The sequence below is a fragment of the Zingiber officinale genome, chromosome 2A, assembly GCF_018446385.1.
Source record: "Zingiber officinale cultivar Zhangliang chromosome 2A, Zo_v1.1, whole genome shotgun sequence".
NCBI classification, from domain to species: domain Eukaryota; kingdom Viridiplantae; phylum Streptophyta; class Magnoliopsida; order Zingiberales; family Zingiberaceae; genus Zingiber; species Zingiber officinale.
In genome coordinates, this window is record NC_055988.1 from 123,168,029 (window position 1) to 123,240,117 (window position 72,089).

The 72,089-nt window shown below is 37.2% G+C and overlaps 3 protein-coding genes across 11 annotated transcripts; 2 read left to right on the forward strand and 1 right to left on the reverse strand.

Moving 5' to 3' along the window:
• Window positions 1–5,347: 5,347 nt before the first annotated feature.
• LOC122042173 (myb family transcription factor PHL7-like) lies at window positions 5,348–11,031 on the forward strand. Of its 6 annotated transcripts, none has more exons than XM_042602162.1 (9): window positions 5,348–5,507; window positions 5,591–5,664; window positions 7,274–7,301; window positions 7,364–7,433; window positions 8,237–8,313; window positions 8,406–8,448; window positions 8,603–8,660; window positions 9,479–9,548; window positions 10,376–11,031. In XM_042602162.1, exons 5-9 carry the CDS (start codon window positions 8,266–8,268, stop codon window positions 10,829–10,831), a joined length of 675 nt encoding a protein of 224 aa, XP_042458096.1. In that variant the 5' UTR covers window positions 5,348–5,507; window positions 5,591–5,664; window positions 7,274–7,301; window positions 7,364–7,433; window positions 8,237–8,265; the 3' UTR covers window positions 10,832–11,031. The 6 variants fall into 6 exon arrangements, with proteins under 6 accessions (XP_042458096.1, XP_042458095.1, XP_042458092.1 ...); XM_042602161.1 differs by having other exon boundaries at window positions 7,283–7,301; XM_042602158.1 differs by having other exon boundaries at window positions 7,274–7,433; window positions 8,222–8,313.
• Window positions 10,719–16,629, forward strand: LOC122042172 (E3 ubiquitin-protein ligase WAV3-like). Of its 4 annotated transcripts, XM_042602154.1 has the most exons (7): window positions 10,719–10,855; window positions 11,033–11,131; window positions 11,224–11,286; window positions 12,848–13,119; window positions 13,513–13,602; window positions 14,963–15,350; window positions 15,437–16,629. In XM_042602154.1, exons 4-7 carry the CDS (start codon window positions 13,027–13,029, stop codon window positions 16,312–16,314), a joined length of 1,449 nt encoding a protein of 482 aa, XP_042458088.1. In that variant the 5' UTR covers window positions 10,719–10,855; window positions 11,033–11,131; window positions 11,224–11,286; window positions 12,848–13,026; the 3' UTR covers window positions 16,315–16,629. The 4 variants fall into 4 exon arrangements, with proteins under 4 accessions (XP_042458088.1, XP_042458089.1, XP_042458086.1 ...); XM_042602155.1 differs by lacking the exon at window positions 10,719–10,855 and having other exon boundaries at window positions 11,039–11,131; window positions 11,224–11,261; XM_042602156.1 differs by lacking the exons at window positions 10,719–10,855; window positions 11,033–11,131; window positions 11,224–11,286 and adding an exon at window positions 14,842–14,882 and having other exon boundaries at window positions 13,071–13,119.
• Window positions 16,630–18,105: 1,476 nt separating this feature from the next.
• On the reverse strand, window positions 18,106–28,926 carry LOC122042176 (chaperone protein ClpB3, mitochondrial-like). The gene is made up of 10 exons (XM_042602163.1): window positions 28,559–28,926; window positions 23,679–23,897; window positions 23,364–23,601; window positions 22,610–22,805; window positions 22,358–22,412; window positions 21,281–21,431; window positions 20,052–20,360; window positions 19,702–19,967; window positions 18,695–19,624; window positions 18,106–18,594 (listed from the first exon to the last, which is right to left on the reverse strand). The coding sequence occupies exons 1-10, from the start codon at window positions 28,823–28,825 to the stop codon at window positions 18,295–18,297; spliced, it is 2,931 nt and encodes a 976-aa protein (XP_042458097.1). The 5' UTR covers window positions 28,826–28,926; the 3' UTR covers window positions 18,106–18,294.
• Window positions 28,927–72,089: the final 43,163 nt, after the last annotated feature.

Genomic DNA, 72,089 nt, shown 5'->3' on the forward strand with positions numbered 1-72,089 from the left:
AGGCTTTTAGTATACACTCTAACAGCAAGGGCACTCGTTGGTTGAGAGGTAGGCGACAACGAGGAAGGGAGGTGTTGCGGGCTGATTGCGGCGAGAGAGGCGAGCGAGTGAGAGAGGGAGGCCGCCGCAGTGTTCTGCGGGCTGATCACGGTTAGAGAGGTGAGCGAGCGAGGGAGGGAGGTCGCCGCAGTGTTCATAGGCGAGAGAGAGAGGTGTGGCGGGCAGATCGCGACGAGAGAAAATTTGTTTGCGCGGGAGAGGCGAGCGCTAGGGTGTTTTGATTGGGTGTTATTCCGTATGCGGCTTTTGTTGCCTCTGCGATTTAATGCACTTGACGTGACGTCAATGGTCATCCACGTCGACCAAAACCAAAACCAGGATCATATCTCCGTGTGTGTGTATATATATATATATATATATATATATATATATATATATATATATATATATATATATATATATATATATATATATATATATATATATATATTAGTTTTTGCTTTTATAAAGTTTACGGCAACAAATAAGCTATTTTTAGTTTCTTGAGTTTATTGAACATTAACAATTACACTTAGCAATTAGCAGTATCTTGAAGTAATAGGTGCATCTCCAGTGGAGCTGTGGAGGTTTTTCTCCAGGTTTTTGTTTTTGAAATTTGTGAAAAAAACCTGGCCACCGTTGTGCTGAATTTGAAAATTCAGGTATTGTGTTTCTACACTTCTATGTACAGTGAAAATTTAAAATTTATTTTATGATTTAATAATTAAATCAAAGGTGCATTATATGAATTTTTTTAAAAATAAATATGAGCATGATCTTTAATCTAAGTACGCATTACAATCTAACCATTTAAGTAGGATCTTTGAAACATAACAAAGATAAATTATTACGTGAATCATTTATATAATATTAATTTAATCCTTTTATTTAGACATACAAAACTATCTAAGTTAAATATACTAGATCATTTAAGCATCATGTAAATAAAACTATTAACACATGCATCATGTATAAATGAATCAAAACATAAGTGAAAACATACCTTCCAAATAACCTTTGTTTGGGGATGACTCCAACTATTTCGGGTTTAGTGAAATAACTCTTCTTTTTTTATCTTGAACTTATGCTTTATTCGTCTAATTCGATCCAAGATGGGAGTCCCCTTTCAAATCCTTGATCGCACTAGAAATCATGTGTCATTTTTCATCAAGATGATAATAATGACACAAGAAGATGAGACTCTTTTGATGGAAGATAAGACTTCTTCCTAAGGGAGGGATTGCCAAATTCTTCAAGAAAAGAAAGAGTCTACTGCCAAAAATTCCGAGGGAGAAGGGGAATAGATTGTCTACACAATTTTCTCTAATGATGGTTACTTATAACTCTCTAACGGGAAGATCAAGAGGTTGTCTTTTCAACTTTTCCAAAGGAAGATCAAGATATTGTCTTCTCAACTTCTCTAAAGGAAATAAAGAGAGGCGACTACCATAAACCCAAAGGGAAGTCCAAGAGTTGGCAAATGAGATGGAAAAGGAAAAATAATTTTTCTTTCTCTTCTTTTGATACATTGAATCTAACCATTTTCTTTCTTCCATCTTGGCCCATTGGATATTAGAATTTTTCTAAAACCAAATAATGTGAGTCCATCATAATCATGTTATTGTTAATATTTAATCATATTAAACTTTAGTTGTTAATTCACTATTTGATCACATCAAATTTTATTCGTCAAATTCAACTACATAAATTTAACTTTCTCGATGGGAAATAAGGAAACCAATACTTGTGTGACCCTCAATAGTTCAGAGATATAGTTAGTCATGAGTTCACAACTCTTTATAATTCAGGACGATGCTCATTCTTTATTTGGGCATACCATTAATAGTCTAATCCTATGATCAACTGCTTGATTATAGAATGTCAGAAGTAATTCTAATTAGCACCCAACAAATCATGGTAAGAGCATCTAGTAGCACCATCCCATGATTCTTTAGGTATCACTAAATAGTGTCTGCAAGAACCAGTCAATTAACGTACGGTTCAGTCTCTTCATCTCATATATCCCACTCGTATTTATAACCATTGGTATATCGAGGGTTATATATTGATTTGATAACCATGTGATGTATCTTATAATGACATCGCATGTGTTGGCCTCTTGGTGGCCGACAAAAGGGGAGGGGTGAATTACCTTACAAAAATAAATCAACCCTTTCTCGACTTATAGCTTGAATAGGAACACTTGTAATTAAAAATAAAGAGACTAATTAAAAGGAAATACACACAAGAGGAATTACTTGGTTTGCAATTAGAAGATTGGTAATCCAAGGAGAATGAAGTGCACTTTTCTGAAGATCTCATTCGGGCGGAGTAGCCTCTTACAACGTTAACAGTTCACAAATAAAAGTAGAACAGAAAGAATGAAATTACAAGTTGTTATTCTAACTGTTGAAATTAGCGCTATATTTATAGCATTGTTCCGGACACCTGGAAGGGTTTCGGGCGCCTGAAGTGGGATAGAATTTTATCCCCGACGCGTCGGTCAATGCCCACGTCACTTGTGATAAACTTTGAGTTCCGGGTGCCCAAAAGGGTTCCGGGCGCCCGAACTCTATAGGCTCCGAGCGCCCGAAATGGCTCTGAGCGCCCGAGCCACAAAAGTCAACAAGGTTGACTTTTTGTGGTCCCGTTCCTCTGCTCCGGTTCTGCTCGTCTCGGTCCGGGTCTTCCACTCTGGCTCCGCTAGCTTGGGTGATCTCGGCCATCCGAAATAGGGTTCACCCGAATCCAACTTCCGGCCTTCTTCTTGAGCAGCCTTCCTCCCCGGTTTCTCATCCCTTGAATGTCGCGTACATTCTTCTTATCCACCGATGTACTCTTCCGCGGCACCTCGTCCCTCAGACGCATTGAGCCCGTTGGCTCTCTCCCGCGCCGTCTTTCTCGCTAGCCGCGTCTTCCGCTTGACTTCCTGTGTTCCTAAGCTCCTGCACACTTAGACACAAGGGTTAAACCAAACAGGACCTAACTTAACTTGTTCGATCACATCAAAATAATCTTGGGGTTCCAACAACATGTGCAACTAGGAAACTCCTTTCTTAAAGTGCATCTTATAGCTCTAATCAAAGACTTTATACACTATAAAACAATACATTATATAGGATATCCACACTTGCAGGTGTGTGATAAATCCTTGACTAAATGCACTGACTCCTATATGTTTCATTTCTACGCTCAATCTCACTACCTGATGACCCTAAATAGAGTTAGTAAATGAGTCAAAGTATAACCCTAATATATAAAGCCTTAGTGTCGTCCCAGGCTATAAGGACTACTAGTGTACAATCACAACTAAGGATTTATCCACTCGATAAATGATAACCACTTGGAAAGTCCATGTGAGGGTTGTTTGATGAACTCATCGTATAAGCATTTATATGTATTCTTGAACATCTCTTTGTCCTTACCAATGAAATATGGTACACTATGTTACAGATGCTAATCTCAAACACAAGTGACCTTTTATTCTTGTTTATTAGGTAGCTCAATTGATTAAGAACATGTTTAGAATATCTAATGTATATTGATGTATTTCATGATAGTCATCATATGTACCACCACATTTCACTATAGTATATTCAGAGGCGGATTTATGTTAGGGCCCGAGGGGCCACGACCCCCCTAAATTTTTAAATAATATATATATATATATATATATATATATATATATATATATATATATATATATATATATATATATATATTATTTGGCCCCATTAGTTTTAGTTGTGTATGGTTGGTCTAATGGTAAGATTATATTTTTTGCTTCTCAAGTTCAAATCCTTGTTGGATTGAATTTTAATTTTTTTTCTCCTTTATATTTCACATTCTAACTAAATATATATATTTTTACTTTATATTTCACATTCTAACTAAATATATAGTAAATTTGGAAAGATGATTATAATATAATATATTTAACTAAATATATAATATTGGTAGAAATTTGAAGAGATCATTATAATATAATATGTTTAATAATTATTTTCGTTATTTAATATTCAACCTCGTCATTTAATATATGGTCTCCCCAGATCTAAAATCCTGGATCCGTCCTATATTCAAGAACTTTATCTATGCATCTAGCATGAGTATAAAAATAAAGTAAATATCAAATTGCATTGAATTATATTAAAATAAAGAATATTTATTTACAAGAGTTAATAAAATCCTAACCTACAGTTGACTTGCAGGGCACCTACTCTAATATATTGTGGCCAAATTTTCTTTTTTCGAAACCATCGACTGGGTTCAAAAAATTGAACTCAGGATTTTATCAAATGGTGGATCTTATTTTTTAAAAAATATAATTTTTTGGATGGAATTAGTCATTATTTTTTATTTTTTTCCTACTTTCCTTCGTTTTTTCTTTCATTTTTTTTCTTTTTTTTCAGCCAATTTTTATTCCTACTGTTTATTTTCCAATCATTTTGCTTTTTTTCCCCTTTGCAGCAGCTAACTTCGAAACTTATATATATCTATCCTCTCATTTAAATTTTTCTCATTCATCCTACACTCAATTAAATCATTCTTATTTTTTCTAATATATTTCATCATTTTTCTTCCAAAATGGATCCAAATTATAGTAGATCTTTTCCTATTCTAAAAATATAACTTTGCATAGTTCACATATTCATCCCGACATTCAATATTCTTAATTTTTCATTTTCTATTAACAAATAATTTAATTTTTTTTAAAGATATATGAATTACTGAATATGGAGCCTATAAAAAAGTTATAGGTAAATTTTTTTCATAGTGAAGAAAACAGTGAGATTTTTACTTTGATATGGTAATGACACAACACCTAAAAAAATAAAAGAAAATCCTTATTTTTAGGATTTGCCCTTTAGAGATGCCGTAAAATCCAGCATTTTCGCCTACATGTAATGTAAAGCTACCTACGCCGTCCACCTGTCATAACTTGTAATTTTGATTGATATCAATGGCTGTGATTCAAATCAGTTGAATCGGACGACTTAGAAGAGTCCGTGCCAATTAATGCCCGAAACCAAAAATCCACGATAAAAGTCGCTACGATAATCCTCCCAGTTATAGAGCACCTAATTTTTCTCCGCCGGCAGGGACCAGCTTTCTAGCTAATAAAACGCTGGTACATAAACGAGTAGACAAAAAAATGGGTTGAAAAAAAGCACTTCATTACTGGGGATGGAAACTCAGTCTCTTCATCAGTTGCCGTCCCCTCCCGATCTAACGGCTTGCGTGCCATAACTAGAAGTCAAAACGAGGGTCACGGGAGAGTCGACACGTGTCTTATTTGACGGTTGCTGCTGCAACATGCCGTGACGACAGCGAACGAACGATCGAGCGAGAGGGACCTCCGGTTGGTTGACGGCCAACGCATCTATGGACGCGTAGAGGAGAGGAAGAGAAGAAAGGGAGACGACTGTTGCGAAGTTTATCGGAGAAGTATCGTTTTCGCGTTAAAGGTGATCGATATTTATATATTTTAGTCATGTTGTTTTAGATCGCTTGACCTGGCCTAACTTTGATCTGGTTTGCATGATTCCAGTTGAAACCTGTCGATCTTTTGCCTTTCGTTCCAGCAGTTGGGAGTGTCGATCGCTTTTGAAGCTGGTTGCACAGGTATGGTTTTACCTCTGTTTGGTTTTGGATGGGATTTGTGATCCGCAGTTAGGGTTGCCATTTTTATTAGATTTAAGGTTACTCAACTCTTCAACTTTTTGAATTTTAAACCTCTGTATGGTAGCTGATTCCTGTTGTATCCGGATCTGGATGGGGTGATGTTGTCGGTAGTAATTTCGTACCATTTGGGGCTATCTGAAGCTCGAAATACCACTTTTGGGGAAACAGGAAGAATAAAGCTTAGGTTTTACCTGCCTATCACTTTTCAAGGGGCCTGTACTCAAAACTAGGTTAGGCTTGGCTACTTTTGCACGCACTGTTAGATCTCCTCACTAATCACTAGGTCATTTATCCTGCTTATTGTCCTCCTTTGCTTTTCATGATCGTGGGATGAACTTGATAGAGGCGCTAATTTGACATTATTCTGGTTCTGGTTGGTGGTGATTGATCTTATTGAGTGGAAGAAACACATTGATGGCCACCGACGCGAGTTGTTTCTTTACCAGGGATACCTATACCAACTGGAATTTACTGCTAATTAAATGTTATTTCTTTGTGTCATAGCCCTTTTCAATTTGTTCCCGTATTTTTTTGAAACTGAGCCTGTTATTATAGAAAAGTCCATGATCTCTGGAGTTGACTTTTAACGGTAGTTATAGGTAAGTTGAAATTTAGACAAATTTCGTGACAATTTATAGGGTTTGAAAAATTACTTTACGGATATCATTAAAATTATTTCACAGCATTAAAATGTTCCCAGATGAGAGAACTAACCTATTAATTTATTTTGCATTACTACTAACCCAAAGTAGTTAAGTTCAAATTAGTAGCAATTTACTTATCTAATTATACAAATCTCCTTCATGACTCCATATCTGATATGGGGCTAAACTAGGGTGCCAAGTCTCCCTTAGTCATGCTTGGTGTTCTGTCAAGATCTGAAGCCCAATTCATAGTCCAAAATATCCATAATTGGCGGCATGTACTGATAGTGGTCTCCATCATTATATTGGCAGCCCTTCCAAATTCCTCACCATGCAAACTATCACAACATTCCTAGATGAGAGAATTAACCATAAAATTGTTAACCCCAGTCACAATAAGTAGTAACTCGTTCATTTGAGCTTTGGAACCGCTGTTATAAGTTATTGTCTGCATAGATTTCATATTACAATGATCTGTTCAATAGTATGTATAGAGCTTTAATATTTTTATCACTCCTGATACCAGTTGAAGTATTTTGAGATGACACAATAAATGTCAATACAATGTCCACAGATAGTATTTGGGTTCTAAAGAATCTGAGCAATTACTATAGTAGGAACTATATCAAATGTGCATTCATATATGATCCCCTTCTCTCAACATAACAATTTAACTTTCTTATTTTAGTAGGCTACAGAATATAAGAATAAATATTCTAACTTGATCCTGTGCCATTCTAAATTGTCTCGTAGGTATGAGATGTTGAAACAATATCCATCTTTGAATTCCCTTATTCTGCTACTTGATTACATGGATTATTCTTTTTCATATTTTTTTCATAAAATAGTGACAAATGCATCGTTTTATGCCTTTCTCAAGTATTGTGTTGGCTCATATCAATTAGGTCTCTCAGGGCCAATAACTTGAATCAGGTAACAATACTATGGGACCTATCACTGGTGTGAACAACCCTAATAATTTAGCTTCAAGACAGCGTTTAAGGTGGACAACTGATCTGCATGACCGTTTTGTGGATGCCGTGACACAACTTGGTGGTCCAGATAGTAAGTGCTTTCTAGACATTTTTAGAAGATTATATTGGTAATTTGCAGTTCAGAAATTACTTGATTTTGGATTTCTATATCAATCTTCTTAATTTCTTTTTGCATAGGCATTGTAAAGTGCTAAATGTGGCGAATGAACAAATCAAGTAAAAAAAATCCATCTGCATAATATATCAACTTACAAAACAAAAGCTTTCACATTGTGACTTTAATGCTTCCATATTTTAACCTTTAAAAAAAAAAGGGCAGCCCGGTGCACGAAGCTCCCGCCATGCGGGGTCCCGGGGAAGGATCCATTGTACGCAGTCTTACCCTGCAAGACTGTTTCCAGGATTCGAACCCGTGACCTTTTGGTCACATGGCAACAACTTTACCGTTGCGCCAAGGCTCCCCTTCCATATTTTAACCTTTAGTGGAAACAAAAATAATTATACAGGTTATAGTTTCTTATTTTTGTTAAACTGTTCTCTAGGGTTATCTATCTCCGTGATATATTTCTTCCTGAACATACACTTCTTGCCAAGTGCAAAACTTTTATGAGGAAAATAGATAACTTTATTGATCTTATGTGATTAAAGGGATTGCTTAACTTTGATACTATGCAACTATCACTATGATCAACCTGACAATATACTATGCAACTATCACTATTATCAACCTGACAATAGCAACCGATTGATTGGAGCAACAATTTATTAGTATTTATTCAAGTGCATTAGTTAATATTCTTATCTATCTAAATTTTTTACTAACATATGGGAAATAATATTCATTTGACCACTGGCAAGTTGGATTCCTGACAGGAGCAACTCCTAAGGGAGTTCTTAGAATCATGGGTGTTCAAGGGCTAACAATATACCATGTGAAGAGTCATCTACAGGTACCTGTTTATGAGATGTTTCATTTTTTTTAAGGTTTTATATGCTCCACTATGTACATATATATTTAATTTGGTTATTATTGTATGCATAGAAATATCGGCTTGCAAAGTATGTACCTGAGGCTTCAGATGATGGTAGGGAAATGATTTTTTACTATATTCAGCTGAGTATTTAGCATATTGTTCTGGAAGTTGTAGCGAGTATTTAGCTTATTGTTCTGGAAGTTGTAGCATTGTTCTGTTTACGAGGTGATAGACACTAAAAACGTTTTTGCTTAATTTTATGCAGGTATAAAGTCTGAAAAGAAAGATGATGAAAATTCAATTCCAGGCCTTGAAAACTCTTCGTATGTATAATGATCAACTATTCTTTATATTAATTTGTATGAATAAAACAATTATTTTCTGATTTTTCAAAATTCGAATTGATAGATTTCAGTTTAATCATTGTTGATAATCAGATTCAATGTGCAACTGAGCTGTAAGTTACAAGCAAAAGACACTATCAGGCTGTGAAATAGCAGTAATTCCTACTTATTTGTAATTCAGGAAATATATAACCTTACACTTTCACCAAGCAGTGTCCACATGAGTTTGAGAATTGTTGTTCTTATAATGCATACTTCTTCCTGTGTCGAACCATTGTTTTTGTTTCCTACCTCTTCTGTTTTTTTTTCAGTCCATTGAATGCTTTTCATGTATAACAATCACTTATAACCTTAATTTCATGAAGTATGGTGGCACATCAGTGGTTGAAGGAATGTGGTCAAGTGTTTGGGTTATAATCATATGCAGGTTGCATAGGGAGAAAGGAAACATTTGAGAATCGGTTGTCTTGGTGACCTGAGCTTCTTGACAATTGAACTACTAAAATTGTACATGATTTCATTGTGCAAAATTTTGAGTCCGTAGTCTACTTGCTAAGAAAAAACTAGTTTGATTCCCCTTTCTTGAACTTTCCAGTGTTTTTAGTCTTTCAATAATTTCTTTATATTCTCTTTTTAGTAAATAATAAATCAACCTAATCTGTGCACTTTTGTGGCTTCATTTGGTAGATGCTTGTTGCTAACTAGTTTGATCTTATTTTTATGTCCGGTCTTTTTCACTTAGCTTGCTATGTAGGGATGAGAATATGTGAGATAGGCTGAAAACTAATTTTCTTCAGGGGAATTCAAATAACAGAAGCACTGAAATTGCAGATGGAGGTGCAGAAACGACTTCAGGAACAACTAGAGGCAAGTTTATATGGAGGATATTTAGTAAATGATTCCACTATTTGAGTTCAATCCTTATTATGACTTTTCCAAATTATGTTTTCCTGGTTTCAAATCTTGATGCTGTATAGTTTCTTTGAAGGTATATAGTCGAGAAATACATAAAAAAATGGCCCATGCAAGATAATTGTTGCATTGACTATTGTAACAGCCCCTCTAAGTCAGAGAAAATTAGAGCACAGATATTGGTATTGCCTACCTGGAACTGAAAGTAGAAAAATGTGCTAGACTGTTTAGCAAAGAAAACAACAACTTGTACAGGACTAGTAAAAATGGGCCGCAAACTCTTAATCATCTTGATCTCTCAATTTCTGTAATGAAGCGACAATCAGCTTCAATAGGCAACTTTTGGTCATTACGATTTCTGTAATAAAGTAACAATCAACTTCGATATGCCTAGTTTTGTGCATGAAAGATCAAATTACCAGCAATGTAGACAACAACTAACTTATCACAATATGCCTAGTTTTGCACATGAAAGATCAAATTACCAGCAATATAGACAACAACTTGTCACAACTTATTATAATAGAACCTATATGCCTAGACACAAGCTCCTCCAAAAGTGAACACTACACATTGTTACTTATTTCTGTCTTAGTTACCAAGTTGAAGTGGAAAATTTTGATTTTTTTTTCATTTTTCTTCAAATATTTAGAATTTTGGTAACGTATTGTTCGTAACCCTTTTTTTTTTATTTTATAGCTCAAATACAACTTTGAGCTAATCTGCTACCTGAGAGATGGCCACAATGAATGTTAGTCTCATTGCCGTAAAACTGGTAACAGGTGCAAAGGCAACTGCAGCTAAGAATAGAAGCCCAAGGGAAGTATCTTAAGAAGATTATCGATGAGCAGCACCGCCTTAGTGGTGTATTAGCTGAACTACCTGGATCGGGCAATCCTGCACTCACTTCTGGTGATCACTTCCTGGAGTCTGAAAAGACTGATCCTTCAACCCCAGCACCAACTTCTGAATCCCCGGACCAAGATAAGGCTATTGGTAGGGGACAAGGAGACACTTATGGATTCTACAAAAGCATTTCATGTGATGATTCTTTCTCCTCTCGCCGTGAACCTCTCACACCTGACTCCACCTTCCATGTTAGCTCCCCTTCAGCAAGCCCGAAGCCCGAGAGCCAATCCAAAAGGTTTCAAGTTGGCAGCATCACAGGCCATGGCAAGTCGGAGTTGATGATCCCTCACATACTAGAGTCAAGTTCAGGTTCAGATTTCAACCAATGATGCACGGCATGCAGTTCGATTCATGTAAGATTACAGCTTCCTAAATCATTTAGCTCGTCATCTATTAAAGATAATCCTAGAGACCCATGGATGAATCATGTATGACTATCTCATTGAAGACTGTATTATGCCGGGGTAGACGAATATTGTTTGGAGTAACTTGGTTATGCTTATTTAATGACATTGACACTTCGAATTTAGATCATTCTCATATTTATTGATTTGGGTGCAAGAAAGCTCAGAAAAGTGTTTGTTGTAACATTCCATTTGAATGCAAATCAGAGAGGACCTCAAATTCATGTAAGAAACTTTAAATTCACACCATTATCTAATTTAATCCATTTGCTATCATACTAGCATCATGCTTTATGTTTCTTCTTTTTGCTTTGCAGTGGAAATTTTCCAGGGAAGGAGGAGAAGTTCTTTGCAGGTCAGAGAATCAACCCATTAATTTTGTAAGTGAAATCATTATCTCATTCGTCTCAAGGCACGAGTCAGTTTTCCATTGATTTGAAGTATCAAAAAAATTGAAACCTAAAACTAAAAGCATATAACTATCCCATTCTGATCTTTTCGGTTTACCTGAAATCCAAAAATAAAGCTTGGCCTCATTCAAGTACTTCTCCGGCCCATTTAATCATTCAATTGAATGTACAAGTGAAGAAAAGATTGTGATTTGTTCTTTCATATATTATATTTAACCTTTAAGTCAAAACAAATAACAATTTCCAGATGTTCCAGCTGCAAGTTTATCATAATGATAGCAGTAGTGTTTGCATCTCTGCTGCACCTGCTGCTTCATTAACTTTTACGTTTGAGTAGTTTATGGCTATACAAAGCTTGACTTTTTAAGAGCTAGTAATGTGATTAGTTGATTCAACTTTCAAGCACATGTATTAATAAAAAAAATAACTTAGTCGATTCATTTTTTGCTGCAGTATAAAAAATTGTTTAGTGAAACTTGTGTATTTTGTTTCCCAAAAATTCAATTATCGTTTGTCAAACATTTTGACCTAATTTTTGGTGTCATGTCACTATTTATTCATGTTGTCAATCATTCATGAGAGGGACAAGAGATGGAACTAATTGGAACATATTAGTTAGTGTGTGTGTGTGTGGGGGGGGGGGGGGGCTCTTTGGGACCTTCATGAAGCAACCATTGGCCAGCTTTGCAGTCGGTTGGAATAGTGCGTTAATTATTGTACTTGGACTCAACTACAGAAGTTTATAATTATGCTTGATGCAATTAATACTTTTGATAAATAAGTAAAAAAAAACTACGGTAAAAATTAAAACGTCTTTTATTTTTATTAATTTAAATATACTATTTTTACAGCTTAATTGGCCATCTATGCATCTCCATCGCCTTCCAACTCCTCAATTAAAATTATATATATATATATATATATATATATATATATATATATATATATATAATATTAAATCTTGGATGATACTTGTTTGTTTGTTTAAAATTGTATGGCAGAAGGAGAGGATAAAATTATTGTTCTGAAATTACGGATTTAAATAATGAAAATAGTCTTTTGTAATGTTTGACTGTGTATAATAGATTTAATATGATCGGCTGAGAATTGATGGAGTAAACATCTATATAAAGGACTGCTGTGTCCAATGTGATTTATTGAATTGCCAGTATGATTGGATTCTTTGATGAGGCTCTGTATTAACGAATGTGGTCCGATTTGTTTTGGAAAAAAAAATGACAAACCAAGTAATATCGAACCTGGACGATCGATTTTCATTAGTCGGGGTAATTGCGAAGCATGTGTGGTGGATGGTCTAAAAATTTAGTATTATGTGGTTATGTATTCTATTTAGTTCAAAAAATTTGATAAATGCGTTGTCGTTGGGCATAAGACAGATTCGTTTTGTGATTCATATCGAAATTTGCATGACAGAAAGTTCAGAATAAAACTTGACTTTTGACAGTTCTCACCGGACCCTTTTCACACTTGCCATGGGCGGTAGGTTTAGGTCTTCTATGTCTTGAAACAGGGCAGGGCGCCTAGGAAACGGACAAGGAGGCAGCTCGGGCGGCAGTGGGGCTCCTCCCCTTCTGCGGAGCGCAATACGAAGCTGCAGAGTAAAGCAACCACCACAGGGAGGCTCAAATCGAGTCGCGAAGATATCAAAAGGGAGCGGTGCAGCTTTGCTCCCCGGCGGCTGTCGTGTCCATGGGCGGAGGCGCATCGAGGTGGAGGAGAGCGGCGAAGCGGATCGGCTTCCCCTGCGGCGCTTCCTTCTCCAATGACATTCCTCCCAGAACAGTACGCCTTCTTCCCTTCCTTTTTCCCCCCATTTCCCACAAGAAATTAGGTTTCGTGTGCATTTCTTCCGAAAAAAGATTTGGATTTTCGGTCGGGAAAAAGGGTGCATTGACTTCGATCATCTCTTTGTTTAATCTACAATTTTATCCTAATCAACCTATCTTAGGCATTGTTCCTTTCATCGTCTTCTTCCTTCTTTTCCGTGGTACTTTATCTCTCGTGTTCACAGCTCATCTACTTACTGTTGCATAAAAAGTAGAAATTTGATTGTCTTCAGATTTACATATTGATCTGTTAATAAAAAAAAAAGCGTTTTCGATCACTTTCCCCTGCTCATCTATTCCATGTTTCCTCTTCCAATCACCGCTGTATAATTTTCCGGTATGGTGTCAGATCTCAAGCTCGGCCGTCAGTTTGAAAACGGAGGATGAAGAAGGAAAGCCTGGGGAAGGGGGAACAGGATTAAAAGGTGCTTATGATAAGGTACTACCCAATCTCTTCTCTTCTCTTCTCTTTTCATCTGCAATCTTATTGTGGTCCAGCAATGCCTTTCTTTACCAACCAGGATATATATATATAGGGTAAATGAATTATTAAAATATGTTTAAAATATTTTTAACATGTTTTTTAAAATATTTTTTCTCTTATCAAGATAATGATCAGGACATGGGCTGACTGGCTTAACCAAATTGTGGAGCCTGATAATTCGTTTAGGTTTGACTCAAACTGATTGGCCTAAACAGATTAACCACCCCAGACTAACTGACCCAATTGGATTGTTTGATTTGATAGAGATCGATGATTGGCTTGGTTAGTTGGACCAACTCAATTGACCTGATTGGACAAACTGAATTGTTAAATGTTCTAACCTGCCCAAATCTACCAGCTTGCCTAGGCCTATCGCACTTAAGCCAATCAGCTCAACTGACACGCTGGATTGCCTAAATTGATCAACTTGCATGAACAAGGATGAAAGGTTGATAGAGTGAATGATCGAGGGTTTACATCCTCCGACTAATCCTAGAGGTGGGTGGCTTTCTCCCGATTTGCCCACCGGATAAATTTGGAAGTACGAGCGGCAGTGTCACCCAACAGGCGGCTTTGTCTAGGAATTCGATTACGACGGACACATTCCTTGCCTTCTTACAAATCGAACCCTGGCTACTAGGTTGCTCGCCCTGTGTCTTTATCGTTGTACCAAGCCCGAGGGGTTATTATACGTAGTCTTACTCTATGTAGTAAGTGTTTATTTTTACGATTTAAATCCGTGATCATAAAATCACAAGGTAATAATTTTACTGCCGCACGAAGGTTTCCTTCAAATAGGATATCAGGGTGAGATAATAAACTCATCATCATTGCTGGGACACCCACTGCCTGTTTGCACGCTTCTGACCACTTGATCATGCCGCTCACTTCGCTTGGTGACCTCAGTGACTTACTGCAGTTGTCCTTGTCTCTTTTTTATTTATTGACTAAAGGCTAAACCACCAGTTCAAAGATCTGAACCAAGGAAGGATGTTGTCTTTCATCTTTTGGGCCCCATCCGACATTATCACGAGGGGGTCCTGTTTGTTGGGACCACCACCAAACCACCTGAATGTGAGGCTTTCAATACATAGTATAAAGCCATGTATTCTAGTATATAGTGTATATTTATTTATTACTGCATTTATATATACTTCAAAACTCTGCATTTGACAGTATTTTATATTCGCGTAGAATCGCTAAAAGATTCGATTGGGTGAAGCCTCTAAGGGACAGTAGGAGTCTGGAACTCTTCTCGTCAATCTTAGTTCACTCCAACTTCTGCTAGCTTTCATTTTTGTTATCTCAATTGCAGAGATTGTGTCCCATTTGCTTGGAGCCTCTTAGCTGTGTCGATGGAAGTACAGACCCTGCGAGCAACCAAAAGATCTTCACCGCTCAATGTATGCATGTTTTTCACTTTCAATGCATTGCATCCAACGTTCGGCACGGCAGTGTCACATGCCCCATCTGTCGGGCACAATGGTCACAGCTCCCGCGAGAGTTAACCATACCCTCCATCAACAACTCCGATCCCATTCTCCGTATCTTGGATGACTCAATTGCCACTTCCCGCTTCAACCGTCGATCCTTCCTCCATACCACTCACTACAATGATGATGACCCTGTTGAATTTGAAGCTACCACTGAAGCTGGTAACCGCCGCCTCCGCCTTACCATCATTCCTGCGCTACCACGAACAGGTAACTTCTTTGAGAGTATTTCTACATATTGATATGTGTGTATTGTGGAGATTGTGTTACCAAATGACTTGATTGTGCTTCTATAGCTTTGTCTCCAAGGCAGAACACTTCGCCGAATAGGCAGAAGAGGGCTTACCTATCGGTAAAACTCTCTTACCAACAGGCAACTGATCTTGTTCTCGTCGCAAGTCCAAACGGTCCTCATCTTAGGTTGCTCAAGCAATCCATGGCCCTTGTTGTATTCTCTCTTCGGCCAATTGACAGATTAGCAATTGTCACCTACTCGACCACTGCCACTCGTGCGCTTCCTCTCCGTCGGATGTCTTCTCAAGGGAAGCGGGCAGCACTACAAGTCATCGACCGCATATTCTACCTCGGTGAAGCTGAGCCTGCTGAAGGTCTCCGCAAGGGCCTCAAGATACTTGAGGACCGGGCACACCACAATCCACTGGCTAACATCCTCCATCTCTCGGATAGCCCAACCCGAAGCTACGTATGCAGGGATCTGCAATTCCCTATCCCCATTCACAGATTCCATATCGGTTTTGGATTTGGAATGTCTAATGGGTTGGCGATGCACGAGTTTGAGGAGTTCTTAGCTAGGTTGCTTGGAGGCACAATAAGGGAGACCCAATTGAGGATAGGAGCTGAAGGTGGGTGGATATCGTTGGGAGACCTGAGGGGTGGGGAAGAAAAGAGGATTCCACTGGACTTGGCAGATGACTGTGGGTTCCTTTCCGTTAGCTATAGCTACGTTGAAGGAGGTGTGGAACAAAGGCTAAGCACAGGAGAAGTGGTGGTTGGCACAGAGAAAAATGACCAAAATGACGGCCGTCAGTCTGAGATTGGAGGGAGCGATCCCGGCATCAGCACAGGAAGTAGTGACTCTATCCAGAGGTGGGGGTACCTTGATCCATTCATGGCTCGAAGATGGGCAAAGCATCTGCACGGATGTAAGGCATGATCATGTTAATATGTGTTTGCAGCTGTAAGAAGGCTCCACTTCAGATGCCGGGTGAGGTTCATCAGTCGAGTTACTTGAAAGACTCATCTCGACTCTCATAGATCGCCATGGTTTTGGACATCGAGATCCTCATCTTTGCGCATCACCGCATGGTCTATCATCGCTGTGTAAGAAGATACTTTGATATTCTTCTATTCTTTTTTCGCCTCTTCCTGACACCATTTTTAACTATCAACAGTGTGGATATTGGTCTGTTTAAACTTGTTTTAAAGCAGTAATGATTTCCTTCCAAGTTGTGGCAGTGTATTTTGAATATATTCAGAAGGAAATTTGTTTCACGAGTTAAGATGACTACTCTTAATTCACTGAATCAACATGAAAGACAAAAAAACATGGCTACAATGAATTCTCATTGCAGATTCAACTTTTGATACAAATAATAAGAATAGCAATCAAACTTTTATCTCAATAAGTCCATGATTATATGAATCTTTCTCATAAACCAACAGTAGCATCACACTTAATTATTAGATTTTTGTTGTAATTCTGAAAGGTTTTCAACATCAGTTATGGTTGCAGGAAAAAGTATGAGAAACCACATGATGAATTAGTGGATGAGAAAAAGATTTGACTTATTTGATTTGTAAATATCTTTTTTATATATAATTCAAGTATCCACCCTTTGTAAATATTAGATCCTTAGTGTAATTGTTACTGATATAAATCTCTCACCTATGTCCATGTAATCATGACGTACAGTTCGGTCCTTTTAGGATGATCTAGTAGTTAGCCCATAAAATATTATTATCATAAAATTTGAGGTTTAAATCTCGATAAAATCAAGATAAATGTCTTCTTTATGTACTAGTCACTATTTCAAACGCTAATAATCCCCATGATTTATCTCCTCCATGTTGATCCTGAGACGGATTGGTGGGAGTGCTGAGAACGAACGTATTCATTTTTTGTCACCATGATGTACAGTAATCTAACTATAAACTGAACCCGCCATTTGTCTCTCTTCATCTCACTACGAGAAACATTTGATGCAAGCGTTAGTAGATTTTACATTGCAAGTGCTTCACCAATTCAATCAATTGTCAAGCAGCAGTTTGAAGAATTCAAACATAGAGAAACAAGGAATTCGATGTCGAACGTCTGTAAATCACACTAACAGAAACAAATAGAAGAATAAGTGAGGGTTTCATGTTGTAAAATGGTGATTCGTTCGCCCCAATGCCCCCGTCAATCCATTCCTAGATCAATACGGAGAAGGTAAATCACGAGTGGCTACTAGCCATTAGTGCAAATGGCCAAGACATGAAAGAAGTTATGCTCGATCACGTCGAGTTTTGACCCTAATACTTCATGTGACAACACCCCATATCTTAACTATCGCACCGCCCCGAGAAGATAATAAATGAGGGTTTCAGAACATAGCCGAAATGATTATCACATAATAAATTGAAATTTATAGAACTGGACAATAATCGAATTCCAACAAAAATTAAGAAATTACCCTCCTAGCTAGCTTAATTTACTCTCTTCCAATAATATAAAACAGTTGTAAGACAAGGAGTGACAGTCCGTAGGACGAATTTCCCCTTCTTACATAGAAAAAAGAACAAGTGAGGGAATTTTGTCGATCGCTCACAATGCAATTGCGACTGTTCCTTAGTAGGGGAGCGGCCACCACTAGTACTAGGGCTACAGGAGTGCGGGCGGCAAGGCCTTCCTTCCCTTCCTCCTGCGGATTTCGATGAGGAAATTGATAATGTGATTAGGATATACTAGATCACAAGAAGACCAGCTACCATATTTTATAGAGAATTAGCTCAGAAGCGAAATATTTTCAGCCAGGCCGTTGGCAGCATTGTTCATAATCATACACCCTCGTGATATCCTACAAAACCAACACAGTTAAAAAAAAAAAAACTGAAAAAAGGATTTCTCTAATTTATTTATTGGCCAAATCAGTTATTAAGCTGCCAGTGCATCAGGCAAATGGATGTTGTCCACTTTTCTTATGACTAGTTTCTTGTGAGGGGGGAGATCTTTGAGAGATTGATCAGCATCCACTATAATGGTGTCATCTTCCTTGAAATCTCCTCGCAGCACGGCAAGTGCAATCTCGTTCTCAACCATCTGCTGGATCACCCTCTTGACAGGTCTGGCACCAAAATTAGGGTCAAAACCGAGGTTTCCGAGAAGCTCAACTGCCGTTGGAGTATATTGTAGGTAGATGTTCTTTTGTTTCATCCTCTCCTTCAAACGGTCCAACTGCAAGATCATAAAGAAGATAATAATTTGTAAGAACGACAGTTAAATGAACCATTAATACTATACATTACTTTCTGGATTTGGAATTTGGAATGCGTACCTGCATCTCCACAATGCGACTGATCTGTGTCTTGTCCAGAGGCTTAAATACGATGTATTCATCGATCCGGTTCATGAATTCAGGGCGAAATGTTTGCCTAGCCAATTCAATGACTTGCTTCTTCATCAGTTCATACACAGCCTCCTCTGTGTCATGTGTAGTTTGAAGCGTGTCCAGGATGAAGTGTGAACCAATGTTTGATGTCATAATCACAACTGAATTTGTAAAACTGACAGTCCTTCCCTGTGAATCAGTGATTCTTCCATCATCAAGCAGTTGCAACAGAATGTTGAAGACGTCCTGGTGTGCCTTCTCAATTTCATCAAAAAGCACTACAGAATAAGGTCTTCGTCGTACAATTTCAGTAAGCTGGCCTCCTTCCTCGTAACCAACATAACCAGGCGGCGCACCAACTAACCGAGAAACTGCATGCTTTTCCATGTACTCGCTCATATCTATTCTTACAAGTGCATTCTCTGTGTTGAAAAGATAACCAGCCAAAGCTTTTGCGAGCTCAGTTTTGCCAACACCAGTAGGACCCATAAACATGAAACTTGCTATAGGACGATTTGGATCTGATAATCCTGCTCTAGAACGACGAATAGCATCAGCCACGGATTTAACAGCGATATCCTGACCGACCACTCTCTTGTGCAAAACTTCCTCCAAATGAACCAATTTATCTCTCTCTGAATGCTGAAGGTTAGAGATTGGTATACCAGTCCATTTGCTAACAATTTCAGCAATATCAAGATCTGTGACTTCCTCCCGAAGCATTGATTTCCCAGACTGTTGGAATTCAGCAAGCTTCTGCTCAGCCTCTTGGAGCTGTTTTTGCAGGGAAATAAGTGTACCGTACTTCAGTTCAGCTGCGCGGCTCAGATCATACTCACGCTCTGCAGCTTCCATCTCCAAGTTGACTCTATCAATCTACAACAACATCAAGTAAATGAAGAAGAGCTCTGCAAGAATCAAGTTTCCATCATTCACAAACAAAAGCAGCTTACCTCCTCTTTAATTGAACTTATTTTATTCATTAATGATTTTTCTTGCTCCCATTGCACTGTTAACTCATTCTGTTTTTGCTTGAGTGAGTCTAAATCAGTTTCCAGCTTGCTTAGTCGTTCTTTGGAAGCTTTGTTGCTATCGTTTTTCAAGGAAAGCTTCTCCATCTCTAATTTCAGCACTGCTCTGTCCACCTCATCCAACTCCGTGGGTTTAGATGTTATCTCCATTTTCAGCTTTGCAGCAGCTTCATCAATGAGATCAATGGCTACAAGGAACCAGTAAAATCAGCTTGACTTACACGACTTAAATTGCTATCATTTTTCTTTAATTCAATGGTCCATCAGAATACCTTTGTCAGGCAAAAAACGTTCAGTGATGTACCGATCAGAAAGCATTGCTGCTGCAACAAGAGCACCATCAGATATTTTGACACCATGGTGCAACTCATAGCGCTCATGGAGTCCTCGAAGTATTGATATGGAATCTTCTACAGATGGCTGACCACAATACACTTGTTGAAACCTACGCTCCAATGCTGGATCCTTTTCAATGTACTTCCTGTACTCATTCAAGGTAGTAGCTCCAATACAACGGAGCTCTCCTCGACCCAGCATAGGTTTCAACAAGTTTCCAGCATCCATTGCCCCACCAGTAGCTCCTAGATTGTACAATACAAGAAGTAAAAACAAGCCAAAAAATCCGAGTAAACACTGAACCGGGACTATTGTAAGCTACCAAGTTGATTATCTAGTATGTATCTTATGAATAATCAAAATCCTTTCTATTGTTATAGATTTTTTGCGTTCATGCTACTGCACCATGATAGTATGGTACATAGAAGCCAAAAATATGAAACCCTATAGTTGGAAAACAAGCCAGTTTATGGAGATTTTGATAGCCTATGCACATACTAGCAATGCAGCTGATTATAGAAAGATAAAATGATTAAGGTGGTTAATTAATTATGATGATAGGTCCGACGAACCAATGCTATTTTCCTTCAGGCCATTTCATCTGCTAATCAATATTAGAACAAGAAAAAAATGACAAGCAATGGGGTTCCCAAGGATTGAAGTATAGATTTCATGCCAATTTTTGTCCTAACCTACTCATCAAGATCAAAACAGGACAAAATGATAAAAGTATGGTTACCAAGCATTTAAGTATCAGTTTCATTGGCTCACTTGAAGATATGAGATGGCACAAGTGAACTGAGCTGACATGGTAGTAGGGATCCTACACATGGTTGCTTGCTCTAAAACCATGTTAAATTTAACAGAGTATCTTGAAGGGCTTTAATTGCAGGAAAGTATCACACAATACTTGATTCTTAAAACTTATACAGAAAAAAATAGATTTTGTTTTCCACAAAGCTCATTTGATGTTTTATTAAATAACAGATGTTGATATTAGAAATATTTACTGGCATGACAATGTAATTCCAGAACTTGCCTACAGCTAAATAAGAGGGGAAAAAGTACTACCAAATAAGAGGAACTGACCCAGCAAGCCCATCATAGTCACAAATTTGTATTTGTACTGACTTAAAAGTTAATGGAATAGAAGGGAAAAACCAACCTGCACCAACTACAGTATGAATCTCGTCGATGAATAGAATGATCTGGCCATTGGAAGCAGAAACTTCTTTTAGTACAGCTTTCAATCTTTCTTCAAAGTCGCCACGAAATTTAGCCCCCGCAAGCAGTGAACCCATATCCAAAGATATCAGCTGTTGAAGAAAAAAAATTACCAAGGATAACGACAAATATAGTCCATTATCTATGCATCATAATAAATACAAAAGGCTGAAGAGTACTCTGAGTATTATTACATAGTAAGTTCTGCTAAGCAACCATCAGAAGGAAAGGGACAAAAAAATAGAATCTACACAGCCCTGCTCAATGGTACACCTTAGTCTAATCTTTGGGTCTCTACCATGAACATATGCAACCAATTTCATGGTACATTCTGATAGAGTGATTCTGACTAATGTGTAAGCACGGTTATACACTAAATTATATAACAAGAAAGAGTTATTCAGCATAAGAAAAAAAAATCCAGATAACTTGTTGCCATGTGAATGCTGAACAGATTATGTGATTACACAAAGACGGAGTCAATTAAAAAAACAAGGTTAAATTTTTCAGCACTTTGTTCTTAGATACCTGAATAATCAAGCACCTTTACATAATCTGAAACTATAAAAACTGACTCAAATCCAACTAGACACATAGTTTGACATATATGCAAATATAATTTCAGTACAGCAATATTGAGGCTCACCAATCACTAACCACAGCCCTTAAAAGTTTATGCAACAAAAATAGTTTGATGAATGCAAAAGTAGTAAGACAAAATTTCTAGTGTGAGCTTAGAAATTTCAAGTTTTAAGAAAGGTACAAGCAATACCATCCAACATATCACAATTTTACTACTTACGGACAAAAAGAATTAGTTTGGCTGCAAAAGCAGTTATTAAACTTGCTATTGTTACATAGATTCATCAAACAAGAAAATTAACATGTATCAATCATATTTGTTGAACAAATAATGAAACTTATGATCATATACTAAATAATTAATCATTATGTTTCTACATTACATGGATAATTTCTAAATATAAAAATTATTTTGTTATTGAACTGTTGCCCATACCTTTCTATTCAGTAATGGTTCTGGAACATCTCCTCTCACAATGCGTTGGGCTAATCTGTGAAGGATATTTTCGAAGGTTAAATACCATGCAACTATTGCCTCCATATTCGTGTGATGACAATTACAGCAGTTAATTTAACTATCTAATTAAAGTAATATTTGCACGATCAGCATCTTTATCTTGGTGTCTGATTAAGTTCAAGTCAGCTGACATTTTCAGAAAAATGATGGAAACATAAAATAGAGAATTACCCTTCAGCAATGGCTGTTTTCCCAACACCAGGTTCACCAATAATCACAGGATTGTTTTTTGTTCTCCTAGATAAAATCTGAATACAGCGTCGTATTTCATCATCACGACCTATAACAGGGTCCAGTTTACCACGTTTGGCAAGTTCTGTCATATCATTGCCATATTTCTCTAGTGCTTGATACTTCCCTTCAGGATCTACAATAAAGAAACCATTCCACAAAAGGCCATATAATATAATATAATATAATATAACCAATACAAAAGCATGCTGAATGATGGAAGGAATTTATGAACAAAGATTGATGATAGCTAGCATGAGAAGAAACCAATTGCAAGATGACAAACCATGTTAACACAAAAATACTTTTGAATCATTTGGCAATACTTAATACAGATCTGTAAAGGAAGAGATTCAGAGATATATCTCTTGGCTTCCGTAAGCATAAATTGTAGGGTTAGTTCACCTCCAATAGTCATTTCGACTTTATGTTTTTTCTTCTAACTTTGTCCAGATCCATTTACACATGATGAAAATTGGAGAAATAACTATCACATATAATAATTAAAATCAGTTTTTCCTTTGAGAAATGCCATATATTTTCATGTGCAGTTTTATGTTTGTGATATTTTCTTGATAGAACAGAAAACACGCATAGGAATTTCAAATTTAATAGACTAAATTACACAAATATGGTAACTGAACCAAGAGTATCAAAATTAAGAAAAACAGAAAATAATGAGTAGAAGACATACTTTGGTCAGTGACTCTTTGGCTTCCACGCACATCAGTCACCGCTTCCCTCAGCTCTTTCTCACTGAGTTTGAGATTCTTCAATAATTGTTGACCAAATCTTTTGTCTGACAAGAATGCCAGGACAAGATGTTCAACTGACAGAAATTCATCACTAAACTCCTTTTTAAACTTCTTTGCATTGTCAAAGAGTGTAATTAAGTTTTGTCCCAATATAGGCCCACTTGTGTCACCAATAACCTGCCATTTAAAGGAGCTATTGATTGGGTGTTCATACAAGATGCTTACAGCTAAACACCAATCATGCATTTATTCACCTTGGGTTGCTGTGAAATAAACTCATCTGTAGCTTGCAGAACAGATGTGTTGTCAACTCCAGCCTTAGTAAAGATTCTTCGAGCCAAACCATCTTTCTGCTCTAGAAGAGCTTTCATAAGATGTTCAGTTTCCACCACTTGCTGCTTATATTGTCGCGCAGCGTCTATTGCACCAATGATTCCATCCCATGCCATCTCAGTGGACTCTGTTTGAGTGACCTGGGAAAACATTATTGATTACAGGGCTTTGAGTTGATTACCAAATAGATTAGCAACTAGCAAAATAGATAAGTAAAACACATTTATGAGCTTAAATCTCCTAGAAGATGCATAAATGTGAACTTAGGCATAGTTATTCAATTATTGAAGCCCAACATCATACAAATAGATGATCTTAAACCTCATCCATATAAACATCAGATAGCATAAATCACTTTTTTTATACATTAGACAACAGGACAACAGCCCATACACACTCTTCAGTTGGTTTATAAGATCAGATGAATTCAACAGTAGGATCAAGTTTAGAATTTAAGTTGACATAGTTAAGACAAACTATATTGCTAGGAGTCCATCCAACTAATCCACAACTAATATCTAATAATCTGTTTACCAGGCTTAGTAATGTGATTGAAATGCATAAGAAGAATAATATAGAATTACATTTAATTAGTATTGGTAAAAGACCCGTCATGGCGAACTAATCATGGCCGATCTCAAGCCTGAATAAAGGAGGAGAGTTGTGTTAGGTTGCCGACCAATGTTAAAACTAAGTCAAATGTTCAATGAATGGATCCATTAAACTATTGTATTAATGCTAGGTTGTTTCCTTGTAAGGAACGCGTTCTTGGCAAGCACCACTACCTCTCCAGAACTTGAGTGTAGGGCTAAATATGTAAGAGTTCGCGTTGCAAGTCCAACAATAACATATGGACAAGGACCGTTACATCTCCATAAGAACTCGGATGTCGTGTTAAATAAGCAATAGTTCTCACACCATAAGTTAAATAAGAATAAATATTATAGGAAAAACTAATAGTCTAAGATTTGGAATATAAATCATAGGAACTCTCACTAGTAAATCAATAGAAGTAGTAGATGTGATAATTAGAAGAATAATTAATATTTTGTGTGTACAAGAGAAAAAATGAATAGACGAGAAGACAAAGATGATAGAGAACTTGTGTTTTAAGTTAAAATACGTAAAACAAGAAATGAAGTGGATATTATTGTAGATAGTTTGTTAAAAAATGAAATTATAGGAGTAGTCAAAAAATGAGATAGAATTTAAGCTCTCAAGATAGTAATGGAGAAAGAAACTATGAACGTAATTAGCATATATGCACATCATGTAGGATTAGATAAAACTACCAAATTAAGATTTGGGAACAACCTAAATGAAGTATTACAAAACATTCCGTCAAATGAAATGATTTAAATAGGAGGCGATCTAAGTGAGCATGTCGTAGTAAAAAATTATGAATACGAGAGGATACATGGGGGGTTATGGGTTTGAAACGAGAAATGAAGGGAAAACTATATTGGATCTTGCGATAGCATATGACCTTATATTAGTTTATATATTTTTTAAGAAAGAAAAGAACACTTAATCACGTTCAAAAGTAAAAATAATAAATCATAAATTGACTTTCTTATAGTTAGAAAGAGTAATAAAAAGATTTGTAAAGATTGTTGGTCATCCCTAGAGAAAACTACCTAACATAGGTTAATAGTGTTGGATATACGTCTTGAGCATATTATCAATAGAAGAAAATATATACGACTCCTATAATTAAGTGGTGAAAGTTAAAAAATAGAAAACAAAATACATTTAAGGACAAAGTAGGAATACAAGTATTAGATAAAATATACAGTGGCTCTAATACGAATAAGATTATATCAAAGTTAAAAATAATAACTAAGAATGTACTCGGTAAGTCAAAGGGACATGCACCACCAAGTAAGGAAACTTGGTGGTGGAATGAGAAAGTACAAGAGAAAGTAAAAGAAAAACAAATAACTTATAACGAATTATATATTTGTAAGAATAATGAAAATATAAAAAAATATGCAATAACTAAAAAACAGCTAAGCAAGTAATGAATAAAGCAAAGAATGAAACTTTTGAACAATTATATTGAAAATTAGATAGAAAAGAAGGGGAAAGAGACATTTATAGAAAAACTAAAGTGAGAAAAAGGAAGACAAAAGATTTTATCCAAATAAAATGTATTAAAAATGAATGCAATAGGATACTAGTAAACAATAGAGAAATAAAACAACGCTGAAAAGGTTTTTTCATCAAATTTTTAATGAAGGTTAAAGTGACTAATAATTTAAATAGGTTATATGAGTATAAAAAATTAAATCTTTATTATCCAATTCAAATTTTAGAAATATAACAAGCATTAAATGGGATGCACAATGAAAAACCATTCAACCAAATGATATTCTAACAGAGATATGGAAGTGCCTAAGAAAACAAGATATTAAATGGTTTACAAAATTATTTAACATGATATTGAAAGAAAAAAATCTGCTAGGTAAGTACTTTAGTTCCCTTATATAAAAACAAAGGAGACGTGCAAAATTATACAAACTATAAGGATATTAAATTAATGAGTCATACCATAAAACTTTGAAAAAGAGTAATAGAAAAAAGATTAACTCAAAATCAATTTGGACTCATGCCTATAAGGTCGACCATAGAAGTCATACATCTTCTCAGGCAACTAATTTAAAAGTATCGGGAGCAAAAACAAGTTTTATATTTATGATAGAGTGCCAAAAGATCAGATGGAGAATTCTAAAAAATAGAGGTATTAACGTAATCTATATTGAACTAATTAAAGATATGTACGAGAATGTAACGACCAAAGTTAAGACTTCAGGCGCATTAACTGAAACATTTCCAATAAAGATAGGATTACATCAAGGATCAACTTTTCCTATCACTTTACACTAATTATGGACGAACTTAGGCACACATTTAAAATATAACACTGTAGTGTATGTTGTTTACAAATTATATTATTTTGGTAGTTGAGACACGTGAACGAGTAAATGCTAAATTAGAATCCTGACGGAAAACACTAAAAGCGAAAAATTTTAGACTTAGTGTAGTAAAAAACTAAAAATAGAATATATGAAATTTAAGTTTAACAATATTAGACATAATGACACAATTGTTAAGATAGGAGATGACGAGTTTTTTAAAATGAAGAGTTTTAAGTATTTAAAATCATTTTTACAAAATGATAAAGGGATTGAGAAAAATGTCTTCATAGAATACTAGTAGGATGGTAAAATGGAAGAGAACATCGAATGTTTTATGTGATCGTAAAGTATTTCTAAAACTTAAAGGAAAGTTATACAAAACAACGGTTAGACCTGTTATGTTATATGACGCTGAATGTTGAGCTATACTTGAGTACATGAGCAGAAAATAAAAGTTGCAGAGATGAAAATGTTAAGATGGATATGTAGCCATACGAGGAGGGACAAAATAAGAAATGAAAGAATTAGAGAGAAAGTCAGAATTGCATCTATTGAGGGAACACTCGACACTTTTAAGATGATGCAGACATATACTTAAACGACTAATAAATGCTCTAGTTAAACGATGTAAAACTATAATAAATACGCACATCAAACGAGGAAGAAGACCAAAAAAGATTTTGTTAACAACAATAAAACAAGATAAAATTTATTAAGTACAAATGATGACATAGTAAGAGATATAGTAGGAGATAGAATCTAATGACATAAAAGGATCCATATAGGCGACCCTTTGATTGTTGTTGTTGTATTGGTTAATTCCCATTAGCCAACATGGAATTGAGTTACTTATCAAGCATGGACCTGAAAACAAAAGACATAAAAGAAAGAATGCACCACATGGCAGTTCTTTGCATTATTTCCTATGCAATTATCCAGAACAAGTTGAAGTCCAAACCAACAAGACACAAAACTCTGTTTCATTTGAAAAAGAAGTATCAAAAATTTATTAGCTCATAATGGAAAAAATCTCAGTAGTTTTTGTACTATTTTTTCATGACTTTGCTCCAACCATTTGATGTAAGTGACTTCTCTATATAAGAGTACTAATATAAATTAACACGAATAAGTGCAGCTGAAAAGAGAGAAAGAAAAATGTATCTGACTAGTTTTACCTCGTTATGCAATGTCAACTCACCTCTAGATGTCTCATGTGGAACTACTGAAGCTACCACCATCTCAATGTAGATTAGCTTCCATGATTACGAGGTTAAAAATGGAAATTTTAGGGAATACAATGACAACCACCACGCTCTAATTGATCTCACCGAGGACCTTCCTAGCTGACCACATCACTTTTAAATTTGGCCATTTATAATGTTCCAGTATATTTATGTTTTTCTCTTTGAACTAACCTAGTCTCACCTCTAAGGATCTAGTGTTGCATTGCTGAAGCTACCACCCATCTCAATGCAAATTATTTGCATGACTATGAAATCGAGAAGGATCCTTTTAGCGATTAGTATAGCCAAGCAAGTTTGTTATTAAACTATCATTTGTAGAACCAATTGTTAGTGACGGCAGCACTCCCGCTGCTCCAAGGTGCAACTTTCCAACTGCTCGTATATTATCTTCTAAGACCGTCCACCGTAGCAATCCAATGAAGCAATTCAATAAATGCAAGCATCACCTCATCCTTCATCACGCCGCACATTCAACTTTTCATACAGTGTATCTATAAGCCCCATTAATGATGAGCAAGAAAAACATACAAAATAAGTAAAATCCGAAGAATATATAGGCAGCAGAAGGCAAGAAACAGAGCGATCGATCGAGAAGTAACACAATCAACTCATTCCCAATGAGGAAAAGAGTGGGAATACCTGAGATCCGCCGCCATGGTTATAGCGAAGAGGGGTGGAGGAGTGGAACTGGCGACGGTCTAGGCCCTTGTCCAAGGAGCAGCCGAGTAAGCTCGGGCCTCCAACCAAGGGTGAGTACGGGCGGGCACCGGAGAGTGGAGCCGCAGGGCTGGCCGCCGGCGCGGGGTGTGAGGAGAGGGCGGCGCGGAGGGAGGAAGAGCGGCGGCGGCGCGCCGCGGCCGAACAGGCGGACCGGGCGAGCTTGGCGGTTGCTGCGCGGCCGAACATCGAGTCGACTAGGGTTTAGGAGTTCTTCCACGGCGGTGGAATTCAAACTGCAGAGGAGGTCGGTAATATGTAAACTGCGGCCTGTCAAAGGAGAAAGCTGTGGAAACGTTCAGAAGATTCTCGACTGATCGAAATAGAATGTTTTTACATTTTGACCCCTAATATTTCGAAGTTTTACCATTTGTTACCGCGCGAGTAACCAATGTCCGACAACCTACGTGCAGGTGTATTTTGAAAAAAATGATCACTGTGAATTTTAATAATCTAATCATTTCAGTCCAAAAAAAACCTCCTATTTTTATTATTATGAAAAATGCCCTGCTTTTTTAAAAAAATTTAAAATAATATCTCCCATCTTGAAAATATTCCTGTCCAACTTTTTATCTTTTTAAATAATTTTGATTGACTAACTAACATTTAATTTTTGCAGTTTTGATTAAAATTATTTAGATTTGTTCCAGATTAATTAATTGGATAAGCTTAAATAACTCAATAAATTGAATAAATAATTTTGAATTTAACTTGTTAATATTCATAGTTTGTGAATTATATTTATTAATAAAATTTTCATCAAACTTATAAATAAATATAAATTTTTATAATGAATAAATAAATTTATAATATCAAATTTGCTAACTAATAAAAAATATTAAAATTTCAAACAATCAAACACATTTAAATTAAAACTTTCAAACTAAATTTAAATCAAACTTGTAAAAATCAAATTTAAATATTTATTTTAAACTCAATTTACCTTGATTTAGTTGCCCTATAAATAAATTAAAATTATATATATATATATGACTTAACTCGACTCAAGTAAACTAGTCTAGAACTCTAATTATGAAAGTTTGTCAAAATGACTGCAATAGAAATTACTAATGTTATCAGATTGATTAGTTAACAAAAAAAGTTAAAGCAATGACTAAAGATAATCATAATCCTGAATCTATAAATCCAATTTTATCATAGAACATATTATATCATATCATTATCACATCAAAAATAAAAAAATAAATAATTTTTATAAACTTCTACTAATAATCATAAGCCCAAAAAATAATCTCGCTCATTCACACATATTAATTAATTTATTAATAATATATATTAGTTTTATTTAATAATTTTTAATAAATATAATTATTTCTAACTGTTTTACACATTTAAAAAATTATTTTTTAAAAAAAGGTTTAGGCCGTTTGATTTTGATGCAAATTTATATAATTTAAAAAAAATAAAAAAAAAAAATAAAGTAGACGTTAGCTACCATATGTAGGGTTCACTTCTAAACAATTTTTTTAAAAAAAAATATGCTGAAACCAGTATCTAAATTGAGATACTAGATTTTTGGATTTTAAAAACTCACTAACTTTACAATGTTTCTGTATTCATAAAATCTAATTTTTTAAATTTGTAAACTAAGTATTATCGGTATTATAAGATTGCGTTTGATTCAAATTATAATATATAATTTTAATTATATGATTATCAGATAATTACAGAACTATAATTATGAAGAATAAAACACAATCAAAGTACTCGGCATCCCGAGCAATTCCTTCGGAACCAATGTTCAAACTAAAAAAAATGATAATTTCAGTTAGTCTGATTGACTATCTCTAGGAGTGATCAGTCCGACCCTATGAAAATTTTTCATTGACCACTAAGATAAATCAGGAAGTGCATGCGACAACTAGTCCAGAAGTCCAGCATTCTTTTGATTATGTCTCCTATTTGGAAGAAAAAATCCTATAAATACGTCGTAGGTAGGATTCAAACTATAAATACTTAGATAATAACTCAAATATCTTACTGTGACACCATAGCCTGGGAACCAATGCTCAAACTCAAGATGGTAAAAAAGCGAATACGCTTACCCCCAGCGTCCCCGCCAACCCGTACCAGAGCCAACACAGAGGAGCTAAATCACGGACGGTTACTAGCCTTTGGAATAGTGATTAGCACATAAAGGAGACATTTACCGAGATTTAAACCTCGTGAAATTGATTTGGATCATAATTATATCATGAAATCGTACCATCCTAAAAAAAAAACTTTTAATAATTTATAGTACTTGATTAATAATTCAAAAAAACTTAAAAAATCATTTGCATATATATATATATATATATATATATATATATATATATATATATAGATGATATTATTACTCGTATAAATATAAATATAAATTTACTAATAATTTAACTATTAATACTAATAGAATGAGAATGAGAATAAAAATAAAATTCATCAAATTATATAGATTTAATTGATTATATAAATATAAAAATTATTCCTAAATTATTATTTACTACTACTATATTTTATTATCATTTCATTTCTTCATTTTCAAATCCACAAACTAAAAACCCAATTATATTTTCATATTACAATAATTAGGGGTGGGGGTTAGAATATTGATTCGGTGTAGACAACCATATCAATTTTTCAACCCTAGAAATGACATTGTTGCCAAGGGCCAGCGGTCGTTGCCCCAACAATGACATGATCGTGCAAAGCAGCAACCATTGCCCCACCAAACAGTAACGCGGTTGGGCAACTGAGTAGTTATGTGATCGAGTTCGGATCCTCTGGACCAAATTTCCCTGGACCACCCCTGGACCACAAAATTCATACAAAAAGGGTATCACGTGCAAGGCGCATGCTCGCAAGTCACGCGGTTAGTCTGCTCAAACGCGAGAGGAGGCAGCGAGCTGAGCCCTAGCCTCCGTTGCCCCCCCCCCCCCTCCTTCTCCGTCGTCGACAGCTTGAGCTTTCCCATCCCAGACGCAGAGGAGGCTGGAGCCCTAACCTCACGTCGGCGGCGGAAACCTCTCTCACCCACAAATTTCCCGACGGCGGAAAACCCTCACGCGCATAGATTTCCCAGCCCTATCTCCTCGCGTCACTGACGGCCTCCAGCGTCACCGGCGGCCTTCAGTGTCCCCGACGTCCTCTAGCGGTCATCAACCTCCGGCGAGAGGGTTTCAGCTGCTGCTCGGAATTCCAGAGGTGGGTGTGAACAATTTTTAGCAAAGTTTCATTTATTTGCTTCCTATTTAAATGATTGAGTTCCAGATTTGATGTTAAATTTTGTTGATTAAGCTCCTACATGATACTGATACAGCAAGAAAAAATTACAATTAAAAAAATAAAATGTAACCCTCATTGTTCGAAACATTTTACATCTTTATATTGTGCTATTATCTATTATGGATTGGCATATGATGTTGGAATGTGGTTGTAACATTGATCAGCATGCTATATGTGTATCTGTGTATATTCTGTGTTTGTTGCATGCACACGAAAATCCTCTGCTACGCATGCTGTAATCTGTATTACTAAAGAAAAGTTGGACATACAATAATTTGACATAAAATTGTTGTTTTTAGATGCTTCTTTTGTGGTTGTTTTTTTTGTCCTAAATATAATTTTTTTACAGGATCAAAGTAATTATCATGGAGGGTGAATCTACAAGTTGTCGTCATTTGAATTTTGAAGGAAATAAAGATATTCTGGAAGGTGACTTTGATGTTATTGACGAAGGTATTAAAAATCATATTGGGAATGTATTGAGCTTCAGTATATCAAATGCTTTGTTTGAGCTTCATATTTCCCTTTTTAGCCATCTTGCTTTGTTTGTTTGATTGTATAGGCTTGAACATTGAAGCAGATTTGGATATACCACAAATAGGATTGGAATTTGGGACAGAAGAAGATGCATATCAATTTTATTTGGCATATGCTAAAAAAGATGGATTTGGTGTAAGGAGAGGTAGAATCCACAAGGATGAATCGAGTAAATTACTTGATAGGGTTTTTTATTGTTGTGCCCAAGGTAAAAGAGGAAAAGACAAACGAGATCTTTATGTCAAAGTAAGTCGTGATGAAACAAGGTTTGGTTGTGAGGCTAAAATGAAGATTTGTAATCGGAAAAAAATAAGTTTACTGTGGTGCAGTTTGTTAAAGAACATAATCATTATCTCTCAAGTCCAAACAAAACACACCTCTATAGAAGTCATAGGAATATATCTTCTTCTGCAGCGATATAGATTGAGATGGCAAGCGATGTGGGAATCCCCCCAAAAGAATCTCATGATCTTATGGTGAGACAAGTAGGTGGGAGGGAGAATTTAGGATTTATTCCTGAGGATTATAAAAACTACTTGCGATCCAAAAGAACAATAAATATGAGAGTAGGGGATACAGGGGGTGTATTGGAATATCTGTAGAAAATACAATTCGATGATCCTAATTTTTTTATGCTATCCAAGTTGATGAAGATGATTTGATTACTAATATTTTTTGGTCTGATGCTAAGATGAGAGCTGATTATGCTAATTTTGGAGATGTTGTTTGCTTTGACACAACCTACAGAAAGAATAATGAAGGTAGGCCAATTGCATTGTTTGTAGGTGTTAATCATCATAAACAATCCATACTTTTTGGTGTCGCTTTATTATATGATGAAACCAGTTTGACCTTTGAGTGGTTATTTGATACATTAACTAGAGCTATGGGTGAAAACAAGTCAACTACTATTCTTACAGATCAAGATGCAGCAATGACAAAGGCATTAGCTTCCAGATGGCCTCAAACACATCATCGTTTGTGCATTTGGCATATTTATCAAAATGTTGTTATACATTTGAATGTAGTTTTTTCTATGTTTAGAGACTTTGCTAAAGATTTTGCCTCATGTATATATGATTTTGATGAAGAGGAAGATTTTATTTCAGCATGGAACATGATGTTAGCCAAGTATACACTTGAAGACAATGATTGGTTGAAGCGCATGTACAATATCAAGGAAAAATGAGCTTTAGTATATGGACGATAAATGTTTTGTGCGGATATGACTACAACCCAAAGAAGTGAAAGCATGAATAGTATTGTGAAAAAGTATGTCACTTATAAACACAAGTTTTTAGACTTCTTCAGTCACTTCCAAGGGCTTCTTGATGATCGTCGATATGAGGAATTAAAAGCTGATTTCAAATCAAATACAACTGTTCCTTATTTAATGTTTCCAATTGAGATTTTAAAGCATTTTAGTGAAATTTATACTCCTGAGGTATATAAGTGCTTTCAACAAGAGTGGTGTTTATCTCATGATTCTAATCTAGAAATTTGTGAGGATGTTGATGCATTTACAAATATAAAGTTACTTCTCACAAAAGGAAAAACCATCATATAATTACACTTGATAAGAAGTGTGAAAAAATTGAGTTTAGCTGTAGAAAATATGAATTTGCTGGAATTTTGTGTTCTCATATTCTGAAAATATTTACATGAAAAATATCATGAAGATCCCAAGTGATTATGTATTGAAAAGGTGGACAAGAAGAGCAAAAATTGGATATTTTGGAGTTAATGATTCAACGCCCAACAATGCTAGTTTGGATCCAAAAGTACTTCAAAACATGCGTTACAAAGAGTTGTGTGGGTTGAATGTTCAATTGGTTACCAAGGCAACAGAAAGGGATGACACTTACATATTTGTTAAAGATGCTATGTTGAGCTTGTGTAAGATAGTGGATGATAAGTTACAAGGTAATGAATCAAATGTACAACAATCAAATGTGAGCCAACCATCCTGGGAATTTGATTATGGTGAAGGGAACTCTATTGGAGTGAAAGGGATTCAAATGAAGAAAAAAACGGTGTCAGGTAAGAGGTTGAAAGGTGGGTTAGAGAAGATTTCAAGGAAAAGAAAAGTAGCGAGGAAAACAAACCAAGCTTCAACAATTGTAATGGTTTATATTCCATAACTTTGCAAATTTGGTTTATTTGGTATTATTTGTTGTTAAATTCGAATAACTTAAATCATTCTATTTTTTATAACACAGGGTGTAAATCAAAGTATTTCCAACGTGGCCAACGTACAATGTGACCGGATCATTCATTAAGTTGGTATTTGTTTTACTTATGTTAATCTAAGCTAATTTATATTATAACTATCTAAGATTGTATTTGATTTTTTTTTGTTTTAGCCTATAAATTCTGTGCCAACAATTGGTAGCTCTGTTGGTAGTGTCAATATGACTGAGACTCAATTTCCACCATTATTAGCATCACAATTTTCTCAGGTATATATACATCTTAGTTATCATAAGTTTCTTTAATTCTGATTGAAATTTGTAATAGATACTGTGCCAACACTATCTCTTTAATTCTGTGCCAACACTATCTCTTTTGAATAAAAGGCTATGAATCTAGTTTAGTGCAGTTTCATTACTGTGTTCCATCCAGAACCATTATCTCTTCGCCAGCTATGAACCTGAGCACTAGTATGTGCCCCATGAAAATCATCCCTACTATTTCCAGACTGTCCATAGTGTCCTCTACCTCTAGATCTACCTTCTTCAATACCAGAAGACCATGTTTGCTCATTATCAACTTCATTAAAACCACTACTTCCCTTTGAGCCATCTCGACCTCTTCCTCTTCCCCAATTACTTTGAGTAGTCCCATCAATAAGAAAATTGCTAGACTTTCAAATAATAGATATATCACCAAGAGAGCTGCTTTTCCCCCCTCCCGGTCAACGCACACCCTCTCCACCTCCCCTCTCTCTCCCTGCCAAAAGACGCATGTAGCCTCCTTTTTGTTTTTTTATTTTTTTATTTTTTTTATTTCATTTAATTCTCATTTAGTTTTAATTTTTAATTAATTTTATTTAAAAATAACTCTCATACAATTATATTTTTAATTTTATTTAATTTTATTTTTTTAATTAATTTAATTTATTATTTTGTATCAATACTTTATTTTTCAATTTTATATAAATTTTATTTAGTTTTTATTTTTTTAATTAATTTAATTTATTATTTTTTATCAATACTTTATTTTTCAATTTTATATAAATTTTATTTAATTTTTAATTTTTAATTAATTTAATTTATTATTTTTTTCATAATACTTATATTTTTTTCAATTGATTTTTTAAATTTTATTTTTTTATTAATTTTTTTAATCAATTTATTTATCAATTTTTTTTATCAGTTTTATTTTTTCAATAATTTTTTTATATGTTTATATGTCAAGGGTTGAAAGGGGGGTCATTTAAAGTGATGAGAGATTTTGACATGTGTCAAGGGTTGGAAGGGGGGTCATTTAAAGGGATAAAAGATTTTGACATGTGTCAAGGGTTAGAAGTGAGGTAATTTAAAGGGAGGGGAAGTTCTGACATATGTCAAACATTGAAGAGGGGTAATTTAAAGGGAGGGGGGTGTTTTGACAGATGTCAATGGTTGGAGAATGACGAATTTAAATGGAGGGAGTATTTTGACAGGTGTCAATGGTTGGAGGATGGGTAATTTAAAGAGGGTGAAAGATTTTGACATGTGTTATATGTCAATGGTTGGAGGGAGGGATGATTTTAAGGGAGAGAAGATTATGACATGTGTTAATAGTTGGATGCGGATAATTTAAGTGTCAAATTAGGAATGTAATTTAAAGGAAGGGAGTAATTTAAAAATTATATAAAATAAAAAAAATTAAAAATTTTGATAAAAAAATAATAAACAAAATTGATTAAAGAAATAAAACTAAATAAATATTAAAAAAATTAAAAACATAATAAATAAAATTAATTAAAAATAAAAACTAAATAAAAATTAAATAAAATTAAAAAAATATAAGTATTAATGAAAAAATAATAAACAAAATTAATGAAAAAATAAAACTAAATAAAATTAAATAAAATAAAAAATATATATAAGTATTAATGAAAAATAATAAATAAAATTGATTAAAACTTTAAACTAAATAAAGATTTTAAAATATATAAACTAAATAAAAATTTTAAAATATATAAGTATGAATGAAAAAAATTAAAAATAAAATTAATTTTAAAAATAAAACTAAATAAAATTAAACTAAATAAAAATTTAAAAATATATAAGTATGAATAAAAAAATTTAAAATAAAATTAATTAAAAATAAAAAATTAAAATTAATTTAAAATAAAAAATTAAAAATTAAAAATATGTAAGTATGAATATATAAGTATGAATTAAAAAAATTAAAAATAAAATAAAAAAATTAAAAAAAAAAACAAAAAAAAAATTGAAAAGGAGGTTACATGCGTCTTTTGGCGGGGGAGAGAGGGGAGGTGGAGGGGGTGTGCGTTGACCCGGGGGTGGGAAAAGCAATTTGCATCACTCTATCAGATTTTGCACTGGTTTGAATACAACCTATTCTGGAGAGTTACATATCATCAGTGACGAATCCAGAAATTCAAATATGGAGGGGCGATCATGAAAAACAAGGGGCAGTATCCTCTATCTCCACCGGTAGAGCTATATCACTTATCAGATGTTCCACTAGTGGGAATACGACCGATTCTGGATCACCTGCATATCATAGTTTGGAAGTAGGCTTCTGTCGAGTAGGCTACATTGGCAAAGTACATAAGCAATTTTGGAGGAAGGTTGTCTGAGCCATGCACACAGTGCTCCACAAAAGGTCTGCTAAGAATCACCCACGGAGAACCTGTTTACAATATCTAAAGGATAAGTACTAAAATGGCAACAATAAATTTTTCCTTGTAATTCTTGCTGATGTGTGCAGTTTACATTTGTTTCGGCTTCCTTTATTGTTTCGATTTCCTAATAGTTAACAGTTATTTATTGTTATAGGTGCAATTCTCATTTGTGCAGTTTGCTGGACCACCTCCTACAACCTCCTCCCCTTAGACATCAACGATCTCGTATGTGTTTATGTCTATTTATATGTGCACCTGAAATACTAGTTAATTTATTGATATGATTTCCTTTTTTGTCATGTCCCAAATGCTTTAGGAGTTATTTTGGCTTTTGCTCAACCGGTCCTCATATTTGTTACTATAGATCCACATTGAAAAAGGAAGACAACACTGAAATTGAGCTATCTGTTTAACATTTTATCAGAATTTGAAGACGTTATATTTTTTGTTATGTCTTGTTGGTGAACAAATACGAAGGTGTTATTTTGTTCCCAAAACATTTAATATGGTTATTGTAAAAATTGTAGCATATACTTTAACTAATAGTTTGTTGTTGGAATTTATTGTTGCAGTTAGTTTTAATGTATTTTTGGCTGTTGCATTTGTTTAAGAAGGAATACCACCTTTCAACATCTGTCAAAATTAATTTGCATGATTCCTTTCTGCAGCATCAAGTTCTGACCAGCCTAGATTTTTCTTTCATCAAGCCAACTGGAGTTTGCGCTCAATGAGAGTGTTTGAAGTTCCATTTCCCACATATTTAGAATCCGAAGAAAACTCTGAGAAGAAAACTCTGAGCATGATTGTATTAGATCACTTAGGCTGCAAGTACAACGTCCAACCCAACGCCCATCACTACTATCATAAGGCTTTGTCCAACAGTTTCAACATTTTCTCTATTCAATATAATATTTTGATCATCAATATTACTACTGGTATAACTTTTAAAATTTCCAGCTTTCTGAAGCTTTTTTCTCTTGCAAAGCACAGATTGTTTTTGTATTGAATCATCATATTCTTTATTATAATTCAACCATTTTCTCAACCAAAAGGCTTAACTCAAACAAAATCGTAGCCACCCAGCATCAAACAGACATCAACAGCAACCATTGCAACACAAGCAAACCAATCAACCCTTGATGTGCATTACCTTATTAGATAGTAAATATTCTTGCTTGGATTTCACTTCAACAACAACCATTGCAACACAAGCATGATATTCCTTTCAATACAATTTCACATTCTTGCTTGACTGAAAAAGTATCAAAGATGAGAACTAAATTCCAAAAGAACAACACAAAATAAATCATTACAATATTTTCAAACCATTATATAACATGTTCCACAACATCCATCTTAACAAAAAACTAATTATCCTATGACATTACAACACCAACATTAGTCAATACTAATTAACCACCTAAACTAACAAACCACATTACAACCGTCAACTGATTCTTACAAACAGTTAATATGTCATATTACAACAACAATATTACTTAACACTAATTAACAAGATCGAACTAACAAAGTAATAAGGTAAACGACCAAAAGAGTTAGATTCACTATAACTAATATCCAGACCATTGATGGTACATTTGAATTTCCTAGATTATGTCTACAAGAAGCAATAAGTTCACTACCTAACCTTGACTCTATTTTTCCTAACCTTCCACGACATATTTCATTGTTGTCTTCATCAGACAAAGTATCGGCTACCACCCACTTTTGCCAGCCATGTTGCCCACATCGATAATACCTCCTTCTGGGATTTTTGGTCGATCTAGAAATACATACCCATGTTCTTCGTCCACAGTCCCTGCATGATACATGTTCAAATTTCGTATTTTCGATGGAGTGGTAACTTGCTGATGCCATGAAATACTAACCTATTAAGCAAACAAGAATTACTTAGAATCAAATATTTTTAAACGAGAATTAACTAATATCCAGACCTGAATGAATTAAAAAAAAAGGACATAAGCTATTTTGTGGAACTAAATGTTAAGTTCATTTAGATTGACTCAATGAATAGGTCCTCATGTCATACTGTTGTCGTATATTCTTATGTGGCGAAACCTATACTTATACTTAAGAGTATAAGTATATAACAGTGAGGGAGAAACCAATCCTCTACTATGTAGCAGAGGATTTTTGTGTGCATGCAACAAACACAGAATATACACAGATATATATATAGCATGCTGATCAATGTTATAACCACATTCCAACATCATATGTCACTTCATAATAGATAATAGCACAATATAAAAATGTAAAATGTTTCGAACAATGAGGGTTACATTTTATTTTTTTAATTGTAATTTTTTCTTGCTGTATCAATATCATGTAGGAGCTTAATCAATAAAATTTAACATCAAATCTAGAACTCAATCATTTAAATAGGAAGCAAATAAATGAAACTTTGCTAAAAATTGTTCACACCCACCTCTGGAATTTTGAGCAGCAGCTGAAACCCTCTCGCCGGAGGTCGACGGCAGCTAGAGGACGTCGGGGACGCTGGAGGCCGCCGGTGACGTTGGAGGCTGTCGGCGATGCGAGGGGATAGGGCTGGGAAATCTGTGCGCGTGAGGGTTTTCGGTCGTCGGGAAATTTGTGGATGAGAGAGGTTTCCGCCGCCGGCGTGAGGTTAGGGCTCTAGTCTCCTCTACGACTGGGATGGGAAAGCTCAAGCTGTCGACGACGGAGACGGAGGGGGGGGGGGGGGGGGGGGGGACGGAGGCTAGGGCTCGGCTCGTTGCCTCCTCTCGCGTTTGAGCAGACTAACCGCGTGACTTGCGTGCACACGCCTTGCACGTGATACCCTTTTTGTATGAATTTTGTGGTCCAGGGGTGGTCCAGGGAAATTTGGTCCAGATCCGAACTGTTATGTGATCATCTCATGAGTGGTAGCGTCGCTACTTAATGGGACAGTGGCCGCATCGCTATTGTCGAGTAGTGTCGCCATTTGAATAGGAAAAAATAAGTTTAGGGACTTAAGAATTAGGGTTATCTTTGTCTTTAAGCGTTTGGCTTGGTTGGGAGTGAGTGGGGAGGGGTTGCTTGCTCTTGCTCCGGTCATGTGGAGTGCCGACAGCAATGAGTGCGGAGAGGCCGAAAGTGGGAGATAAAGGTAAAAGTTACTATGTTTTTCTTTTTTATCTAACCTGCTGTGTTTTTCATTTGTTGGGCTTAATGAAATTTTTTATGTGGCCCAGTATGCCCAGACTAGGCCTCCACTGTGCCCACATTCCGCCCCTAACAAAACGATAACATTTTTCCTAACACATTCGGCCTCCAGTGTACCGATCCTGTTCCGATTTCACAGTCAAAAATAATCTTACACAATCCAGCATGATTTAATATTTCCAAATCATAAGATCTTACAATCCTACGATGACCAAGCTCCATCCACAATGCGCCGTCCAAGTGCCTTAAAACCATCTTTAGAAATGTCTCTGCTAGGAATGACCCTGTCAGCATAGGCAGAGTAGGCAAGCCATAATTAGGTAGGCGTCCTATCATAAGCAGCCACTGCAAATGTATGACTATGATAGATAAGTCTTAATTAAAGGGAGATGTCATGGCAGGGGCATTGTCTGTGCGGCCTGAATCATCTTGCGATACATCCTTGTCAATGCCGGTCCTCTCACTTACATAACTTAATTAGAGGATCAATCACATAAAAGAGATAAAAAACAAACATCCCTAATAAGCCTATGTTTGAATAAGAGCAAAGGAAGATTAAAGGGAAGAGAAGGAAAATAAAATATTCACCGTTCTTTATTTGGGAGGAAGTAGGTACCTGTGTGCTATTATTGGTTGGGAAGAAAGATTAAGAAAGAAAAATAAAGATTAAATATATAAAATTATCTTTAACAAATCATCATAAATTTATTTTAAAAATTTTAATTATATTAATAATATTAATGATAATAATAATATGTTAAATGTATATATATATATATATATAAATTAAGTTTTTTATAATTTTTTAATATATATATATATATATATATATAGATTAATTGGATTAGGCTTTGCAAAAAACCATTAATTAATTAATTAATTAAGTTTTTAATTAAAAACCTAACTTTTGGTGTGTCCCTGCTCTTCTCTCCCTTCGCCTGCATGGTATATTTGCCGTTAATCTTCGCTCTCCTCTTCCCTATCGAGTAGTCGACGAATCCGGTTAAACGCTTCCTCTAATCCCTAGGGTACATGTCATTGTTGCTGCCCGTCGAGAAAGCCCCGACCATCTCCTCCTCAAGCTCTGGTAGCTCGAGGATAAAATTGGAATAAATTTTATTTGGATTCCCCTTCCTCTTTTTTAGAACATCCACACCAGCTTTCTTATCCAAAATACATAATTTATGGTAAAAAAGTTAATATTTATGGAATAGAATTTATTCTCTAAATTTAGAGAATTACTATTTATAAATATAAAATTTAAGGAATCATAGGCTAGTTGATGTAAAATTTTTTTAACTACCATATCTAAAATTTAGGATACCGCTGCACAAAGTTAAAGCTTATCACCTCCTACAAACAAGAGTAAAAATTTCCCTTCCCCTGGTTTATCTTTCCCTCCTCTTCCCTCACCTCCTCCCAAATCCCAATCTTGTTCTATTCATTTTATTTCTCGGATTTCATTCGATGCCTTTTCTCATACATAAAAATGTTTAGTTCACTTCTTGTGTTCAAGAAAAGGAAACAGTGGGTGTTTATTGTAGCATGGAATTGTAAGAAAGCATTTAATTCCAGCAACAACTTTGCCGACACAATTGTGTCCTTTTAACTCATAGTAAGCTGAATCTCTCCATCCATGGTTTGAACCAGTATGAAATTTGACTTTCATGGTCAACTGGTCAATATTCATAGCACCTCTTAGATCGATGTAGGCCAAAGCCTTTAATTCCAGCAAGGCTTTAAACCATGGAATTGTAAGAAAGCATTTAATTCCAGCAACAACTTTGCCGACACAATTGTGTCCTTTTAACTCATAGTAAGCTGAATCTCTCCATCCATGGTTTGAACCAGTATGAAATTTGACTTTCATGGTCAACTGGTCAATATTCATAGCACCTCTTAGATCGATGTAGGCCAAAGCCTCCATAAAGCTGCGTTTTCTATTCACCTGTTTATTTATTTATTTTGCTGGAAGTTGGGTGAGACTGCAACTACCTGGTTGACCTTAGTAACCACTACTTGAATTTGGGGTTCTGCTGTAGAGCTGACTTCGCCTACAAAGTCAATGACTGTTTACGAAATTAGTTGTTAGTTAATTTTTTTTAGCATCATTGAATCATATAGTTTGATATTCGCCCCAGGACAATAGTCCAACACTGAAACACATTCTCAATTTTCCAGAGCCTTAAAAATTAGGATAATTTTTTTTATAAACAGTTGATCTAAATATTATTTAATTAATTTATTTTAATGATGGATAGAAAATTCTATCCACTCCTAAATTAATTTATTGATGATAGAATTTACACATATTATTAATGATAGCATATGATATATATAAATATCATTACAAGTGAAAATAAAAAATACATAAATTAAGAAAATAATAAGTATTTCTGTAAAATACTGAACAAATAGTAATAAAATAATAAGATTATTTGAGGAATAACTTTAACGGAATTTTTAGAGATTTTTTAGAAATTTTCTGAAAATTTTTCGGAACTCGTATGCCGAGTTTAAGGGGATCAATTATTGGGTCAAGGGAAAGTCTGTTTAAGCTATCCCATTTAAACAAGGAAATGTTGAATTTCTTTAAATAATTTTTATTCTTCCTCTCTTTTTCTTACCCGTGCCTTAGGTTTCCCCTTGCGTCGATTTCCCTAAGCTTCCCGACGCCTTCTTCTCTTCGACTTCCCCAACCAACGACGCCGCCTCTCCCCTCCCGACGATGTCGAGCCGCCACCGCCGAGCTCTTCATCTTCCCTTGCCTCATCTTCTCTCTCGCAACACCAAATGCCACTTGCGAGCTCCTATTGATCACGTTGACACCTATCGACAGTCGCTGCTCCTCTCTTGCTCATCACCGACGGTCATCCAAGTCTTGTTCTAGCAGTCGACCAACCTTTTGGCATCCCATCTTTGGTCGCAGATACGAGGGGCTTCCGATAGCCAAGCTTCCGATCGTGCCCTAGAACTACCTTCAAACCGCCTCTTCCTGATCTGGCACCGGCTCACTAAGTGTCGGCGTCTCTTGACCTAGCGCCGCCATCAGCATCTAATTGCTTGTTGCCATCGCCGAAGAAGAGGGAAGTTAGTGGAGGATTAAGTGTAGTTGCTCGGTTCCAGCTTTGGACTCAACCACTGTAGTTGAAGTTGTGAGCAACAGCACGGTCGGATTTGGGTGAGTTTTTGGATTGGTGTTGGAATATCTGAAATTTAAAGCTATGTTTAGGTTTTAAGACTTTTGATGCTTGATCGATTTCTCCGTTTTCATAGCTTTGGCTGGCAGTGTTGTTCCAACCATCTTTCCGACAGCAAGGGGTTTTCTGGAAATGGGTTGATTCAAAAGCAAATGGATTAGGGTAAGTTTGGTGGTAATTATTGTATAAACTAAATTGAAGTTAGTTGTACAATAGTTGGGATTTATCCTAATTCATTGTAGTGGCGATATGTTTGTTAGAGTGTATACTAAAAGCCTAGCTTTTGGTATAAACATTTATCTAGAAATAAGAATCACATTGGTCAGATGTCTACATTTATGATAAATGTAGTTGTTCAATTAATTTATATTGTAGATAACATGGTGTGTGGTGTCACACACAGAGGATCATGTTATCAGTACTTTATAAATTATAAACAGTAGCTCACGACCATGATGGAAAGGAACAAACCATTGGAAGGTCGTAGTGTAATTAGGTATTAGTTTATCTTAATTATATAATTACACTAGTACACTTAGAGTGTATTGAGTAGGACCATTAGAGGTCGTTTCTTTTATACTGACTTTATAAAGGAATAAAAACCTCAGTTATTATAGAAGTGTGTGCTCTTAATCCTAATATAATAACAAGCACATATATTTGATATTTATTTCTTTAATTTATCAATGGGTGAGATTTAGTTCGATGAATCAATAAGCCCGATAGGTTGGGAAATGATATCACTTATAGTGTGTGTTGTTGATTATAGAAGGAAATTATGTCCTAGTAATCTAGGTTGAGAATGTCCCCAAGTGGAGCTCATAAGGATTGTCATGTTAAACCCTGCAGGTGGACTTAGTCCGACATGACAATAAGGTTGAGTGGTACTACTCTTGGAGCTAGATATTAATTAAGTGAGTTGTCAGTAACTTACTTAATGCGTTGTCCTTAAGAAGAACAAGCTCAAAGAGCTAATTTGGGATTGGTGCATAAATCTGATAATAGTTCTCAGTGAATGAATGAAAATTTAAGTTGGAATATTTCGAGGACTTGCACTGCCATGCGACTGACAAGATCTTATAAGAAGCATCAAATACCATTATATGTCATGTCTTATACTCCACTATACTCTTGTTGGTTGCTACTCGGAAAACCTAGAGGTTCCATTGTAAAAAATTTTGTACAAAGGTCTGAACCTTTTCCTAGCTACCATGTGTTCTTTTAAATTAAATTTTGGATCGCCTGCGGAACTTAACACGTTTGATCCAAAACTTAATCTATTCGTTCTTTTAGGTTTTGACTTGGGTCTCCTGCGGAACTTAACACGTTCGACCCAAATCACCTTAAGTTATTAATTCCATTAAATATTAATTTCCATAATCGGTTCCCAGTACTGACGTGGCGAGGCACATGACCTTCTTGGATATGGGAGCAACCACCACCGACTAGACAAAACCTTTTATAGAAAGCTAATATTTAATTTCCTAAAATAACTTTAGGTTAACCGAAAAGAACAATCAAATCACAAGGAAAAGAAAAAACAAAAGAACATAACATCGAAAAACATATTCGAAATTCTAGAATCATAAGCCTCTTGTATTTGGTATTTTTTCCAAAAATAACTAGTATGATGCGGAAAGAAAAATTACTAGTTATACCTTTTAGAAAGACCTCTTGATCTTCTACCGTATTCCTCTTCTAACCTCGGACGTTGTGTGGGCAACGATCTTCCGAGATGAGAAACTACCAACCACCTTCTTCTCCTCCTAGCTAGGTTCGGCCACAAAGAAGCTTTACCAAGGATGAAGAACAAAACACCAACCAAGCTCCAAGAGATGCAAGCTTTCTCTTCTTCTTCTTCTTATCCGGCCACCACGAGAACTCCAAGAGGGATGAAGTATTCGGCCACCACAAGAGGAAGAGAGGGAGAAGATGATGGCCGGCCACAACACCAAGGAAAAGAGGGAGAGAAAATAATAGAGGTTGTGTCTCATGAAGGCACCCTCACCCCTTCTTTTATATTCCTTGGCCTAGGCAAATTAGGAAATTTAATTACAATAAAATTTCCTTAATTCTCTTGACATGATTTAATTGAGAAAAATAAAATAAAATTTCCCAATTAATCTCTAATGGCGGCCACATCAAAAGAGGTAAATTAGACAAGTTTTAATCAATAATTAAAACTTCCTAATTTGTTTCCGGAAATTTTAAAATTAAAATTTCTCTTTAAAAATCTCTTCATGGTTGATAAAAGGAAATTTCTATAATTTTAATTTAACAACATGTGAATAATTTTTAAAGAAAATAAAATATCTCACCAATCTACAAATAAGGAAAGAGATCTAATCTCTTTCTTTAATCTTTTGTAGATCTTTTACAAGAGAGATATTTTAATTTTAATTCTCTTTAATAAATTATATCTCTCACATAATAAAAATTAAAATTAAAATCTCTTTTTAAATTAATATGGCCGGCCCCTCTAGCTTGGGTTCAAGCTAGGGCCGGCCACCCCAATTTATACCTAGGCCAGCCCTAGCTTGGTTCCCAAGCTAGCTTGGCCGACCCCCTATTGGTGGGTATAGAAGGTGGGTATAGGTGGGTATAGTACTCTATAAATAAGAGGCTACGATAGGGACCGAGAGGAGGAATTGGTTTTGGTCTCCCGATAACATCCCGTGTTCATTTCGAACACACAACTTAATTTTATCAATAATAATTCATTCCACTAGAGAACTATTATTGAACTACCGCACCAATCCCAAATTACATTTTTGGGCTCCTTCTTATTATGAGTGTGTTAGTCTCCCCGTGTTTAAGATATCGAATGTCCACTAATTAAGTGAGTTACTGACAACTCATTTAATTAATATCTTAGTCCAAGAGTAGTACCACTCAACCTTATCATCATGTCGGACTAAGTCCACCTGCAGGGTTTAACATGACAATCCTTATGAGCTCCTCTTGAGGACATTATCAACCTAGTATCTCTAGGACACAGTTTCCTTCTATAATCAACAACACACACTATAAGTGATACCATTTCCCAACTTATCGGGTTTATTGATTCATCGAACTAAATCTTACCCATTGATAAATTAAAGAAATAAATATCAAATATATGTGCTTGTTATTATATTAGGATTAAGAGCACACACTTCCATAATAACTGAGGTCTTTGTTCCTTTATAAAGTCAGTATAAAAGAAACGACCTCATATGGTCCTACTCAATACACTCTGAGTGTACTAGTGTAATTATATAGTCAAGATAAACTAATAACTAATTACACTACGACCTTCTAATGGTTTGTTCCTTTCCATTTTGGTCGTGAGCTTCTGTTTATAATTTATAAGGTACTGATAACATTATCTTCTGCATGTGACACCACATACTATGTTATCTACAATATAAATTAATTGAACAACTACAACTAAATGTAGACAATTTAACCAAATGTGATTCTTTATTCATAATGAATGTTTACAAAGCTTAGGCTTTCAGTATACACTCCAACATATACCCACCTTCTTACCCATCCCATAAGGGGCCGGCCAAGCTAGCTTGGAGACCAAGCTAGGGCCGACCAAAGTTTGGTTCATGGGTGCTTCAAGGTGGCCGACCCTAGCTTGGATTCAAGCTTGGTGTGGCCGGCCCAAATTAAAATAAAAAGGATTTTTATTTTTTAAAATTTTTCTTATGTGGATAACATGTTTTAAAAGAGAGTTTAAAAATTTAAATCTTTCCTTTTATAAGATTCTACAAAAGATTAAGAGAAGAGCTAAATCTCTTTCCTTATTTGTAGATTAAAAGGTTGATTTTAATTTTAGTAAAAACTTTCCTTTTTAACCATGTTCATGATTTAAAAGAAAGTTTAAAAAATTAATAATTCTCTTTTATTAGTTTCTACAAAAGATTAAGAAAAGATTTGATATCTTTTCTTATTTGTAGATTAAAAGAGATTTTAATTTTTAGAGATAATTTTCTTCTTATCCACATGTTTAAAAGAAAGATTTTAATTTATTAAATTTCCTTTTTATAAACCAATCATGAAGGGATTAAATTATTGGAGAAATTTTTATAAATTTCCGGAAACAAATTAGGAAGTTTTAATTCTTGTTTTAATTAAAACTTTCCTTGATTTGGGGCTTGAGGTGGCTGATATTTGAAAAAGAAAATTATTTTTAATTAAATAATTTTTCTTTTCAATGGAAAAAGAATTAAGGAATTTTTTTATTAAATTTTCCTTATTTGCCAAGACCAAGGATTATAAAAGAGGGGGTAGAGGAGGCTTCAAGGTGAACGACTCTATTCTATTTTTCTTCCTCTTTTCCTTGGTGGTGTGGCCGGCCCTTCCTTCTTCTCTTCTTCTTCTCTTTGTGGCCGAACCTCTTCATGCTTATGGAGTATTAATTGGTGGCCGGATCTAGCTTGAGGAAGAAGGAGAGAAAGCCTACATCCCTTGGAGCTTGGTTGGTGGAAAAGATCTTCATCTTTTGGAAGCTTTGTGCTTGGCCGAAATTTGAAGAAAGGAGAAGGTGCTTTGGTGGTTTCTCATCTCGGAAGATCGTTGCCCACACAACGTCCGAGGTTAGAAGAGAAATACGGTAGAAGATCAAGAGGTTTTTCTAAAAGGTATACTAGTATTTTTTCTTTCCGCATCATACTAGTTATTTTTGGAAATAATACTAAATACAAGAGGCATACGATTCTAGAGTTTCGAATTTGTTTTCGATATAGTGTTCTTTTGTTTTTCTTTTCCTTGTGATTTGATTGTTCTTTTCGGTTAACCTAAAGTTATTTTAGGAAATTAAATATTAGCTTTCCATAAAAGGTTTTGTCTAGTCGGTGGTGGTTGCTCCCATATCCAAGAAGGTCATGTGCCTCGCCACGTCAGTACTGGGAACCAATTATGGAAATTAATATTTAATGAAATTAATAACTTAAGGTGACTTGGGTCGAACGTGTTAAGTTCCGCAGGAGATCCAAGTCAAAACCTAAAAGAACAAATAGATTAAGTTTTGGATCAAACGTGTTAAGTTCTGCAGCCGATCCAAAATTTAATTTAAAAGAACACATGGTAGCTAGGAAAAGGTTTAGACCTTTGTACAAAATTTTTGTACAGTGGAACCTCTAGGTTTTCTGAGTAGCAACCAACAATTGGTATCAGAGCTAGGGTTTTGCCTCTGTGTATTTGGTATTAGTTTAATTATGCACATGTCATACATAATTTAGGCAGGTTAATAGTAGGATGTGCTAACTTTGTGGATGCAGGATCCAACTATTATGGCTTATAGTTATTATGTGTGTGATTGGACCCTTGGACATGTCAAGGGCATTTTATAGTGTGTGCATGATTGTATTATAAAATACAGCAGGAGCTGTATTTAGTTTTATTAGGATTTTATTTTTTGATCTAGCTACATGTACATTCCTTTTATGGAATATAGGATCGATGGATGTAAATTTTATTTTATGTTCGATCTAGTCTACATGTACATTCCTTCGAGGAATATAGGATCAAAATGTAAAATTCTATTTACGTCGCGGATCGAATCTTGCAAAGCGTGGAACCTTCTAAGGACCAGAGGCGCAGCGGAACTAGGAGCAAGATGGATGCGACAGCTAGACCCGGTGGCAGTGGCCAAATATGACAGCAGCTTGGGATGACAACACACGGAGGACAACTAGAGATAAAAGCCATAATAGTTGAAAATTAGATTTTCTATTTATTGCTTTTATATTGTGCTGTGTGTGCATGTTAGTTTACATATTTAGTAGGCTAGCATAGTTAAAATTCCTCATTTATAAATAACTAAGTGGGAGGGATTTTTAAGTAAATCCCATGGTCTCCATTACTGGTTTGTAAGTGATGCAACAACACATCTCGCTCTATTGTTTCTTGGTGTGGCATCATCATGATCACTCCCAGACTTCCACTTTGTGGATGACTATAGGAATTTAAAGGCGTGTGATCTTCCCCAACGGAAGGGGCATAATCTTATTAATGGACTTAGTGTCAAGTAATGGTATACACTTAGACACATCTAATAGTATCCTCCCATCAGAGACCGCTATTATTTGTGTGACCAAATGATACCAACTATTAATTTTATTTGTCAAAAAGTTAGGTTGACAAGATAATAAAATTAATGGGTTAAAACCCTCCTTTTACAAATGTTGAATTTGTATACGTCCACACTAACGTGGCATGCAAAATTCACGGTGTTTAAGGTGTTGGAGAATTTAAATAATATTGTTTGAGGAATCAATATTTTTTTATTCAAAAGTTTTTGACCAAATATTTGATCAAAGACAGATCAATTATAATTTTATTTCGTCATAAAGTAAAGTTGACGAGATAATAAAATTAATGAATAAAATCTCCTCTTCGATTTTGTATACGTCCACACTATCGTGGCATACAAAATTCATGGGGATTTTTAAGGAGTTGATCTTGACCAAATATTTTTGTGATTCTTAGGATTTAAAATGTTTATCAATTCCCTAGTAGTCATACTATAGAAAAGACTTAGTAATCTCAATTGTAATGATTGGAAATAGGACTTGGACATTAAGGTAGACTGTCTTCTTAGAACTAAGAACAATATAGGTGTATTTAATTTATTAGTTGAAACATGTTTAGTGTTGTTATCTACCAGAACCTGGAGTGTAGATACAGATGCCATTAATCATGTCCGCAATTCATTGCAGGGTTCCAGGAAACCCGGCACCCGGCAACTAAATGAAAATTAAAACACCGTCTACATGGGCACTACTGTAAAAATGGTAGCTATGGCAGTGAGAGATGTTTATCTTTTGATAAGAATAAAACATGGATTTTTGAGTAATTGTCTTTACGCACCAAGTTTAGAAAGAACTAGTTTTCAGTTTCTAAACTATTCTGCCTCTTTTAATAACAAAGTTGTTATTAAGGAAAAGAGGGAAGTTATCTGTTCTGGTACGTTGGTTGGCAATTTATAAATCCAATAACTCTCACGATGCAACAAATGGAAATTAGTAACACATCTTCTAACTTTAAGAGAAAGTAACCTTCGAAAATGAACCAATTATATCTTTGGCATCTAAGGCTAGGTTATATTAACTTGAGTAGGATTCATTGGTAGCTGATGAACTTTTGGGTTCATTAGTAGTGGAAATCTTTCCAACCTACGAGTCTTACTTGGAAGGAAAAATAACCAAGAAGCTTTTAAGTCTAAGGGGTATGGAGACAAAGATATATTGGAATTGGTTCATTCTGATTTGTGTGATCCTATGAGCATCCAGGCAAGAGGTTGTTTCAAATATTTCATCTATTTTATAGACAACTATTTGAGATACGGATATATTTACTTGATGTGCCGCAAGTCTAAGTGCTTTGATTAGTTCAAAGAGTACGAGATTGATGTGGAGAAACGACAAAGTAAAAGTATCAAGACATTACGGTAAGATCGTAGTGGCAAGTACCTCTTGGGAGAATTTAGGAGTCATTTAACAGAAGTAGGGATTCAATCCCAACTAACTGCACCTGGTACACCCCAACAGAATGGTGTAGGAAAAGGAAGGTATAGGACTCTTATGGAAATAAGTAGATTGATAAATTATATTATCAAAATCATTTTAAGGATATACTCTGGAAACGAGAGTGAATATAATACCTTCTAAAGTCAGAACTCTCTACTCATATAGAAATGCTGAATAGGCGTAAGCCTATTTCGAAGCATATTCGGATTCAGGTAGTCCAGCACATATGCAGAAGAGAGACAATGATAAGTTGGATAGGAATTCACTTGTTTGTGGGGTATCCTAGTGAAATGAAAGTAGGTTTATAGTCTTAAAAATCAGAAGGTCATTGTTAGCATCAATGACCGATTTTTAGAAAAGGACTATGTAATAAACCATGTGCCCATAAGAAAATTTGTTCTTAAGGAAATAATAAAAGGCATGTCTAATCTAGTACCAACTGTACAAGATGAAATACCACAAGAAACTGCAACACGTATCACAATTGATACACAGTTATAGACAGTGCCTCATCGTAGTGGGAGGGTTGTCAAACAACATAAAAGATTCATGTTTTGGGAGAATCTTTAAACTTGATCCCAAATGAACATGAGCCTGATCCCGCACATATGATGTAACACTCCAAGATAAAGATGCAACATCTTGGCAAAGAGCAATGAACACAGAATTAGAATATATGTATTCTAATCTGGGAGCTTGAAAAGTCACCAAATGGTGTAAAAGTCATTAGGTCCACAATAGGAAAAGAGGGATAGACGAGAAGGTGAAAATTTTCAAAGCAAGGCTTGATGAAAAAGGAAACTTTTTCACTGGTAGTCATGCTTAAGTCTATCCGGATTCTTTTATCTATTTGGCAAGTGGATGTCAAGACAGCATTGCTTAATGGAAGTCTTGATGAAAGCATCCATATAAAGCAACCAGAAGGGTTCATTGCAAAGGGCTAAGAGGATCTTGTGTGCAAGCTCAGTCAGTCTATGGACTGAGGCAAAACTTCAAGGTCTAGGAATATCCGGTTTATCAAAGTAATCCAGACCTATGGATTTATTGAGTAAACAGATAAATCTTGTGTATACAAAAGGTGTGATGGAAACGTGGTGGTATTTCTTGTACTATACGTAGATAGCATTTTTGGTAGTTGGAAACAATATCAAAATGTTGTCAGAAGTAGGGGTATGGTTGTCCAAATAATTCGATATAAAGGACTTGGGAGAATGTATATATTCTTAAGATCAAAGTAATAAGGGATCGCAAGAAAAGAATATTTTACTTATCCCAAGCTTCATACATCGGAAAAATCCTTGCTCGTTTCAAGCATGCAAAACTCCAAGAAAGGTTTCTTACTTTTTCAGGATGGAGTAACTTTATCTAAAGATATGTCTCTATAGACATCAAAGGAGATAAAGGAAATAAAGGCAGTTCTTTATGCTTCGGCTGTCGGAAGCCTAATGTATGTTATGCACGAGATCAAAAATCTGTTTTGCCAAGGGCATAGTTAGCAGATATCAAAGTAACCCTGGACAAGGACAGTGGACTGCAGTAAAGCATATATTGAAGTACCTTAGAGGCACTAGAGATTATATGCTAGCTCACAAAGCAGTTAATTTGGTTCTTGTGGGTTGCATGGATTTTGACTTCCAATCGGATAGGAATAATAATAAGTCAACCTCGGGGTTTTGTGTTTACTTTAGGAGGAAAAGTCATAACTATGGAAGAGTGATAAGCATAGGTGTTTTTCCGGACTCCACCATAGAAGCTGAGTATATGACAAGCCTCTGAGGTAGCCATAAAAGTTGAATGACTTAATAACCTCAAGATAGACTTAGATATGATTTCTAGTTTGTCCAAAGATTATTACAATTTATTGTAATAATAATGGTGCAGTAGCAAACTCGAAGAAACCATGAGTCTATAAGGCAAGTAAACACAATAGAGCGCAAGTACTACCCAATACGAGAAATTGTATAACGAGGAGAAGTTGTTGCCGCCTAGATTGCATCAGATGATAACCTAAGGTCCTTAAGGCAAGAGTTTTTTTGAAAGGCATGGGAATCAGATGTATGGCAGCAGATATGGCAGCTTAGTCTTTTAGTATAAGTGGGAGATTGTTAGAGTGTATACTAAAAGCCTAGCTTTTGGTATAAACATTTATCTAGAAATAAGAATCACATTGGTCAGATGTCTACATTTATGATAAATGTAGTTGTTCAATTAATTTATATTGTAGATAACATGGTGTGTGGTGTCACACACAGAGGATCATGTTATCAGTACCTTATAAATTATAAACATGAGCTCACGACCATGATGGAAAGGAACAAACCTTTGGAAGGTCGTAGTGTAATTAGGTATTAGTTTATCTTAACTATATAATTACACTAGTACACTTAGAGTGTATTGAGTAGGACCATTAGAGGTCGTTTCTTTTATACTGACTTTATAAAGGAACAAAGATCTCAGTTATTATGGAAGTGTGTGCTCTTAATCCTAATATAATAACCAGCACATATATTTGATATTTATTTCTTTAATTTATCAATGGGTGAGATTTAGTTCGATGAATCAATAAGCCCGATAGGTTGGGAAATGATATCACTTATAGTGTGTGTTGTTGATTATAGAAGGAAACTGTGTCCTAGTAATCTAGGTTGAGAATGTCCCCAAGAGGAGCTCATAAGGATTGTCATGTTAAACCCTGCAGGTGGACTTAGTCCGACATGACAATAAGGTTGAGTGGTACTACTCTTGGAGCTAGATATTAATTAAGTGAGTTGTTAGTAACTTACTTAATTAGTGGGCATTTGTTATCTTAAACACAGGGAGACTGACACACTCATAATAAGAAGGAGCCCAAAATGTAATTTGGGATTGGTGCGGTAGTTCAATAATAGTTCTCTAGTGGAATGAATTATTATTGATAAAATTAAGTTGTGTGTTCGGGGCGAACACGGGATGCTTAATTTTATCGGGAGACCAAAACCAATTCCTCCTCTCGGTCCCTATCGTAGCCTCTTAATTATAGAGTACTATACCCACCTATACCCACCTTCTTACCCATCCCATAGGGGCCGACCAAGCTAGCTTGGAGACCAAGCTAGGGCCGGCCAAAGTTTGGTTCAGGGGTGCTTCAGGTGGCCGAACCTAGCTTGGGTTCAAGCTTGGTGTGGCCGGCCCAAATTAAAATAAAAGGATTTTTATTTTTTAAAATTTTTCTTATGTGGATAACATGATTTAAAAGAGAGTTTAAAAATTTAAATCTTTCCTTTTATAAGATTCTACAAAAGATTAAGAGAAGAGCTAAATCTCTTTCCTTATTTGTAGATTAAAAGGTTGATTTTAATTTTAGTAAAAACTTTCCTTTTTAACCATGTTCATGATTTAAAAGAAAGTTTAAAAAATTAATAATTCTCTTTTATTAGTTTCTACAAAAGATTAAGAAAAGATTTGATATCTTTTCTTATTTGTAGATTAAAAGAGATTTTAATTTTTAGAGATAATTTTCTTCTTATCCACATATTTAAAAGAAAGATTTTAATTTATTAAATTTCCTTTTTATAAACCAATCATGAAGGGATTAAATTATTGGAGAAATTTTTATAAATTTCCGGAAACAAATTAGGAAATTTTAATTCTTGTTTTAATTAAAACTTTCCTTGATTTGGGGCTTGAGGTGGCCGATATTTGAAAAAGAAAATTATTTTTAATTAAATAATTTTTCTTTTCAATGGAAAAAGAATTAAGGAATTTTTTATTAAATTTTCCTTATTTGCCAAGACCAAGGATTATCAAAGAGGGGGTAGAGGAGGCTTCAAGGTGAACGACTCTATTCTATTTTTCTTCCTCTTTTCCTTGGTGGTGTGGCCGGCCCTTCCTTCTTCTCTTCTTCTTCTCTTTGTGGCCGAACCTCTTCATGCTTATGGAGTATTAATTGGTGGCCGGATCTAGCTTGAGGAAGAAGGAGAGAAAGCCTACATCCCTTGGAGCTTGGTTGGTGGAAAAGATCTTCATCTTTTGGAAGCTTTGTGCTTGGCCGAAATTTGAAGAAAGGAGAAGGTGCTTTGGTGGTTTCTCATCTCGGAAGATCGTTGCCCACACAACGTCCGAGGTTAGAAGAGAAATACGGTAAGAGGTTTTTCTAAAAGGTATACTAGTATTTTTTCTTTCCGCATCATACTAGTTATTTTTGGAAATAATACTAAATACAAGAGGCATACGATTCTAGAGTTTCGAATTTGTTTTCGATATAGTGTTCTTTTGTTTTTCTTTTCCTTGTGATTTGATTGTTCTTTTCGGTTAACCTAAAGTTATTTTAGGAAATTAAATATTAGCTTTCCATAAAAGGTTTTGGCTAGTCGGTGGTGGTTGCTCCCATATCCAAGAAGGTCATGTGCCTCGCCACGTCAGTACTGGGAAACAATTATGGAAATTAATATTTAATGGAATTAATAACTTAAGGTGACTTGGGTCGAACGTGTTAAGTTCCGCAGGAGATCCAAGTCAAAACCTAAAAGAACAAATAGATTAAGTTTTGGATCAAACGTGTTAAGTTCCGCAGGCGATCCAAAATTTAATTTAAAAGAACACATGGTAGCTAGGAAAAGGTTCAGACCTTTGTACAAAATTTTTGTACAGTGGAACCTCTAGGTTTTCCGAGTAGCAACCAACAATGTTACTAGATGAAATTAAACATGGTTACTTAATTGGAATAGATTAGGATTTGCTATGTGATTACGTGAAACTTAGCTATACTGTGCATACTGTATGCAGGACATTGATTCGAGACGAGCACATCGACATAAGATTTCTGGTCACGATCTTCTTTTTGAGGGGGTTACTTTTTACTTTGACTCTCTTTAGTTCTTTGGAACTTGGTGCATGAGCTATTCTTTTTTTGATAAGGATTGTTTTACCTTGACTCCACTTGTAATATTTCCTATGCTTGATACTTCCACTCAAACCTTTGAGATATTCATTTCTAAATCCATACAGTCTCTTGTTGTCATCTATGATGTGTAATAGATATTAGATACCAACCTTGTATGCTTTGATTGTTGTTTATTTATGTACCGTATTGAGCATGCTGGCTTCATGTAGCATATTTGATTCTTGTTTATATGTATATGATACTGTTGTATTTTGCACATCATATCATTACATGCATGTTAACGACGAATTCTCCCTTATGGTTGAGAGAGTCGTTGACCAGGGTCGCACGCTCGGCCACTCGAGAGAGTGGTAGATGGAGTAGATGTCGCTTGTCCTGTCGTGCCCCCACTCGCTCACTCATAAGTAGAGGAAGTTGGAGTTGCGAGCAGCAGGGACCCCCGTCACAGAGGTAACTAGTTAGCTACTATACAATTGTCTACTCGGCCACTCGAGAGAGTGGTAGCTAGAGTGTTGTACAGTTTCATTACTGACCCGACCTCTCGACCATACAGGGGTCATGGTGCAGAGGGGTGGGCGGGAGTTACCATCAGTGCATGCGCTTTTATTATTATTATACCTGCCTATGTTGTTGTTTCTTTGTTGTTGCTTCCTTGTGTCTACAGTTGTTCATTGTGCCATGTGTTACATTTATACTTGTGGAGCTATAGATATATGGATTGCTTGTACTTCTCCCCGGTTTACTTATTGATAGAATGTTTTTACCTCACATGCTACCTTCATAGTGATGAACAGTTCAGTAGCTGATCTGTATTACTCCTGATTTTCTATTACTAGCCTAGGATATGGTTGCAGGTACGAACATTTATTGTGATTTTACTATAGTATCTGCTATTTCCCTTATGAAATTGTATACTGTTTGCTCATTCTCTATTTATATATTATGTTCATGCACTATCTTTCCTTTACCCGCTGAGTCCTAGCACTCACCACCCCACAAACTGATTTTTCTTTCGCCAGGTAGCAGGTAGATGAATCAAGGATGCTTGGAGAGTCCTGACTGCCAGTCCCACTACACATTCGAGGGCAGTCTTCTTTTCGGTCTTATTACTGTTTGGGTGGTATATTGATTTTTACGTATTTTCTTTCTAATAAGTTGATGTGGGGTTTGGAGTCTAGTCTAGTCGTTGCAGCTATTTTGGTTAATGACTTTGTTGGTCTTACATTCGTATTTTTTGTGATTTCCGCTGTGTTTACTTCCAACCGTGTGGGTTGTTTATAAACTGTGTGGTTGTGTGTAAATCCAGCCGTGTGGGCTAAAGATTATTTTCTTATGTTGAGTGTTGATGTATACTGGTTCCAACTGTCACTTTACATAGGAAGTACTGTCTGATTTTTGATTGGACAACCTTACCCTCGGGACGTGACAATTTCCTAATAATAATTATTTTCTAATAACTAGGAAACAAATAACTATTTTCTAATAATAATTATTCTCTAATAATTAGGAAATAAATAACTATTTACTTATAATAATTATTTCCTAATACACCCTCTTAAGATGGTATCCCAGAAATGACACCAATCTTGTTGCAAATAGCAAACAACTGAGGTTGAGAAAGTGACTTTGTAAGTGCATCAACCAACTGATCCTTGGCAGGAATATGATCAGGATTCGCCTGAGGGAGTGTGGCATCTGTAGGCGTTATTTGCGCAGGGGGGTAGGGACGTGAGCCATCAACAAAACTTAGTAAGTCATATCCGAATAGAAGAGACATGAATTGTAAGCGCCAGGCAGAATAATTCGAGGTGGTGAGTTTCAACGGTGTCTGAGCATTGACGTTGAGAACCATAAGAGAGGCAGGAGAATCAGGAGCATTTGTGAGAGATAGTCGGCGGGCGATGTCGTCGGTGGCAGCTATTGTAGAAGACGGCTGGAGCCAACGGTTGATGTCGGCGGCGCCAGCCATTGTAGAAGGCGGCGGGTAGGTATTGTGGAGAAAAAAAAGAAAAAGAAAAAAAAAGGTTGTTGTTAAGCTTCGAGCTCTCATACCATATTGACGATAGAATTCACACATATTATTAACGATAGCATATGATATATATAAATACTATTACAAGTGAAAATAAGAAAATACATAAATTAGGAAAATAATAAGTATTTCCTAATAATAATTATTTTCTAATAACTAGGAAATAAATAACTATTTTCTAATAATAATTATTCCCTAATAATTAGGAAACAAATAACTATTTACTTATAATAATTATTTCCTAATAGATATAAATTAAATATCTGATATCAATTAGAAAAAACTTATCTTTATTTAATCATAAACTTAAATAAATAATATGGAGAAGTAACCATCAAACTCGTGCAATTTTGGAGGTATACATCTTTCTTTAATTCACCTATAAGATAAATTTAGAGCATACCGACTTATAGAATATTCATTTCTAGTGGAATTCTTAATCCTGATCCTCTTACTTATTTTCGTCAGTATTTTACTATTGCATCATGCTTGTAAGAATTTTTCATCAAAATCCACTTCTCCTCTTGTAGATGGTAAAAGGAGAATACTTGTCCCAACGAATTGGCATAGTCAGTAATCTATAAGAATGTATTGGGTATTTGACTTCTTTATATAAAGAGTAGTTGTGTTAAGATAAAATGTCCTCGTGGTTTACATATTTATATCTTGTTATAGGGTTGATAATACTGAGACGCTTGGGACGATCATTCTACATTAATTTATGTTGAAAGATGATTTACTATATCGTTTTTTCTCTCCAATAAAAAGAAATTACTTATTGATATCCACAAGCACATGTTGGAAAGCCTGAGCACCATATCTGATCTCCTAACCCAACTAAGTTACTCGAATCTATTGGTTCAATTAACACTGACGATTAGACTTATGTTTTGATATATGATAAAATCTTAAAGTTAGATATTGTATACTAATCCATTTACCAAGTATGCAAGATTGAAAGACTTGATAGGGACCAGAGATCAGGCTAAAGTTTAGTTGGGTCATGGAGGACTAGACGATTGGTAGGAAGTACAGCTAAGTCAGAGTGGACTAAGCAACTGGCAGAAAGTCTAGTCGGGTCAGGGAGGACTAGACGATTAGTTGAAGTCTAGATGGGGCATCTGGTAGGAAGATCTGGTGGGACAAGAGATCAAGGTCGACTAAGTCTACAAATGATAAGTAAAGGTAAGAAATTGGAGGAGAGATCCAATAAGAATGTGTTCCCCATTGAGGGAACAGTAAGCGTCGGTACGATATAGGGTGTTAGTGTAGGAAGTACCAGATGATCAAACCTAAGTTTTGATAATGATAAAGGGTTCAAAGTTAAGGTTTATTGCTATTCTAATAAGTCTGATTAAGTGTATAGGAAAGTCCTAAGCGATCTTAAGCAAGATGAAAGTCCTAGTTGAGGCTAAGTAAAGAAGTCCTATTGGACACTAGGTAGGTGGAAAGTCCTGGTTGTGGCTAAGCAAGGAAGTCCTGATCCATGGGATTGGGTAAATTCTTGACATGTCGAGGACGTCAGACAAAAATTCTAGGGTCGAGGACACTATGTGAAAGTCCTGGGGGTCACAGACACCAGGCAAAAGACTAGACGTGTCGGGGATCATATGCCCAGTGAAAAGTCCTGAAGTCTCAGATACCGAGCAAAAATTCAAACAGTCTGGAGGATTGGTTTGTCATCAGGTACACTCTCCATAGAGGAGTAGATGAGGGTGCATTCCCCATAGAAGGGACAGTAGGTGTTGGTTCGGCGTAGGATTTTTAGGAAATCCAAAGTCAGAACCAAAAAGTGTCAAGACTGTCTAAATTATATTATGTTTGTTCTTTTCTAACTCTGTGATGCAAAAAATGAAGTTGAAAGATGGCCGGAAAAAGGCGATCGAGGCACCTAGACATGGTCTAGGTGCCCGGACTAGTCCAAGTGCCCGGGAAGGAACCGAGTGGGTGACTAGTAGGCGTTGAGGTGACACACACAGATTAGCCAACCTACATCATAGTCTAGGCGTCTAGAGTTGGATAAAGTTGCAGAGACAAACTTTTGACGAAACATGATGAGGCTAAACGTATGAGATAATGAGGCATGAGATAATGAGACATTTCTTGGTTCGCAAGACACCTCAGCAGAATGGGGTAGCAAAAAGTTGAACAGGACAATCATTGAGAAGACAAGATGTCTCAGGCTGAATGCAGGCTTACAAAGAATTTCTGGGCGGAAGCGATTAACATGGAATATTATCTCATAATAGATCACCAAGGGCAACACTAGAAGGCAAAGTATCAGAGGAAGTATGGATAGAAAATCAAGTAGATTACTCTCATCTTCGAGTTTTTGGATGTCCAACCTATATGCACATATCTAGTGAGGAAATATCAAAGTTGGATACGAAGTCAAAGCAGTGCATATTTCTAGGGTATCAGAAAGGAGTTAAAGGCTTTAAGCTTTGGGATCCTAAGGCAAACAAGGTGGTGATCAACAGAGATGTGGTGTTTAACGAGAAAGTTATGTTACAGCGTACTCAGGAAGAAGGAAAGGAAACACCACAAAGAAACATAGAGAAAGATATAATGCAGGTGGAGCTAGAGACTCATAATTCCAACGATTCTAGCTTAGAACATATGGAGCATCGTACTAAAGCTAGTGGTAGAATGAGACGAGTCGTAAAACTACCCACCTGATACGGATTCAAAGACTTGGTATCTTATGCACTTATCACTAGGGCTGTGTTTGGTTGGGTGTAATGTAATCTAGCTTGTAATGTAATTAAATTTGTAATGTAATCTTGATTACATTACTACGTTTGGTAATGTAATGTATGTAATCTTTGATTACAAGGGTGATTATATTCTTTTGTTTGGTGTCCATTATTTTTTATAAGGAATATAATTCGTATTATTATAAAATGACAAAAATATCCTGCGACCTCTACCGATGGCCGCCACACCTCTGCTGGAGCTTGCGGCAACCAGCGGTCGCCGTCGTTGGCCTCCTCCGCCAGCCGCTGCCACCGGCAACTGTCGGCCACCGCCAACAACCGGCAACCGACGATGACGACGACCGGCGATGGCGGCGATGGCGGCGACGGCGATAATTGACGATTGACGGTGGTGGGCGGCAACGATCGACGACGGTGGGTGGCGGTCGCTGTGGACTAGGGGTATATTCAGCATTTAAATTTTGGTTAAACAGTGACCTCGTAATGTAATCCGATTACATAGTATTTGCTTTGTAATCCAGATTACAAAACTTCACTACCTTTTGTAATACAGATTACATTACATTACAAGATTACATTACAAGGCAGATTACACCCTACTAAACGTAGCCCAGTAGCGGAGACCTTACATCTTTTCAGGAGGCGATACATAGCTCTAAGTAGGATAGGTGGACGAGTGCTATGGCAGAGGAGATGGAGTCATTGCATAGGAACCAAACATGGAATCTAGTAGAACTTCCTGAAGGAGAGAAAGCTATAGGGTACAAGTACTGGATATTCAAGAAGAAAGAAGCAATGTCAGAGGGAGAAGAAGTGAAGTTCAAGGCTCGGTTGGTAGTAAAGTGGTATTCACAGAGAAACGGGATTGACTATGAGGAAATTTTCTCTCTGATGGTAAGACATACGTCAATTAGAGCGGTGTTGGCTTTAGTGACACGCCACAATTTGTAGCTTGAGCAAATGGATGTGAAGACGACATTTCTTCATGGAAATTTGGAGGACCATATTTTTATGTCACAACCCGAGGGATTTAGTTAGCTCGGACAAGAGCGGTTGTTTTGCAAGTTGAAGAAATCGCTCTATGGATTGAAACAATCTCCTAGGCAATGGTACCAACGTTTTGATTCATACATGATTCAAAACGGATATAGGAGATGTGAGTATGACTGTTGCATATATGCGAAGAGCCTTGAAAATGAATCACTAGTTTTCTTACTACTATACGTAGATGACATGCTCATTATTGCGAAGAAGATGAAATAGGTTGATAAATTGAAGAGATATTGAGCAAGGAATTTGACATGAAAGATTTGGAAGAGACCAAGAAGATTCTTGGGATGGAGATTCACAGGGATAGAGCTGCAGGGAGATTATGGTTGTCTCAACGTAACTATGTGGAGAAGGTGTTGGATAGGTTCAACATGAAGAATGCAAAGTCGGTGAGCACATCCCTGGCACATCACTTCAAGTTATCCAATACATAGTGTCCAAAGAGGAATGACGAAATCCAAGAGATGTCAAAGGTTCTTTATGCCAGTGCAGTTGTTTGTCTGATGTATGCCATGGTTTACATGAGACCAGATTTGGCGCTAGCAGTTAGTATGGTAAGAAAGTTTCTCTCAAATCTTGGTTGACCACATTGGAATGCAGTAAAATGGATTTTCAGATACTTGAGAAATATAACTGATTATGGTATCATGTTCATTAAACAACCGAAAGATCCTTCAGTTACTGGGTACGTAGATACGGACTATGCAGGAGATTTAGATAACAGGAGGTCTACTACAGGATACGTGTTCACTATGGCAGGAGGACCTATTTGTTGGAAATCTATGATTCAATCTACTGTTGCATTGTCTACTACGGAGTCCGAGTACATGGCAGCAGCTGAAGCAGTGAAGGAAGTTTTATGGCTTACAGAGTTGGTCAGAGAACTGAGAGTTTAGTAAGGTGGAGTCAAGTTGTTATGTGATAGTCAGCGTGTTATCTATTTGGCGAAGAATCAAGTGTATCATGCGAGAACTAAGCACATTGATGTGAGGTTTCACAAGATCAGAGAGTTGATTGCTTTCGGGGAAATTCAACTTGAGAAGGTTCACACTGCAGACAATGGTGCAGATATGCTAACAAAGCTAGTGACCACAGAGAAATTTAAGCATTGCTTGAACTTGATCCATATCTCTAGATGCTAGAGGAAGGAAGCTCAGATCTAGAGATCTAGGTGGAGTTTTATTCAGATACTCGTGTTTTTCGAATGGGTGAATATTCGCCAAGGTAGAGACTATTGACGGTTGGCTCATATTTGGATGAGGTCAACGTGATGGATGTTATGAAAGAAAAATCTGTTACGATTTTATATAACAGAATTTTGTTATAGTTTTTCATAACAGAATTCTGTTGCGATTTTTCATAACAAAATTCTGTTATGATTTTACCGGGTATGAGGTTTGTGCATTATTTATAGAGGTCATTGTAAACCTATTGTATAATAACAATCATAAGAATCATGTAATGTGATTCTCATGTGTAGAGAGAATTCTAATAAAGCTTCAGTCGTTTTTGTGGAGTAGGCATACCGCCAAATCACGGTAACTCTTCTTCTTCCTCTTCTGCTCCTTCCTCGTGTTTGCTCTCCATTTGTGCGTCTCTATCTTTTTGCTTCGCGTGATCTCTTTTCTCTCTTCCACTTCTTCCGCACGTTAGAGGTTGAGAGGTGTTGTTGCCCCCTTCTTTGCGCAACATGTTAGCATATGATTTTCTCTTTCTATTTTCCACTGTATTCTCGAGTTTTCAAAATATGTGAAAAAATGACTCGTATTATTCACGCTCTTAACGCTTTACAATCCTACCAAATTGACCGAACTTCTTGAGTCCAACTCGGCTAAAAGTTAAGTCTAACTAAGCACTCTATTGTTTGAGTGGATAATGAGAGGAGTTACATAGCTCAGTGGGGGATTGCACTAGCAATTTCAAATCATGAGGAAGGGCGTCTATAGGTTTAAAAAGAAGGTAACATGAATTAGACAATTTCACCTTCTCTTGTTACATTTTTATCATTTCATCCCTGTGATAAAAAAGTGATTCGCTCCTTCTAGTGCCCCCACTACAAAAAATCCTACAAATAACGACGTGATCCCTGACTAAATATTATTCAATTGGTATTTACCAATGAATTTTAATTCAGTCGGTAATCACCGACTGAAACAACTTTAGTCGTTGATTACCGACTGAATAACTATTTCCATTGGTAAACACTGACGGATTTAAAATATCAGTCGGAAAGTACCGACTGAATTTGTTTTAGTGGGAAAATCGACCTTTGGGTCAACAGGTTTAGAAGGTTCGGGTTAATGGGTTTAGCGCATTACTGACAGAGTCAATTTTCTGTCGAAAATTACCGACGGAATACTGATTTCGTCGGAAACTCCCAACGAAAAATTGATTCCGTCGGAAACTCCCAACGGAAAATTGATTCCGTCGGTAATTTCCTTAGGTTAATGAGTTTTTGAGTTAACGGGTTTGGGTCAATAGGTTCCCAATGGAATTTCCGTCGGTATATCCCGACAAAGACTTTATTCCATCAGGATCTATCGGCGAATTATTTATTTCATCGGTAATTACCTTTGGTTAACGAGTTTTGAAGTTAATGGGTTTGGGTGAATAGGTTACCGACAGAATATGAATTCCGTCGGTAATCCCAATTAGAATTAAGGCATGCAACCTCCCTTTCCTCTCTGCGTGAACTTTGCTCTCTCGGCGATTTTCTCATCTTTCTCTCTCGGCGATCTCCTCTCCGCATCTAGTAGCCTCGTGTCCTCTCCCGTTCTTCGCAATCGGCAACCGGCGACACGAGTATACTCCTCTCCTCCCTCATCTCTTTCGTTTAATGCGCACGGCGACCGCCGCGGCCTGCTCGTGGTCAGCGACCCTCCCCAGGTGGCTTCTCACAGCAGGTCGGCCGCCGTAGGGGCCTGCTCGTGGCCACCGCAGGGTCCTTCTCGCGGTCGGCCAACCACCCCAAGCACCTTGCTCACGGCTGGCCATGACCGACCACCGGACGGGTTGCTCATGGCCAGTTGTAGGCGCTTGCTCAGCCATAGAATTTCTTAATTGTTTCATTGCATATTTGTGACTAATATCTATTTGTTTGAACCTATTTAAACTCATATAGAGGATCTCAAATATATAAGACAAACAAAACTTAGATGTGATGTTTAGGTGGATTTGATAGTTTGCATGTCCATTGTTCTATATATTAGATTTGTTTTACTTGCATTATCTTTTGTTTATTATAGTTAGTTTCATTATATGTATTGTTATTTCATTTAATGATGTTCTAAGCAACAACATATGTTTATTAGAAAGTCTAAGTTTATAATGATTCCCTAAGCAATACCATTATATTCTAAGTTTATAATTATACCATGATATTCTAAGTTTATCATTCATTTGCTTTGGTGTAGAAGAGATTTTCGGTAATATGATACGAAGATCGTGAGATGAGTTCGTTGCTCATAATGCTTTATTTAAGCTTATTTCAAGTAATATTGTTTCAAATTATATTCTCATTAGGTAACAATGTATATAAACAAAGCTTGGATGTACAATCAATTAGAAAATGGATTTATCATAGATAATTTTATTGCTAAAGTTGAACAGTTTGTGAACTTTGCTAAAAGTCATCCAAAATATATGAATGGTGCTGAGTTACGGTGTCCGTGCAATCATAAAAAAAATGTCAACATAGAGTTTTCCGTGATGAGAATACAGTAAAAATGCATATATGTAGAAATGGTTTTGTGCCAAATTACTACAATAGATACTGTCACGGAGAGCCTTATTTATATGAACCAATTGAGCCTTCTGGTGGTTCGTCTTCTGGGACTACTGTTATCGCTCCTGAAGCATCAAATAATATTGATATTTCAATGCAATCAATGGTTCATGATTCAATGAATGCAGTTGATTATTCGAATATAGATGAAATACCAACACCTCAATATCAACAACTATATAAAATGTTAAAGGTTAATGAAAATGAAGTGTGGGAAGTCATTCCTTCTGGTCATTCTCAACTATCAGTTACTGCAAAGTTATTGAATATGAAAGCAGAACATCATTTTTCTGAAAGATGTTACGATGACATCTGTCAATTGATGTCAGAGTTGCTCCCTGCTGATAACATAATGACTGATAGCTTCTATAAAACAAAGAAATTGATCAGAGGTTTAGGTTTGCCTGTAGAGAAGATTGATTATTGTATAAACAACTGCATAATATTTTGGAATGAAGACAACGCTCTGAATGAATGTAAAATCTGTACTCATCCTCGTTTTAAGCATCATACTTGCATACCAGGGAAGAAGAGGAAAAATATTGCTTGGAAAGTGATGTATTATTTTCCGTTAACTGCTAAACTTCAACGCTTGTATACATATGTAACTACAACTTCCCAAATGATGTAGCATCATGAGCATGAGCATGAGCACGAATGAGGTATAATGTGTCATCCTTGTGATTTTCCTGTATGGAAACATCTTGATATTGTGTTTCCCTCCTTTGCAATGGAACCACGTAATGTGAGATTGAGACTTTCTGCAGATGGATTTCAACCATTTGATCAGTTGGGACAACAATATTCATCTTGGCCGGTTATATTAACACCGTACAACTTACCGCCATGGATGTGTATGAAAGATGAATTTATATTCCTTACCATGCTTATTCCTGGTCCAACCAATACCAAAGATAAGATAGATGTTTTCTTAAAACCTCTTGATCCGGTGGTAAGGCCGAGGGGCCCTCATGAGGGAAAGGTCAATGACACGTGGAGGTCAACAGTCAAAGGGGGGTCAACCCCATGGGCTCGACGAGCGGGCGAGACATGCCGATCACTAGGCAATGACCTTCATCCGAGAGAACAACCAGCTGGCCGTGAGCCCAGATTTCCAATGAAGAAGATCATATGGGCGAGCGGATAGTCCGCTGGGCCGCGGTGCAATGCAAGAGTAAAGGCCGAGCAGTCAGCCCGCTCGGTCGCTGTAAAGGCCGAGCAGTCTGCCCGCTCGGCTAAGGTGTCAGGCTACGAGAGCCGAGCAGGCGACGACCCTGAACCTTCCCGGACGGACGACCACCTACGCCAGATTAAAGGCGAATGTTCTGGCTGAGCGGCTTGATGGGTGATCCGGGAAGAGGAAGTCAAAAAGGGTGGGACAGTGGAGACGTCATCTTAGTAACTCCTGTTGCTGACAACAAGCATGTTCGAGGACCAGGCCATACTCAGTATCGTACGACAAAGGGTTCTGCTGTCCCATCAAGGAGACGCTCAGACTGTAGCAGTATGGTGTCAGACAGGCTCTTCTGACAAGCCCATGCTGCGGTATGGTATAGGACACGTGTACACCTCGGTTTGTGTGCACCAACCTCCCATAGCTCTATATAAGAGCCCTTAGACCTCACCGGAGGTATGAAATCTTCAATCCTTGGAGCCACTTTCTTGTTTTTCCCTCACCTGACTTGAGCGTCGGAGGGTCATCGCCGGGAACTCTTTCCCGGCTCGACTTCTTTGCAGGTTCGCCGGAGCTCCATACGGTCATTCAGATAGCCACGTCATCAGTTGGGAGAGCGCCACGTGCCCAGCGTCCATTGATTCAGCATTCGGACAGGATCAATTTGGCGCCGTCTGTGGGAACGCTCCTGCATCCGAGCAGAAGCAATGGACGAGGCTGGACGATCGCACTCGGTGATGCTCTCCACGGAGGAGCTCGACGCTTTGATCGAGACAAGAGCCACTAATCTTGTGGAACAGAGACAAAAGTCGCAAGCCGAGCGGGTGGAACAACAAGCAACATCAGCATCAGGGGGCAGAGCGGAAGCACCTCATGCCACGGTTTCATTTCATCGGGCCTTATTCCGCACGCCTCCTGAAGTCGCAGCAGTGAATCGTGATCGAGGATCTTCGTCAGATGAAATACCAATACGGGACAACAGAAAAGGCAAGGCCCCCCGAGCGGACGCTTCTCCCGAGCGGATCAATCGACAATTCTTGGAGGCCATTCTACGAGACCCTCTGCCAAAGCACTATGTGCCCCCGACAATCGGTGAATACAATGAAACCACCGACCCGGATGATCATTTGGGTAAGTTCGACAACACGGCTACCCTTCATCAATACACAGATGGGGTGAAGTGTCGAGTTTTTCTAACCACCCTCTCGGGATCGACTCAACGGTGGTTTCGGAGATCGCCGGACGGATCTATCTCAAGTTTCAAAGACTTCCGAACGACCTTCCTCCACCATTTTACAAGCAGTCGGCGCTACCAGAAGACTAGCGTCAGCTTATTCACCATCAAGCAAGAGCCCAGAGAGTCGCTCAGAGCTTATATCCAGTGATTCAACCAGGTGGCCATGGACATTCCAACGGCCACCTCCGAGACAATGATGAACGCATTTACGTAAGGCCTCGTGGACGGGAACTTTTTCCGCTCACTCATTCGGAAGCCGCCTCAAGACTACGACCATATGCTGCACCGGGCCAAGGAATACATCAATGTGGAGGAAGCTCAAGCAGCCCGAAGGAAGGAAACTCCAACCGAGCGGGCTCCCATTGTCGAGTGGAAGCCGCACACGGCTTATCAGCCACCCCGAGTACCGCGAGCTGAAGCAGCTCGCCCCCTGCAACATGCAAGATCCCACACCATTCAAGAAGTGTCTGCCGAGCGGCCCAAGCCTAAAAGGAAATAGACGCCTATGTTCTGCTCATTCCACCGGACGGACACGCATAACACCAGAGATTGCCGGAGTCTTCCTCTAATCGCCCACCCTGTTCCCCGGAGTGGCAGCCGTCAATCGCCATCATCCGACAGGCGACAGAGACCTCGTGAAGCCGATCGGACGATACCCAACAGGCGACAAAGACAGACTCCCGAGCGGCATCATACTCCGAGGCGTGAAGACAATCCCCAGATGTCTAAGGAGCGGCCTAGGCCGTCCGCTCGGGAAGAAGAAAATAGAAACAACACTTCCCGAGGCGAAATCAACGTTATAGCTGATGGGCCGACCGGAGGAGACTCTAACCGAGCAAGGAAGGCTAGCGTCAGGCAACTTCAGATCCATACGGTCGGCTGCAGCCAAGAAAGGGCGAGCGGACCCGAAATCAATTTCGGGCCCAAGGACTTGGAGGGAGTCGAAGTGCCACATGACGACGCTCTCCTCATCAAAGCGGTAATAGCCAACTACACTATTCACCGCGTTTTCATTAACACAGGAAGCTCGGTCAATATTATATTCAAAAAGGCCTTCGACCAATTGCAAATTGATCGAGCCGAGCTGCTGCCCATGACAACCCCCCTCTATGGGTTTATGGGCAACGAGGTTCTGCCGGTCGGACAGATCCGACTGGCCATTTCACTGGGAGAGGAGCCGCTCAGGAGAACGCGGGCAGCAAACTTCGTCGTCGTCGACTCTCCCTCAGCATACAACGTCATTTTGGGGCGCCCGGCGCTTAGCGAGTTCCGAGTGGCCGTCTCCACCTTCCACCAGAAAATCAAGTTCCCGGTGGAAGATAAAGTGGGAGAAGTACGAGGAGACCAGTTAGCAGCTCGGCGATGCTACATCGAGATGGTCCGAGCTGAAGCCAATTCCGCTCGAAAAGCGCCCCGGATCAAGGTAAACGCCATAACCGAGAAACCACCCTCTTTAGTGTATGAAGAAAAAGAGGAAGTGCAGATTCATTCGACCCGACCGGAGGTCAGTACGTTCGTTGCGGCCGATCTGGAGGCGAGCCAGAAAGAGGAAGTGATCAAATGTCTCCAGAGAAACTGTGATGTCTTCGTCTGGTCGACGCACGAGCTGCCTGGAATTTCACCGAGCATAGCGCAGCACGAGCTCCACGTCCGACCGGACGCTCGGCCGGTGAAGCAGAGAAAAAGGGATTTCAGCGCTGAACAGAATGCCATCATCCAGTTCCCGAGCTGGCTGGCGAACGTAGTATTAGTCTCCAAGCCGAGCAACAAGTGGAGAGTGTGCATAGATTTTCGGGATCTCAACAAAGTTTGCCCGAAGGATTTTTATCCTCTGCCTCAGATCGATCAACTGGTGGACTCCACAGCTGGCTGCGAGTTGATATGTATGCTCGACGCTTATCAAGGCTATCATCAAGTGCCACTCGCCCGAGAAGATCAGGAGAAAGTTAGCTTCGTTACAGCCGATGGTACTTACTGCTACAATGTGATGCCGTTCGGACTGAAGAACGCTGGAGCAACTTACCAGCGCTTGATGAACAAAGTGTGCAAGGAGCAGATCGGACGCAATTTGGAAGTATACGTGGACGATATTCTCATCAAATCTGTCCGATCGACAGATCTCTTTAAAGACATGGAGGAGACTTTCCGAACGCTGAGGAGGTATGGAGTTAAGCTCAACCCTCATAAGTGTCTGTTCAGAGCAAAATGCGGGTGTTTCCTGGGATACATAGTGACCGAGCGGGGCATCGAGGCAAATCCCAGCAAAGTGAAAGCACTACAAGATATGCCGCCCCCAAGAAATATGAGGGAAGTGCAACGCTTGACCGGTCGGATAACTGCTTTGTCCAGATTCATCTCCAAGACTGCCGACCGGAGCCTACCTTTTTTCAAAATCTTGCGCAAAGCCACTAAGTTTCACTGGGACTAAGAATGAGATCGGACGTTCGAAGATCTGAAAACATACTTGAACTCTCTGCCTGTGCTAGCCAAGCTAGCTATGGGTGAGCCACTTTGTATATATTTATCTTCAACTGAGCAAGCAGTCGGCTCGACACTAGTAAGGGCGAGCGGAGAAGAACCTGTATATTTTCTAAGCCATGCTGGCCTTTGCTTTGGTCCTTGCCGCTCGGCGCCTCCGTCCCTATTTCTTGGCTCATACTATCATCGTCCGGACGAATAGTCCATTAGGAAGAGTGCTGTTGAATCCAGAAGCGTCCGGGCGGCTCATCAAATGAACAACGGAGTTGAGCGAATTTGACATTCAATACCAGTCCTGTTCGGCGATAAAGGCGCAGTCCTTAGCGGATTTTGTCACCGAAGTACAAAAGCCAGAACCCGAAGCCATGTGGAAAATATTTGTGGACGGATCGTCCACTCGGCTCGAAAGCGGGATTGGCGTACTATTACTCTCTCCTCAAGAAGAAAAGATGCACTTATCCGTCTGGCTGGATTATAGAGCTACAAATAACGAAGCAGACTATGAGGCCCTTATAGTCGGCTTACAGGCCGCCCGGCATGTGGGGGCCGGACGGGTGACGCTGCATTCAGACTCTCAGTTTCAAACTCTACGCTGAAGCCTTCGAAAAGCTCAAGGCCAATTTCAGAGAGGTCATTATCCAGAAGATACCCCGAGCGGAAACCAGGCGGCAGATGAGTTGGCCAAACTGGCAAGTTCAATAACGCCGGTCGTCATCCAACAGCCAATTGAACAAGTATCTTTGGTGGCACACGTCGACCGGATGGAGGGCCTCGCGTTTCCGAGCGACTGGAGGACAGCAATCATAGAGTTTCTGTGCTCAGGGGCTACACCATCCGATCGGGATGCAGCCCAGCAATTAAGGAGGAGAGCCGGTCGGTTCACGCTTATTGGAGATCAACTCTACAAGAAGGCTTTCTCCCGTCCGCTCTTGAAATGTGTGAGCTCGGAAGACGCGGCATACATCCTCCAAGAAGTGCATCAAGGATCGTGCGGAGGGCATCCGGGCGGACGATCGCTGGCTAAGAAGATCCTGCTTGCCGGATACTTTTGGCCAACCCTGCAAGCAGACGCCGCTCAGACCTTCGCGACGTGCCTTTCTTGCCATAAGTATCACAACTTCTCCCACCGACCGGCGGAGGAAATGAAAGCAACCACCGTCTCATGTCCGTTCGACCCGTGGGGGATGGATATTGTGGGCCCATTTCCTATGTCCACCGGTCAGCGGAAGTTTCTACTGGTGGCTGTCGACTATTTTTCCAAATGGGTGGAGGCCGAGCCACTGGCCAGGATCACCGAGCAGATGGTCAAAAAGTTTATATGACAACATATCATCTCCCGCTTCGGCATCCCCCGTCGACTTATTTCCGATAACGGGCGGCAGTTTGCGGGAAAGTTGCTCGAAGATTGGTGCAAAAGCTACGGCATCGAGCAACACTTCACGTCCGTGGCGTATCCCCAAAGCAATGGTCAAGCCGAAGTAGCCAACCGGGAAATTCTTCGCATTCTGCG

Excerpts from the sequence above, each read along its gene's own strand:
- LOC122042176 (XM_042602163.1), bottom strand. The coding sequence starts at position 28,825 with ATGTTCGGCCGCGCAGCAACCGCCAAGCTCGCCCGGTCCGCCTGTTCG. Across the intron at positions 23,602-23,678 it reads TTATTTCACAGCAACCCAAG|GTTATTGGTGACACAAGTGG; the intron begins GTGAATAAATGC and ends TTTAAATGGCAG. Across the intron at positions 18,595-18,694 it reads GTCGCATTGTGGAGATGCAG|TTGGACCGTTTGAAGGAGAG; the intron begins GTACGCATTCCA and ends ATGATCTTGCAG.
- LOC122042172 (XM_042602154.1), top strand. The coding sequence starts at position 13,027 with ATGGGCGGAGGCGCATCGAGGTGGAGGAGAGCGGCGAAGCGGATCGGC. Across the intron at positions 13,603-14,962 it reads TAAAAGGTGCTTATGATAAG|AGATTGTGTCCCATTTGCTT; the intron begins GTACTACCCAAT and ends TCTCAATTGCAG. Across the intron at positions 15,351-15,436 it reads TCCTGCGCTACCACGAACAG|CTTTGTCTCCAAGGCAGAAC; the intron begins GTAACTTCTTTG and ends GTGCTTCTATAG.
- LOC122042173 (XM_042602158.1), top strand. The coding sequence starts at position 7,313 with ATGGGACCTATCACTGGTGTGAACAACCCTAATAATTTAGCTTCAAGA. Across the intron at positions 7,434-8,221 it reads ACAACTTGGTGGTCCAGATA|TTGGATTCCTGACAGGAGCA; the intron begins GTAAGTGCTTTC and ends ACCACTGGCAAG. Across the intron at positions 8,314-8,405 it reads ATGTGAAGAGTCATCTACAG|AAATATCGGCTTGCAAAGTA; the intron begins GTACCTGTTTAT and ends TTGTATGCATAG.